This window comes from Solanum verrucosum, unplaced genomic scaffold, assembly GCF_900185275.1.
Source record: "Solanum verrucosum unplaced genomic scaffold, falcon-dt-bn FXZP01000183.1, whole genome shotgun sequence".
Lineage (NCBI taxonomy): Eukaryota > Viridiplantae > Streptophyta > Magnoliopsida > Solanales > Solanaceae > Solanum > Solanum verrucosum.
In genome coordinates, this window is record NW_026020430.1 from 5218988 (window position 1) to 5290705 (window position 71718).

At 31.9% G+C, this 71718-nt stretch overlaps 9 protein-coding genes and 1 non-coding gene across 12 annotated transcripts in view; 5 read left to right on the forward strand and 5 right to left on the reverse strand.

Moving 5' to 3' along the window:
• Positions 1-8247: 8247 nt before the first annotated feature.
• Positions 8248-10024, reverse strand: LOC125807833 (hyoscyamine 6-dioxygenase-like). Its single transcript, XM_049487563.1, has 4 exons — positions 9796-10024; positions 9390-9640; positions 8707-9025; positions 8248-8630 (listed from the first exon to the last, which is right to left on the reverse strand). The coding sequence occupies exons 1-4, from the start codon at positions 9994-9996 to the stop codon at positions 8385-8387; spliced, it is 1017 nt and encodes a 338-aa protein (XP_049343520.1). The 5' UTR covers positions 9997-10024; the 3' UTR covers positions 8248-8384.
• Positions 10025-12903: 2879 nt separating this feature from the next.
• LOC125807937 (uncharacterized) lies at positions 12904-18466 on the forward strand. Its single transcript, XM_049487692.1, has 8 exons — positions 12904-13196; positions 14027-14284; positions 14976-15175; positions 15289-15639; positions 15787-15987; positions 16184-16254; positions 17569-17708; positions 17868-18466. The coding sequence occupies exons 1-8, from the start codon at positions 13157-13159 to the stop codon at positions 18179-18181; spliced, it is 1575 nt and encodes a 524-aa protein (XP_049343649.1). The 5' UTR covers positions 12904-13156; the 3' UTR covers positions 18182-18466.
• A 2035-nt stretch (positions 18467-20501) lies between these two features.
• LOC125807877 (LOB domain-containing protein 16-like) lies at positions 20502-21908 on the reverse strand. The gene is made up of 2 exons (XM_049487615.1): positions 21630-21908; positions 20502-20810 (listed from the first exon to the last, which is right to left on the reverse strand). The coding sequence occupies exons 1-2, from the start codon at positions 21906-21908 to the stop codon at positions 20502-20504; spliced, it is 588 nt and encodes a 195-aa protein (XP_049343572.1).
• A 1580-nt stretch (positions 21909-23488) lies between these two features.
• On the reverse strand, positions 23489-23559 carry TRNAG-GCC (transfer RNA glycine (anticodon GCC)). The gene has a single exon. It is a non-coding gene; the product is annotated as a tRNA-Gly (tRNA).
• Positions 23560-24886: 1327 nt separating this feature from the next.
• On the reverse strand, positions 24887-26225 carry LOC125807796 (probable transcriptional regulator RABBIT EARS). The gene is made up of 2 exons (XM_049487532.1): positions 25922-26225; positions 24887-25197 (listed from the first exon to the last, which is right to left on the reverse strand). Exons 1-2 carry the CDS (start codon positions 26223-26225, stop codon positions 24887-24889), a joined length of 615 nt encoding a protein of 204 aa, XP_049343489.1.
• Positions 26226-29820: 3595 nt separating this feature from the next.
• LOC125807300 (myosin-9-like) lies at positions 29821-47672 on the reverse strand. Of its 3 annotated transcripts, XM_049486991.1 has the most exons (29): positions 47570-47672; positions 46158-46286; positions 45395-45538; positions 45124-45269; positions 44883-45039; positions 43988-44046; positions 43716-43875; positions 43469-43618; positions 43255-43391; positions 43024-43170; positions 42837-42938; positions 42703-42760; positions 42518-42619; positions 41358-41395; positions 41148-41274; positions 40861-41043; positions 40078-40209; positions 39892-40001; positions 39703-39763; positions 38836-39013; positions 36819-37024; positions 36617-36736; positions 35150-35248; positions 34705-34926; positions 34396-34535; positions 31258-31511; positions 30821-30997; positions 30235-30338; positions 29821-30037 (listed from the first exon to the last, which is right to left on the reverse strand). In XM_049486991.1, exons 1-27 carry the CDS (start codon positions 47570-47572, stop codon positions 30945-30947), a joined length of 3417 nt encoding a protein of 1138 aa, XP_049342948.1. In that variant the 5' UTR covers positions 47573-47672; the 3' UTR covers positions 29821-30037; positions 30235-30338; positions 30821-30944. The 3 variants fall into 3 exon arrangements, with proteins under 3 accessions (XP_049342948.1, XP_049342947.1, XP_049342949.1); XM_049486990.1 differs by lacking the exon at positions 47570-47672 and having other exon boundaries at positions 46158-46292; XM_049486992.1 differs by lacking the exons at positions 29821-30037; positions 30235-30338; positions 30821-30997; positions 31258-31511; positions 47570-47672 and adding an exon at positions 33000-33694 and having other exon boundaries at positions 46158-46292.
• A 6246-nt stretch (positions 47673-53918) lies between these two features.
• Positions 53919-54876, forward strand: LOC125807797 (extensin-like). The gene is made up of 3 exons (XM_049487533.1): positions 53919-54252; positions 54300-54593; positions 54653-54876. Exons 1-3 carry the CDS (start codon positions 53919-53921, stop codon positions 54874-54876), a joined length of 852 nt encoding a protein of 283 aa, XP_049343490.1.
• A 3114-nt stretch (positions 54877-57990) lies between these two features.
• LOC125807798 (extensin-like) lies at positions 57991-59181 on the forward strand. The gene has a single exon (XM_049487534.1). The coding sequence runs from the start codon at positions 57991-57993 to the stop codon at positions 59179-59181; it is 1191 nt and encodes a 396-aa protein (XP_049343491.1).
• A 6872-nt stretch (positions 59182-66053) lies between these two features.
• On the forward strand, positions 66054-67325 carry LOC125807800 (uncharacterized). The gene has a single exon (XM_049487535.1). The coding sequence runs from the start codon at positions 66054-66056 to the stop codon at positions 67323-67325; it is 1272 nt and encodes a 423-aa protein (XP_049343492.1).
• A 3512-nt stretch (positions 67326-70837) lies between these two features.
• The window catches only part of LOC125807803 (uncharacterized), a 1908-nt gene continuing 1027 nt past the window's right edge, over positions 70838-71718 (forward strand). The window contains exon 1 of the mRNA XM_049487537.1: positions 70838-71718. This exon is cut by the window's right edge and continues 1027 nt beyond it. Within this exon, the coding sequence (XP_049343494.1) occupies positions 70838-71718 (881 nt within the window).

Sequence of the window (71718 nt, forward strand, 5' to 3'; positions counted from 1 at the left end):
TGACATAATTTGACATTATAATCAAGGTAAATCATTTGAGACAGCTAGAATAGTACTTAATTAATATCTACCGCACAAATGGCAACGCTATATTGGTTTATAGTACTCCACCAATGGTATTACTGTACTTTTTCTGACAAAATGTTTCAATCCAAAGTATATTCCTTTGTTATTTTTAGAATTTTAATAAATCTTATTATTTTATTACTATTGTTTTCAACAAATTTTGTAATTTTGTGAGAAATATTCGTGAGCATAAATTTTATCGCCATGAGTCCATGACCATCAATCTAACATTTTGCTTAACACTGAGATGTCTTTTGTGAGTATCTAAGATTTTATGAAATATTCAATATGATTATTTAAAAAAGTAATCTCTTTTTATAAGGATCAATTCGAATTTAGGAAAAAATAGTCTTCAAGAAATCTTAATAATATTAAAGTTCGAATAATGAATTAAACTTGTCTCATAGAATTCTACGTTAAATACAGTAAAACATTAAATCTCTAGAGCTACAAAATTTGCTTAATTTTGAAATGTTCAGTAGATAATGAAAGTTGAAGAAGATAACAAATAAATGAGGCAAAGGATTAATTGCATGTGTACTATTTACTTATTTAAATCAAAATGTTTAAGCCAACAATAAAAACTTGATGTGTTTAGTAAAAATAAATAAATATATTGTTTAACTTTTAATTAGTTTTTGACTTATAAACACTTCGCATATTTTCCAAATGCATAAACAAAATAAAAAATATAAATTATCTACTCATAAGCTTAATCAAACATCATCCAATTATTATGTCCAAAATCCTTTATCTATTAAGTAAGAACTTATTTTAGTTTAATATAAAATATATGTTTACATATTAATTCTCCATATCAATTTATCTTCTTTACATTGGATTAATTTTAAAAAATATATCCTCTTCTTTTTTATATATAATTTTTTAATTCTAACATTACACATGCATATTTAAAACAATAAATGAAAAATTATTTTGATATACTCTACATATTTTTGATATCCTATTAGTAGATTTCGTTATTGTTGTTGTTATTATAAAATTATAAAATATTTTTTAAACTTTGTGTAAAATCAAATTTCAATAAATAAATTAAAATTTTATTCAGTGGTGGGTTAGATTTTCAAGCTGGGAGAAATACACACGAGGAATTTCGACATGTGCAAAAATGTTGTGTCCACACACGTCGCTAGTAGATAATGTAGGTACAGATCACAAATCAATGATAGACCTGAGTATGGACCATTTCAAAGAAATAAATAAATAAATAAATAGGCGAATCATAACTCAATCTCTATCGAGCGGATTTTAGTCCAATTCCTTTCTTCATTTGAATTTGTTTGATTCGATGAGTTCGTTCATGGGACACTCCTAAGCAGAGCACTAAAAAATTATTAAAATTTCAAATAAAATATAAATTATTTTTAATATTAAATAAAATTCTTAAACTTGTTGGAATAAAAGTAATAAATCAAATTATTATAGAAATAATTAAATTGTGGCTGCCAGCCTACTAACTAATAGCCAATAAGTGAAAAATATGACCAAAAATTGTAATTAATGTATAAAAGATGTTTTAATTTTTTTTCCTTTATATGTCTTCCTAGTACATTATAAAGCAACCCCACTATATTAAAGACCATTTTCTGTTAATAAGTCAATTGTACATTCCATCTGTCTAAGCCATCAAGGTTATAAATGGGTGCGATTAAATTTTAGCATACTAGCAAATAAAAGTAGGTGTTCAATTTTTTAAAAGGAAAAATTATATTTTAATATGGTGTATTGAATATTGAATTAAGTTGATTTGATTTAATTTTTTCAACTTTGATTCGGTTTTTTAATTCAATATTTATGAATTATATCAATTATAAGAACAATAAGAATAAACCACAATTAAGTAAAAAGTGGTTTAAATGGCCGGTGAAATACATAACAAGAGAAAAACTGAGAAATTAGTCCCTTTTTTTTCTCTTTATTTGAGAAATTAGATAAAAGCAAAAAAATTATCATTTGATCGTATGTTTAAACTTTGATAATAAAGTATCATTGTAGCCGGATCCAGGAATTCGAATCAAATAATTGAAGTATTTTTTTTTCAAAAAAAAAAAACAGAATCAAAACTAAATTAATTTAAGTCAGTAACTATTTCGATATTTATATCAACCATATAAGTAGAGACCATTCACATTTTCTAGATTTATTACAGTACTCCTTCATACAGTAACCAAATAAAAAAGTGCAATTAAAAATATTGAATTAACGGATAAAAGAGTCTCAATCTATTTATTTTTTACCAAAAAATTAACGAAGGACAATTAAAACATAACATGAATCTCTTGAATTCAGGTTACAACTTTGAATCACAGCTCCATGCGCGTTTATCTAACCTATAAACTCATTAACATTTTTATTTTTATCCGATAAAAAATAATTAACACATTTAATTTTTTCAAAGATAATAGAAATATTTATCAATTCCAGAGAAAATGAATGGACAATAACTTGTAGACAAAATTGGTCTAGGTTCTAACCACGTGTTTTAATTTTTATTTTCTTCTTTTATGCATCGATAATTACAGTAAAATCTCTATAAATTAATATAGGTGGGATTATGAAATTTTATTATTTTATAGAGATATTATTTAATTGATAAATTATTATTTATTAATGTAAAGAATGATTTGAGATTTAATGAAGGTTAATTTTGATTATATCAAAATCATTATATCTTACTAATTTATGTATCATATTTATTGATTTCGCATAAAAAATTTATATATATAAAGTACAACAAATACATCAAAATCATTGTATTTTACTAATTTATGTATCATATTTATTGAATTGTCACTATCGTGCAAACAAAAGACCATGGATGACAAGTGTGCTTTTTGATGAATATATTCGTTATGGTAGACGAGTTTTGCTTATGGTAGATAATTGTCCAGCTCATAATAGAAATATTGAAGGACTACAAAATGTTGAATTGTTTTTCTTGCCACCCAACATGGTAGACAAGTTTTGCTTATCAATTTTGCAATCCCTGCTTGGACAACAAATGTTTAGCAAGAGACAATAGCAAATTATTTTCGACACTGTAAAATTCGTTTGGGAGATATAATCTCAAAGAATTTGAATTAACCCACTTGTGAAAACATCATTCATGAACTTGAAGTCATGATTAATGATCTCGCTTATCACAATAAAATGGATGTCAATAACCCGTTGGATTATCTGGGTGAAAGTGATACATGTTCAGAGGTCTAGAGCTTAGAAGAAATTGTGGATACCATCGGAAAAAGCAATGTTGATGAAGATACTATACCTTTGGAACCAGTTATGCGTAAGGAAACACTTATCACATCTATAGCTTTTCACAATTTTATGATGCAGTTCGAAAAGACAACACCAAAGCTCTTGGATGCAATAAGAAAAGTTAGAGATGAGCTTAAACAAGATATATATTTTTTAAAACAGAACACAAATAGAATTATATTTCAGTAAATTGTCTTAGATATATTTGTACTTTTAAAGAATTATTAATTTATGATATTAATGGGACCATACATTTATATATGGGTCTTCTGAAAATATATTATCTTATCAAAATTTGTGATTTTTTCCATTGGTCCAAGTCGAAATCAAAAAAAATATTACTCTAAAGAGATTATTAATTTACCGACTATTAATACAATGAGAATTGGAAAAGGACAAACAAATTAATGTGGAAATAGAAACTCTGCAAAACATTCATAATGTGAACGACATACTGACATTTAAAAAAAAAATCAAGTCTAGGTAACGATTCAAGATTTACATTCTCAATTTTTTTTATAATGATATTATTTGTTTAAATATTTTTTGATTGCTATAAGAAAAAATATATTAGTACATCTAACATAGCAAAATTAGTTTCAAATTCATTTTCATAATTATATTCAAATATTGTTATATATAAATAATGTATATTATAGAAACATCTGATTATATATATGATCCATACATTTAAGGTTATTAGCGCCAAACTTGTTATATTTCTTAAAATATAGGGTCAACTCAAATATTTATTGTGATTTTAATATCTTTCACATTTATATTTGATATCGAAAATACTGAATTAAATCTTCGTAATAAGAGTTACATCCTCTCCCTGTTTGTGTATATGCTATTATTACATTCCGTACTTCTTCTTTAAACTTTTATTTGTCTAGTTGGATTATGCACAATTCTTAAAAGATATTACCATTTTTATTATAATATTTATATTATTTGATGTTTAATCTTAAGTATTGGAAACAATTTAGGAAATAAATAATTAATAATGAGAATAAAACAAAAATAGTAATTATTTTTATTTGATATGTTAAAAAAAAAAAAAATTAAAATACGTAGCATATGTGGTCACTACTATGTTGAGACATGCCAAAAACATTATAATCACTACTACCTAGAAAGTCCAAGATTTATTTTTTGATGAAATTGATTTTTGAAAATTTTAAACATCTGAGTTATACTATTTCTTAAAATATTTTATGTTTCAAAAATTCTACAGAATTATAGTTTGTCACAAATTTGATAAATATAATAAAATTTTCTTTTATTCTTATATTTTGTGTCTGATCAAATAATAACTCATAAATTAAGACGGAGGGAGTATTATTTTCCGATGTCGTGCTTCATGTGCGATGGGACTAATTATAAGTGAAGCTAATTGGACAAGCACATGTCATTGTCTGACTTTCAATTTCGTATTGCCGCGTGTATATGTGATAAGAAAAATAGTAATATGTTTTTGTTGTTGACATGATCATGAAATTTAATTTATATATACAAACAATCTAAGTAATTATTACTAGTATTATATTTTCATTTTCACTTAATGTAGTTAATTTTTGTGCTATTTTCAAGATTACACATTCTAAATTATTATTACTCTATGAACGATCTTATTGAGTAATTTTTTCATCTTTAAGTTCCTTTTTGAAGTTTAATCAAGATACTTTTTCTGTCGCTAATTACTTATCTATTTTTTCTTCTTTAGTTATCCTTAAATATTTGTCCATTTTGATAAATAAAAAAAGGACGGACATATACCTTTTTCTTATTTATTTTTAATGTGAAATTTAATATGTAATGTATATCTCTTCTTTAAAGTTTTAACTTACGGTATGGGTGTCATAAATATACCTCTACTCTTTAGTTTCAAAGGCTTCCCCACGGGACTCATCGCCTTTAATTCGTTGAGGTTCTCCCATCACTGTACAAAGTTCTGCTCTAATAATATTTGTAGGTCCTGATTCAACTATTTAGGTACTGTCCACTGTAACGTACACCTATATAAATTTGTTATTTAAGTTTTAATTCAAAATGTATCTCAACATTATTTCGGAGATAATTACAAGAATTTTTGAATTCACACTATAGCTAAATCACTCTTCGTGGGAAGGATCACAACTTTTATAATTGGGTTTATTTTTGCAATCGATCATACTACTTTTAAATCAAGAGTAAGATTGGGTAACCCATAATTAACCAAACATCATTGAATGTGATCAGCAAACCATTAAGCCAAACATCATTTTTTTTTGTAGTGGACCAAAACAAATGTAATTTTTTTTTAGATTGAAAAAAAAAAGATCTTATAATATAAATTAAATAAAAAAAGATCTTATAATATAATCACGGAGACTAATATTGTGGCCATATTCATCCCTAGAAATTAATAATACTTTTTCGTCCCATATTAATAGTCCATTTTCTCATTTACATGCTTTCTCAACAATCATAAACAAAAGAATAGTTTTTATTAATTTATTCCTAAGAAACCTTTTGTTGGAATATAAAAGAACCATGCATGTCACGTGGACTTTTTCTTTTTAAAAATTTGGATAGGCGACCGTAAGAGAAATGAAAAAGGAATTATGGGTTAAAAAATCAAATCTTCATCAATAAATTGAGAGCTCAAATAATCGTCCATCGATCTAACCTACTAAAATTTCTCATGTTACGTGGATTGATTTTACATTTTAAGAGCAATTATATTTCACATCAAGTACAGAAGAATTCAATTTTCTTTTATATTTACTTACATTTTAAATGAAAAAGATTATCACGTGAACTTGGCTGAAACCATATTATATAATAAAACAAGCTCAATAATTGTTATTACGAAATGATAGATGTCTGCTTTTTCATAAGCTTTACAACAACTAAAGCCATATTTATTATCTTTAGTACGATATTTGTCACACCAATTAAACAGCAATTCTACGATCAAAGTTTTTCGTTGACAATTTTGCAATATATATATTATTGTGATTGTGGGACGACATATATGCTGCGAACACAATTTGTTCCGCCCAGCGCGGCATATTTTTCTCATTTTAATATGTCTCGCATAATTCACTCACTTTTTTTAGAGGATTTTTTGTGAATGAGTTTTGACCACTGTATAACGTTTATCCTATATAATTATCACTTATATAAGGTATTATTCATAACATGTGTGACATAATGTAAAACTCTATACCTAACAATTTCAAGATTCTTGAATTCATTTGACAATAATCAATATTTTGAATTCACTAATTTGATAAGCTCGTATTAATCATAAAATTCATTAATTTCCAGACTTTTTACGCATAATTAAGGTTGCATTGATATAGCAAAAGATAAGAAGTATTGATCAATATCACTCTTGTTTGGAAATATCTTTTTGAGAAATTGATTCAACTATAAAAATGACAGTTCGATTTACTAAGTTTACGTTAAATATAATTTTATTCTGCATTTTTGCAAAAATTTCTGTTTTCATGTATACACTAAAATATGTTCACATAGCTCTTAGAAATTAAAGCAAAAACTAATACTAAGTTCTGCATCAAGATAGTTATTAGTATAACATTGTTGAACATATTAGATTCACATTCCTCTCGTTTTTAATGTTTTATTTGTTAGACGGACCATATAACAACAAATATTAAATTAGAGTCTAATATCGTATATCTAAAAGGTAATTTTTAAAAGACTATATTTACACAATTTTTAAACATAGGCGCAAAAACAAATGAATGTCTCAACAGGTATGCTTTATTAGTTTGATTCTCTTTCATGAATCAAACACGTGATATATTTTTTTTTATCTTTTAGTGACAGTCAATTGAAATTTGTAACAATATGAGTTAAATATATATTCTGTCTGAACAATGAACATAGACTATAGCAACGCTAATTTTGAAAAAATTGATCAGGTTCATTTCACCCGTGTTATAAGCATTTAATACTATATTATAAAATAACACAAGAATCTAAATTACTATGCAATTCTTTTACAGAATCGACAAAAGAATCAAAATAAAGAAATCATAAAAAGAATTTTGAGGACAATTATTGAATTAGATGGAAATTATTCAAATAATAGTCCAAAGCAAACTGAAAAAATGTGTAATTGATGATCTTTTGGAATTATTAGGAGAAACTAGAGAATCATCAAATGCCTCCAAAACCAACGCCCTTCTATTACCCAATTTCGAACTACGTACACACCTATACTTAACAAAGAGCTTATTACCCTATGACTTACTTTAAAATAGATAAGTGTATGTCACGCAAATTGTCATAAAACACATGTGTCTACTTATTTAATTTTACATAAATTTAAATGATCATACGTGCATAAACATAAATACCAATTTAGTTGAAGTTAAAATACGTTGATGGATTATACTTTTTACCTTTCGAGTATCTAACATTGATATTTAATATGCATCATTCAACACGCTTTTCCAAAGCCTTTATGAAAGACCGCTCTACATCGAGCTTGTTCTCATGTCTTTTGCGTAAAAAATGATATACTAAAGTATAAAAAATTGAAGTCTATATATATAATAACCAAGCATATTATATATAGAAATATAATAAATTAAAGCACCTAATTAGTTAAACAAAGTTTATAACAAGAACTATATTTAATGTTAGATGATCATAATGAGATCAGTACTTCTTATGAACTCGTTGAGAATCATTGAGAGAGTTTTTGTTCATGGCCTATTAAAAGTAGAATATGCCTTAGTACATAAAAAATAAAACCCTATCCTAATTTGCTTTGGTTTTGTCATTCTCTCTTGACATTTATTCGAGAGACTGAGACGTAGTTATATATTGTTGTTTTTTTCATATTGAAATGAGACAGGGTCAATAAATAGAGGAAGAGAACTATTGGCTGTCCAATATATAAAACATAATAATAATAATCATATATATAAGCAAGAGTAACATATACATAGTGTAGAAATATATTTTATTGCAAATTAAACGATATATATAGTCACACACACACACATAATTAAGCTTAATTAGAGCTTGTAAGACTGAAGTACAGCTTCGAAATCTCCATGGTTTATTGCATAGGTGTGCAAGAACTCTTTGTACTGATAAGGCTTGTATGCTGGAATATTTGTTGTGTTTTTAACCAAATCACTTGCAGGTTCAATGTGACAATCTGAAGAAGGAATCACAAAATTACCAACACAAATTCGAGTTTCTTTTGAATTTGTCACTGCTCGATGAATCACACTTTTTAGCTTATTGTTACTGATAATCTGAAAAATAAGACAAGTTATCTACCGTTACAATTTTTTTTAAAGCTAACGATAATATAATAACATGAACATTTACCTGTAATTGACAACCAATGATGACCACAAATGCATTAGGAATAGGTTCAACAGCAATCCATTTTCCATCCTTGAAGATTTGTAAGCCATGAACATTGTCTTGAAGCAAAATTGTAAACAAATTTGGGTCACAATGGCTATGCATTCCAAGGGCCAAATTTGGGTCAGGACATGGAGGATAATAGTTCACTAATAGCATTTGAACTTTGCTTAATTCACCTCCAAAATACCCCTTTTCAAGTCCTAATCCTTCACTAATCACATCTGAAATCTTTGTGATTAGCTTCCTTGTTTCAATTGAATACGCACTAATCACTTCTCTGAAATTTGTATTTAGGAAACAAATTAAGTATCATGGAAAAAATTACAATATATTAATTGTCACGTAAAATTGGTCAACCAAAAATAAGTAGGTGAAATTTGTCCCTCTATTTGAACTATATATTGCTTTAAAATTACCCTATGTTATGTTCTCTTGTGTCACCAAGGGTTGTGATAGGATAGATAAGATTCAGTAGTTACAAAAGTCTTGGATTCGAGCTCTTATGTGACACGAATCTAGATTAGTTGGAGCCCCAAAATAGGCAACACTAACAAGAAAATATGTAATTTTAAACTGTACGTAATCTAAGGTAGAGAGACGATAAACTTGACCAACAAAAATAAAAGGATAGAAGAAATTACCGATAACGAGTTGGTTTTTCTGGCCAAAAAGGCAAGTAATGTTGGAGAGGATGACAATGATGTGCTAAAGCATCTCTCCAATAGTGTTTATCTTCATAGGAATAATTAGTAGTGCTTGTGTAGAGTTTGCATTTGCTATTTGGGTCAACTGAGTAGTACTTTGCTTTCTCTTTTGCTGGCATGTTAAAAAATTCTTTCAACACATCTACAGTCTCTTCCAATAATGTTTCTGAAATCCCATGGTTGATCACCTGGTTTTCACAAAATCAACAAATATGTTACAAGTAACTTTTACGATATTAGTATAATTTAACCAGTTATAACAGGTAACATGCATGTCTTATTTGTCAGTGTACAAAACTTAAACTCGAGAGAAAAACATGGAGAAGAGAGGAAATTAGAAAACCTGAAAATACCCAAAATCCTGGCTGGCTTTAATTATTTGTTGAGCTTGGTCATGTTCATGAGTAGTCAAGTCTATAATTGGACTACTGCTACCACTTAAAGGAACAATAGGTTCTCCAGGTCTTTGATCTTCTGGGAATATGTAACTTTCAGGCAAAGTTTTAACATTTTTGCACCAGCTTGACACTAAATTATTTTCCATATGATCAATTAGATGTTGTACGTACAGTTTCTAATAGTTCACACAAGTCTATGATCATATTATACAAAATTAATAGGAAAAGTTGTTTGTCTAGATAATAAAATTAACTTATGGCTTTGATGTAAGATTGAAAGAGATCGATGTTGTCATATTTATTCGATTATTAAAGGATTTGATGTTTGCATGTTTGGATTTTTGTTGCCAAATTGCCTTATTTTATTTTAGCCTTTCTCTTTCAATTAATCAAAACATGATTAATGCTGTTGAAACGAATCAGATTCCATTACAAGGAATACACTACAAGTTTGTTTATATTTATTGCCACCCCCATTTTTTTTTTTTGATAAGTGAGACATATAACATATTATTTGTCAAATTCATGACGTTACACCTATCATTTGTTGCGCTCTAGGCCAAAGCCTCCGAAGGTCAATCATTGAAAGGAGAAATATTAAAAGAAGTTTAATACTGGATTCTTTAATTAAGGTCATTTCCAGTATGTTCATGAAAATTTAGTAATTACTGTTTCACAATTATGTGTAAAGCCAAATTGTGTTGTTGGATACTAAAACTACAACAACCACCGATAGAACTCAAACCCCAGAAAACTGGGCTCGACTATGTGAGGACTGTGTTACATTTAAGCTCATCTCGGACCATATGATATATGAGTTACCTATAAAATAACACTATTCTTAGAATTATTTATTAGCTTATTTGATGTTTGAGATCATTTATATTATACAATTATGTGATAAGTGAATCTATCCAAATCAAAATTATTATTTTTCAATTAGAAATTGTGGCAATAAAAATTCTAGACAACGTTGTCACACTTTATAAGTGTGGCAACAGGGAGGCCACGCTAGAAAGTGTAGTTTTATAAAAAAAAAGTGTTGCCAATGAGATGCTACAAAGCGTTGCCTTTGTATCTCATCAGCCACACTTTTTAAGTGTAGCTGCTACGGCAACACTTAAAAAGTGTAGCCTAAGGTTACACTTTTTTAGGCCACCCCGAAAAAGTGTTGCCTAAAGTCAAAAAGTGTTGCCTTTTATCAAAGGCGCCACACTTTTTGCTACTTAAGGCGAAAGCCTAAAATGTTGTAGTGGTTAAGGAGTCCATAAGCTTTACAGAGGTTTCGTGTACAGGGATTTTAATTTGTTAGAAGCTACATGAATGAAGAGATATTCAAACCACGCCTTAGTTTACAACATTGAATATTAATTGTAAGTAAATACAACAAAGTTCCCTCGCACAATAAGAGAGAAGTTCAAGCTAGCTACCATATGTAAAATCAGCAGCTGCGCTATACCATGCATGACAAAATAGTACTCTTATAGTTCTAAAATACTTGCAAATGGAAAGATGTTGCAGAGTACTTGACAGAAAATTACCTCCAATGTTTACTAACTATAGCATCAGGTATAGGAGGCACATCGACCCTATGATATTTTGATAAAGAACTTGGACGCCACCACTAGAATCCTGAACTAACATTGTTAGAAAGGTCGGTCGAATCATATGATTCAGGCCAAGGTAGATACTCCTTTTAAGAGGTATAAAAAGTGCTACAAACTTTGCAGACCACCGTCCATCTGAAAGTAAATCCAGCACGATTATATTTTTCTGACCTTGGTCATATTTTCCATTATCTCCTTTCTGCAAGCAAGTATCAAGACCATATAGCACCGAAAGAAAGAAAGAAAGAGCCTTGAATATTCATAGCTTAGTCTACTAAAAGAGGGGTCTCACTCGCTCACCTCCAACGGATACATATCATTCACTTGTAGTTATATGATATATCAATGAGATGACTTATAGAGCAAAGAAAATTCAGCTGTGTATGACAGTATCATTTGGTCATTCTGGTGTCAATAGACCAAAGGACCGTTCAATCGCAAACCGGTCCCAATTAAGTTTGTGTCTGCTATAAAAATCCTCACTACTCATATTGCTCTAAATAAACTCATCTCAAATTAATATTACACAACAACAACATACCCAGTGTTATCGCACAAGTGAGGCAAATCACACAATAACAATAAAAAGTACCACTCCTAAAAACATAGGAACTACTAGCTAGGGCATGCTATATAAAATATCTATATCTATTCAATTCTGCTCGGGTCAAATTCATTCTAATGCTAAAACAAAGGGCAGCCCGGTACACTAAAGCTTCCGCTATATGAAATCAATGCTGAAGGGTAAATGAAGAATCTTGGTATCTTTGTGATACCAGAATCTACAAGCCCTTTTACACCTGCTTTTGTGGATTCAAATTCCCTCTACTTCTTTAGCCCAATCATGAAAATAAATTTAGGATGCAAGACTGGGTTTACTACTTTTTTTTGTTCTCCCTTCAAACTGGTAGCTCATCAGTTGTAATTTATGAACAAACACATGCCCCCATGTGGAGGTTGACTTGCCATTTGTAAAAAATGCTAAAGAAAGCATGCGAAAGTAATTTACCCAGGTAGTAAAACTGGTAGCATTTCTAATCGGATTTTTTTTTTTTTCATATTCAAAACTCGATTAATGAAGGTTGGAGCACTCCACTATACCACATAGGCCATAGCTATAAGAAAAACCTATTTCATTTTAAACTTGAAAATTGAAATTTCTTATAAGATTCTCGTTTACTATTAATAACATATTTAACTATGTTTTAGAGAAATTTTCAAATATATAGTGACATGTTTAGAATTAAAGTTTCTCAATATATTTTGGTGTAGATAAAGAATTTAGTTCTGTTACTAGATTCATGGTAAGTTAAATTTTTATTAAATGAAAATAGTAGTAGTAATATATTACATTTAGGGGGCATTTGGTTTGGAGTAGTGAAATAGGTTTTTCTTATAGCTATGTGGTATAGTGGAGTGCTCCAACCTTCATTAATCGAGTTTTCTAGTTTTGAATATGAAAAAAATTTCGGGTATCAATTTTTGACCATCCGCCCCAATTTGCCGCACCCAAGTGCAGCGTCGAAACTCCACCGCCTATGATCCCAATTTTATATAAAATTACTCCCTCATAATCTTATATTGCCCTTCAATTTTATTCCATTTGGAGCAAAGTTCCATTCTTGAGTACAAAGATATCTTCTTTTTCTTCATTCTCGCACTTTTGGATGAGGCTGTTATTGTGGGTGCATTGAAATTGATGGCTAATCGATCTCTGAAGCGTTTTCTCAACAACATAGGTCAGTTTAACTACCCCTTATGTTTCCAATTTTTGGTTTTCTTTGAGTTTCTGAAGTTCAACTCTCTGCATTTCCTCCTCTCCTAAACCTAACATCTAATGGCAGCTGCGTCAATTTATGGGATTGAGCATGACAAGAAAAATAATAATATTTTTTTGTTCATTTTCTGAATTCTATGATCTTCGATGGCTGAAATAGAGCTGAATGGATATATAGGGTTCACATATCTGACACTAGCTACAGGTAGTGGTGTAGTTATTGATTGATTGCTTGTTTGGTTGATAAATCAGCTGATAAAAGAATTGGGGAAGAAAGACAGTAGGGGGTTGGCCTTTGGCTTGAGCTCATCCCCACACACTTTGCCTAGTGCGATTTACCTCTTCTGTGTGGTTTGCTACCAGATAACAACAATATACCCACTGTAATTCCACAAGTGGGGTCTAGGGAGGGTTGTGTGTATGCAAACCTTACTTCTACAAGGTAGAGAGGCTGTTTCGGTACCCCTGTTAACCAAAACAAAATGAATTAGGGAAGAAAGATTGACATTTCTACTGTTATGCATAAGAATAAAATCCATGGTCCGAAGCAAAATTTTGATTAGATACTTATCTACTCTTTTTTTTTCCATCTTTAGAAACAGAAAATGACACTTATATAGTACGTACACAGTTGAATCGGGAGGCTTGTGGGTAAGTGAAAAGGTTACAGAAGCGAAAACTAGTTATATGTGCTGGATAAATGATCTGTTGGTATTTTATTGTTTGTTCTTTTAATTTAGAATATCTAATCTTTCAAATCATTATTAAGATAATTGTAATTGTATCTGGCAGAATTCAGTATTGGTATCTCAAGGAAACATGTTTCCAACCAGAGATATGTCTACAACATTCTTAACCGGTGTCAATCAAATTATTCAAACACAGATGGTCATAAGCCTGAAGAGAAGAGCATAAGCCATGGTCCGGGGCGCAGTAAATATGATATTGACAATGGCGATTTTCATGATAATAAGTGGAAACTAGAGCTTGCTTGGCTCTCTAAAGCTGTTGAACCTGCGGTCCAACTCTGCAGATGGGCTTTGTCAACAGGTTCGTTTAACCTCCACTATTACAACTTTACAAGGCATTGATGTTTCTCTGTGATGCTCCATTCCTATAGTAGCTTCAAGAGTTTGGACCTACAGAACAATGTCATGTTGCAAAGGGCGAACCGCCAATGTCATACTTGTGACATTTAGAATGAACTAGGACATTCCTCAACTAGTTTGTTGCTGTGAATATTTAATATAAATCAATTTTTGCTGTGGTTTCTACTTGTTGTTTGACCTCCTACGTATAGGATGTTTAGAATTCATCTGTCGCTTTTAACACTGTGGTTGCAATTGTATTTATCGATCTAAAACAAATGGATTCAATCAACTTGGCATGGATACTAAATTAAAATGAATTCACATCTTGCTTTAAGTTCTGGAAACCAGTCGGCTGACATACAGACCCTTCGATCTGTACTCTAGTTCAAATTCGATCTCAAGTTTAGGAGGAATGCTTTTGCGTCTTACCAAAACTAGCTCCAGTTGTGAAGGCTGATTTAAAGAAAAGTAATTCCAGGTCCTTAGGATCATATTGATAATTTGAAAAATGATTTAAAAGTTCACGATAGATTTCAAGTAATTGGTTTAATCTGTACTCTAGTTCAAATTTGATCTCAAGTTTAGGAGGAATGCTTTTGCGTCTTACCAAAACTAGCTCCAGTTGTGAAGGCTGATTTAATTCTATGCAGGAAATGGAAATGGAGACAAACTTCCACCGACCAATAAATCTCTTGCAGAGATATTTGCCAGCATTCAACGTAGTAAATTGGGACTTCAGGATTGGAGTCTCACTGATCTTACCATAGGCCTATATCTAATATATCTTCAGCAAGCATCCACCAGTCCTATTGAGGATGTTACGGGTGAACAGATATACTCTGATTTGATAGTAAATACTAGAACCTTATTAAGTGTTTGAATTCTGACTAAGCCTGCCTTCTCAAAATTTAACTTTTTTGTATTGCTATTCGTGACTCTAACAAGATATGCCTTTCTGATTAGGTTCAAGATCTCATCTACCACACTGAACTGGCTAAGGGTTCTTATAAAGATTGCACTGCAGCACTTGCAAGGAATTGTATGCTCCGGGAAAGTAATGTTGTCAAATTCATAAAAAATTCCAGTGTGTTGAGGCCTGGATATTATATAGGAATTGACAAGCGGAAAAAACTTGTAATTCTTGGAATACGTGGAACTCATACAGTGTATGATCTTATAACTGACATTGTTTCTTCAAGTCATGAAGAAATCACGCTCGAGGGTTACTCCACTCACTTCGGAACTTCTGAGGCTGCCCGTTGGTTCCTTATTCATGAGATGGGCACCATAAGGAACTGTCTTGAGAAACACAAGGTGGACATCTTTTCATTTGCAATTTGTTTTCTTTATATTGACCCACCAAGGAGGAAAGAAAAACAAAAAAGAAAAAACTTGGACTAGTTTTCATGTGTATGTAAACCTCTTTTATATCCCCATTTAGCATGACTAATTCATCCACAGGGATTTAGGTTAAGGCTTGTTGGTCATTCCCTTGGGGGTGCAACAGCTTCATTGCTGGCTATCATGCTTCGAAATATGTCGGCCCGAGAACTTGGTTTCAGTCCTGATATTGTGTCAGCAGTTGGATATGCTACGCCGCCATGTGTTTCTAGAAAACTTGCCGAAAGTTGCTCTGAATATGTCACAACAGTGGTAATGCAGGTCAGTAACCGATCCATACAGTCTATTTTGTTGTTGTTTTTTTTTTCCTTCTTAAGATATTTTAATAATGAATCAATAGCAGAATACTTTTCTCAGATTTTTGTTTTTATCAACTTTTTCTATGTTTCCCTACTAGGTTCTTATTGAATCACATATTGAATTGACTGCTGGAATTTCACTATGTTTTGTGATGCAGGATGATATTATTCCAAGGTTAAGTATTGCCTCCCTCACGAGGCTTAGGAATGAAATTCTTCAAACTAACTGGTAAGCAAATGTAATGTTAAGGATGGTCCTTGGTTCATCTCAATTATTCTGCTGGTGATGCATTAAAGCTGATATCTGTGGCAGTGTGGCCCTAGATTGCATATAAATGTACTTGCATATCATGCAATTAATAGGTTATATTTCAGTATCTCAATCCTGCTGCTATTTCTTCTCTCTTTCCTTTCAGCATTTGTAATTCTAAAATTCTAGAACCAACTGTTTCTTACTAGTTGCTACAATATATGAAAGTCAGAATGACTTTTACATTAAGGACAAAATACGAGTAACAATTGATAGGGTCTTCAAAATGGTGTTTTTCCTTTTTCCCACCCCTTACAACTCCTTTCTTGCTTACATCTCCTTACACATGGAATATACAAATCTTACAAGTTGAAAAGAGTCATCAATCTTGATGCTTGTCAGTTGACGGGGTAAGCTACATGAAGCACTCTAATGAAAGATGAAAGATCTTTGTTTCCTGATAACCTCGGTCTCTTCGCAACTCCAGAATTTTACTCTCCTTTAACCTTGTCCAGAATTTTACATGAAGCACTCTCATGCAGTAGCTTTTCTTCTTTTTCCTTTTAGTGATTTGTGGTAGTCAAGTAGTTCTGTATGTTATGTTAATTGTGAATTATTATTAACCTTAGCTTGTAGAAGTTCAAATTAGCATACAATTGTCCCATTGTCCATTGATTATGATATTGCTTCTGCCGTGAATTCTAGCTGCCTAAGTCAGTAGGACATGAGTTAGCAGACCTTGGTTGGGGAAGGAATTGAAGGAGGCTAGGGAACGGAATGAAGGAGCAATAGTGATCTGGTCATTTGAAATTATAGTTAATGATGTAAGTTTGTAAGATGTAGCTTGCATGGTTTCGAAAGCAACATGTGATGTTACCAGCCAATACCGGAAGTGCTTAAAACCATAGGGAGGTAATCTGAATCTTATATGTTATTATAAGCTAGAGAGATAATGAGAATGCTTTGCTACAAAGAGTTAAAAGGGGAAAAAGGCACTAGGAAGAGCATGGTAATTGATGAAATGCTCTGGGGTAAGTGCAGAGAGACTTTGAGACCTAGCTTTGCTGTATGCTGAAATCACAAGTTCTGTTTCTTCTTTCTCTTTTCCTCTTTGTTGGGTTTCATCTTGTACCACCTGTAGGATTTTTGGGGTCAGAAGTTTACATAGATTAAAAATAAGCATTTTAATGTATGCAACTGAAGAGATGTGGAAGGAACAAGTATAAAATTGAATGGATGATTCCAGGGAGATCACATTCGCTAACCTTTTGTTTTCTTCTTTATCTTGTCTAGGGTGAGTGTTCTTCAGAAGGAAGACTGGAGAGGTGTCGTAGACTTATTTACCAATGCAAAGCAGGTTGTATCTTCTGTGCAAGATGTAGCTCGGAGACTTGCTGATTATGCTAAATTACGAGGCCAAACTAAGCTCTCTGGTACGTTCATGAGCATTGGAATGGCTTGTACTAATTCTATGTTCCAATTACACTCACAAATGTTTCCTATTTGTCAATTGTCGGGGGACTTTGGGGTATGTGATTCTAGACATCCTTCAATATTTTCAACATACTCAGATGTTAATATTACCTGTACAGAGTCTACGGTTCCACGTGTTCCTAATACCTCCAACTCCAAAGTCAATACATCATCTCTTGCGAGACAGGAAGGCGATGCTGAGTTGTTTGTCCCCGGAACTCTTTATATTTTGAAGAGGAATGCAAATGCAAGAAACGAAGGTAACAGTGTGGAATGTTTCACACTTTGGAAGAGACACTCAGGGGAGCATTTTCAGAGGATACTTCTCTCAAATAACATTATTTCTGCCCACAAGTGTGATAGCCATTATTATGCATTGAGGGATGTTCTTAAAGGTTTGCCTGGTTCTACCGATGAAACTGTTTTCCGATGAATAAATTTCACATATTTGCTCTTTTCGTGTAAAACAATGATCTCATCATCCCACGGCTTGTGGGAGGTAGCTAGCTGGTCCCCTTGAGAGTAGTTGAGGTACGTGCAAGCTGACCCTTATCAATACGAAGAAACAAATAATGGCCTTGTTAGTTGCTTTACAGGTAAAACATTTACATTGTCCTCAAAGATAAGAATTGTTGTAATTTTCAGCTTACAGTTTTATTTTTTCCTGTAGTACCAGGAAATCTTCCTGTATTTTTTATTTTTCAACTATATCTTTTTGATTTTCATTAGTATTTTTTTTTAAAAAAAACATGTACTGCTATTACAAGCATAGCCAAAAGGCAATCAAGCTATATGTATCTTGAAAATAATAAAGTTACAAATGACCAATAGCTACAATTTGTCAAGCTAATTGGATTTTTTTGATATTTTTTTTCTTATACCATTTTTGAAACTGATTGTATTTCTTATACTGTTGCGTGGATAATGTTAAGACTCAAGTTTAATATTCCTGTCATATATGTTTCAATTTTAATTTATTGTCTAGTGTTTGCAATAGCTACGAAATTTTTACTGGTTTGACATTTGTTCATAATCTTTAGATTCATAATTTGATAGGATATTTCAAAATTATTATCTTTATTCCACCAACCAAAACGACGCAATGATACCATGATTTCTTGAACATTGAATAGTAACATGCTAATGTATGTTGCATTTTTGTCTTGGACTGCAAGAGTGGAAGACCAACTAGATGATAAAGTGATGGGTTTTTTTTTCTCTTCTAAACTAGTCTGCTAATAGACAAATTTGTCTGCCTGTTTTAATTCACTTTCATGAAAGTGCACTTTTGTATATTCTTTTCTGTTCCTTCTTTATTCTTGGTCATTATTGCAACTTTTGGTAAGACCTTGCCTTCTTAAACTTGAAATTTAATCAACAAAAGCCCCCACCCATCTTGTACTTACATATAACCAAACTAATGGCTTCAAGCAATAATTGTTTTTTTTCTCTTCATCCTAATTTAAATGTCGTTTTAGTATAAGAAATTGTTTTAAAATAATTTTCATTTTAGAAATTTAAGATTAAAGTTGACAATTGTTTTCAATTATACGTTTAAGATTAAAGAAATATGAACAATATATAAGAGGAAAAATTGAGAGTGAAAAAAGCTAAAACGACAATTTAGATGCGACGAACGTGATGTTTTTATTTGATGGAGTGTATAGTACTCATACTTTTAGAAATCCGTCTTTATCATCTCTAAACTTGTTTAAGAAACTTAATTTGTTTGGTAGGAAAAGCAAAAACTTAATCATGTTCCACAGGAGATTGGTTTGACCTAAGCTAGAGCTACTTAAATTTGTTGATCATTTTACAAAAGTTGCAGGCGATCAAGGGGACATTTTGTCTGAGAATTCGAGTACATGGGCTTATCATGATTACGAGATATTAAAGTTGTAAATACTACTTAATGTTGTACTTAATTAATCACAACTTTCACCCTAGGTAATTAGTGGAAAAATTGATTTAGTACACACTTCTCACCTCCAACGTGTGCTTGCCTTCAAAATCATAATCATGAAGTGTTCCTAAATCATATTATTGTGAGCGTGTTTTTGAGTGTCCATTATATATTAAGTTAATTGTTTAAAATATGTCATCTATGTTTATTTTACGCATTAGCTTTAATAAGACGTAAAGTTAATCTAGGCCTATTTCAATTAAGGCTAACACGTATAATTAAAGAAGATAACATATACTAAGTGATTAGCTGATCTACGCAATGGACATTTAAAAATATGCATAAAAGATTTTTCAAAATTTGATTTGAGAGTATTTAATAAAAACTTTATTATGTGTTTAAATACTCAATTGAAATATATCGTAATTCAAAAACTAACGATATTCAGCTTGTGTTCGACATTATCTAAGCAAAATCCAGATCATTACTTATTAGGCCATGCTTTCACATTTTATATTTAATTTTGAGTCAAATCTTTCAAAGTGGAAAAATGCCTATTTTAGGCTTTGGTAACATCAAACGTGAGATAGAACAAATGTCTTTTTCTCTTTGTTTTGCCTTACATCCCACCCACCCCTAAATGTCTATATACAAATGACTAAGAGAGAAATCACCCTAATTAACTTTCATACACCGACTCCATTAAACATCTACTATTTAATTTGTTATGAGTACAATACTGTTATCGAGTAATTTTATCCATTAAACAAAAGAAAGGTTCAATTTTTCCATATCCTAAAAAGCCAATGCTTGAAGTTTACCCAAGCTTGTTTATAAAAGTGTAAAATACCTAGCTACTAGTATTATAAGGTTGATACACAAATTGATCTAGGCTTTGTATATCTTGCATATTCATTATCCCATGGCCATCACTATAATGATCAACAGATTCCATTGAGCTACTTTGTGGTGATGAGTTGGACTTGAGATTAATATAATTTGGATAATTAGCTGGAAAGGATGAACTTGTCATTTGTCCACTTGATGATGCCATATTATTGTTGTTAATCCATTGAGGATTATAACAATTGTTTGAATTCATTAAGCTTTGAGCTAGCTGCCCTTTCACTTGCATCAATTGAGATTGTAAATAAGCTACCTGACAAATATATCCAAAACAATAAAATCAATTTCACAACTTAAAAAAAGAAGAAGAAAATAATGACTCATTGGAGTTTATCCATGCAGGCATTTTTGTTTATATAAATGATGGTAAAAAGTTAAAAATAAAAACAAACTACATGAACTAGTTGTCATATATATACTTTTACACTATGATCAATGTATTATTTTAGCTGGTAATTTATATTTTTACAAAGTTATTCTAAACTTAATTATAGTATATATTAGAGTGTTTTAACTTATTATAGCATGTAATAAATTAACCTGACTCATTTTCTAGATTACTAATTCCAACTTTTTGTAAATACACTATTAAACATTAGTTGAAGTTTATTAAGCTACTTCCTAATTAGTTACTCATTCCATTTTTTTTAGGTTGTTAATGTTACATCTTTTAGGTGGCATAATAATGTCGAACTATTATACCTTTTGCAAATTTTATTATCCAACTATGATTCGATCATAAGTTGTTCTCTTTTCCTACCCAAATTACCACCATTTATGTATTAAAATATATCCCATTTTTTTTTATCATTTGTTCCCTTTCCCTTCATGAACAATGTTGATAGTTCAAGTAGGAAAATGAAATAACCGACATAGTCGAATTGTGTTTTAATACATCGATGGTCCATCGTTCAGGTTAAAAAAGGGAACAACTGATAATTGAATCATCTTTTAATACATACATGAGATAATTCAGGTAAAAAAGATGAAATTAAACACCTGATAGTTGAGATGTGAAAAAAAGCATGACAATATTGACTTAGGGTTTCAGAGAAGTAATTAATTAAAGTACCTGTTGTTGTAAAGCAAAGATGTTGGCAACACAACCAAAGACAGGATCTTTAATCCTAGCTTGAGCTTCATAAGAAATAGTAACAACAGCATCACAACGATCATCTATAGGTACATTATGCAACAATTTAGACACATTACTTGCTCCAAACACTTTATGAATTGCAGCAAATTTAGAAGGTCCTTCTTCTGAGTTAAAATAAGGTGCAAATATACAATCCACAGCACATTTTCTCCTTAGAAATTTACATGCACCACATGGTGATCCTGTACTTGCCATAGCCAAATAAAATGTGAAAATTAGATAATAATAATAGAACCTTATTATTATAAGGTTGAAAATTAATGGGGTGCACGAATACACTAGGAAATGATGGAAAAATGAAATGTAAAGTGGAGAAAGCTTTGATTTATATAAGTGTGAAAGAGGGGACATGGAAGGTCTATGTGTAGGGATTTAAGGGGACAATTATTAATGGCTTATTCCATAGTCAACAATGTCTATTTTTATATTGTTCTATTTTTGTACTTACTATATACATGTATGATTGCTTTTTTAACTTCTTACTATATTAGTTCCAACTAGTGAAGAAGATAAGCCTTTTTAAAATGTTTACTATCAAGAAATTATTTATTTTTCAATCTCGAAAATTCTGATTAAATATTACCCTCTTTAATTTTGAAGGGAAATAATTATACCTCATCTGTTGTTTGTTTACCAACTTCGCTTATAGTATACAATAAGACTTCATAATAATCATCCTCCATCTATACCAATATTTTATTATAATAAAAAATTATTTATATCTAGTTTTGCTTCATTTAAAAAATCTATGTTTCATTTATATCTAAGTTTTGCTTTTTTATTAAAAAAAATCTATTTTGAAAAATATGACATTTTAATGTTTAGTAGAGGGGTGGCGGGGCCTAAGTAATTTGTCATGTTGTATAATTGAACGGTTACGTTTTATTTTAAAAAGGAAGATAAATAATTTGTCCATCTCTATTTCTTAAATATTTTCCACGCCGATCGCCGCACCTGGGAACTGCTGCTTCTTTTTTTCTTTCTTATATTATATACTTTCTCCAATTTTATTATTACTACTTTCATATTATTTAATTCATGATATTTTAAAATTATAAATTTGACTATAATTTTCGTACGTAGTTATTCCATTAGAAGTAGAAAAATCTTCTTAATTTATTAAAATAAAATAAAATATTTATTTTTAATATAAGAATTGATTATAATGATATTGAGGGAGTACTACTACTCTTTTTGTAGCTAATGACACGTGGAGATAAACTTACCGACAGCTTTATTTGACTTTTAATACTTCCATTTTGTTCATATGTATATGATATATATATAAGTAGTAGTCTTAATTAATTATTTTGAATATATAAGTAGTTTAGAGGGTCAATATGGAGTAACGTACTTTTTAATCTCTTCATAGTTCATTCCTTCGAGAAGAATAGAAACAATATTATATATAGTCTCCTCATTAAATTAAAGTTTGATATAAAAAGAGGACACATGGTTCTTTTTGGCGATACGTTTATTTATTACTACTCCATCAACTATTACTACTACTATAAATTGTATGTTTGTTTATTAATACTAGCAGCTCAATAAATCAGTATGTAATATATAAATTGTGTATAATCATATTTGTATCATACGTATATTGAGTATATACGCGCAACAATTACAACTTGACGGGTTAATTTAGATGGGCCTATTGTTGGACAGATTCAGGACTGGCCCATTAATCTATGGGCATATTGTTGGACAGATCCAGGTTCGGCCCATTAACGTATGGGACTATGGGCTTGGTTATAAAAAAAATTAAAAAAATATGCACCAGCCGGGAATCGAACCCGGGTCTGTACCGTGGCAGGGTACTATTCTACCACTAGACCACTGGTGCTAGCTGTTGATATATTTCAGTTAATTAAAATATGACCTACAAATCATTAACTTAATTAACAATTTTAGGGAAAATTGTATAAAAAAGCAAACTATTAATTCAAATTAAATGTTATAACCACAATTTGATTTAATTGTAACCTGTAGCAAACTGTTGCCATTCGCCTCTCTCCCCAGCTTTCTCGCTCGCTACTCTCCCTCGCCTCTCTCACTTTATACAAACACAAATGTATAAATTGTGTTTGTGTTTGTATAAAGCGAGATAAAACTGTATATATACATATCTTTTCGTTCTCCTCTCTCCCCAGAGAATCTCGCTTGCCACTCTAACTTTATACAAACACAAATGTATAAATTGCGTTTGTGTTTGTATAAAGTGAGAGAAAATTGTATATACAAATACAAATACACATATTTTCATCCTATACACTTATAATTATACAAATACAGATCTCCCCTGCCGAGTTTTCTTTTCTCTTTCTCGCTTTATACAAACACAGATTATACAATTGCTCGCTTTATACAAACACATATTATACAATTGATTCTTTTGTATATGTATACCAAAATATAAGTTTGCTATGAAGCACAATTATACAAACTATAGCTATAACATACAAGTTAAATATGATTTTTATGTTTGCTAAACCTAAAATTTGTGTGTATCCTTTCATGTTTTGTAGTATGATATAAGCTTTTCTAACTAATTATGGAAATTTTCTTCTTTAAGTGATTGTAAATCAAAAGAAGTTAGTTCATCGATCATGATTCCAATATAGAAAACTCACTTCCAATAAGAAAGTTCAACAATTAATGTGCATGTGTTTATATAAAAATGTAGATCAACAAACGTTATCTAATCTAATCTAATTAATTAGTTTGCAAGCGTGCAGCCTCAACAATATACTCACTCAGTAATTATATATATAAAACACATATAGTTTAATAGTGTACTGAGGTCGGAAGAATATATGAAATGATTTAAGTTTAATGGTTAAGATATTGTTCGCATTTCAAGGTTTTAAGGGTTTCAACTCTCACAGTTCATTCCCTCAAATTTTAAACAACAATTAATTAATCTTGAAATTATATGACCTTTAACTTTTCCTTTCATTTTATATATGCAACAAAAGAAAGCACCATAAAAATATGAAAATGATGCTTTTGCTCAAGATCAGACCATATATAAAAGTACGTAGTTGTACAAACAACAATAACTAAACCTCAAAATCATCGATTATATGAATCCTCATTATTCACGTGGTTCCAGAATATTATTGAGAAATAATAATAACAATTATCCCCTTTTGAATCTATAAACATATATACTATTGTTTCAAAGGATCATGACCAAGTCGAAGTTCCAAATCCAAATCATTTTCTTGACTCTTCTTTTGATCCATAGTTTCTATCACATGATCGTCATGTGTAGCTGCAGTACCAAAATATTGAAATCCCCAATCATCTCCAAATAAATTAAGGCATTGAATATTGTGATGATCATCATGAGAACTATTAATACTTCTATTTTGATTCAAAAAAATCTCATGTCCATTTGTGGAGGTAGATGTAGATGCTGCAGAATATGTTACATAATTTGATTGTAACTCTGCCACATTGTAACATCTAAGATTAGCACCTGCAGAGGCGGATCTATAGTGTTAGAAGGTACGCAGATTCAATTAAACTCATCAAGTTTAACTTAATTAGACGACCACATTATAATACAAGGGCTAATGTAATTTATAGACAACAGGTTCAACTGAATCAGTATTTTGAAAAACATATATATATATATATATATATATATATATATATATATATATATATAAGCAAAAATGAATGAAATTCCAACAAATATATATATATACTTGATGTTTTGTTGCAAAGATGAACCTATATAGTGTTAGAAGGTAGATTCAATTGAACTCATCATTTGTTCAACTGAACCAATATTTTCAAAAACATAAATATATACAAGTTAAATAATTATGGAAATTTCAACAAATATATACTTGATTTTTGAATCATGACTTGAAAAGTATAGTATGTTCGGTACTAAGAACTTCTAAGGTTGAATCTCAATAATCTGCCTATAATATATATAAATATACATACACATATAAAATTGTATCAATTGAACACTCTTCATAAGAAAATTATAAATATGTAATATGTCAATAATTACTTTATATATACATTTCTAGTTTTGGTACTAATTGTATGTTTGTGTGTGAGAGAGAGAGGGGAGGAAAACCCTAATACTATATATAAATTGAATAATACTTCCTTGAATCCATATATTTCAAGGAAAATTATAATTCAGAATTGTTTAAATTTTGGATCCAACTCTGAGTACATACCTGATGATAAGTTATTGTGGATTTCATGCTTTTTAGTAGTAGTGGAGGTGAGCAAATTGTGAGTAGTAGTATTAGGTTTGTTCCTACTACTGGATAATTTGTCTTTCCTATGAATATTCATATGACCACCTAAAGCTTGAGCTGTGTTGAATCCTCCTTTGCAATAAACACACTCATAAGATTTGCCAACACCTCCCATGTAGTACTCTTGTTCTTGTTCTTGTTCTTGTTCTAGCTCTTGCTGGTCAACTTCTTGATCGATCGATGAGTTTAACAAGTAATCATGTTGATTAGATGACTCCATTAGTTAAATCAATCTTAATTATATATATATAGATCATCAATATTGTTTGATCTCATATATATTGACTTTGGAATATTGAGTGTAAAGAAATTATATGGAAGATGGGGAGGTTTATGAGTCGGAAACAACAACCTCTCTACCTCGCAAAAATAAGATAAGGTCTATATATGTTTATTTTATCAACTTCAAACTTCACTTGTGAAATTACACTCGTTTATTGTTATGGGGAATTATATGAGACAAAATATTTAAGGGCTTAAAATCATTTAGACGAGAGAAGTCATACTATAGCTAATTTGTAATTCCACGCCGGCCGTTTAGTAAAGACTAATATATATATAAAATAAATAAATTTAAGGGGTTTAACTTGTGCAGACTAATATCATTACAAAAACATATAAATTTAATTTATATACATTGATGATGCGAATTTTCTAAATTATTTTACCTATCGATGCATTTTAACTTGTTACAACTAGTAACCTACTTATTTTCGGTTAATAATTATTTGTACGATATAGTTATTATATTGAGTCTTGACTTGATAGTGTGTTAGTATCAAAAGTAATAACTTGAAAGTAAGATGTTATATATATAATTACAAATTAAACTATACATAATTATATGGTCTGGTAAACACTAATTTAAGTTATAGTAAGAGACAGGAAGCTTCCTCCATGACCTAGAGGAGGCTGTAAAACGACTCGATCAAATGTTACAGTTTTTTTTTTGTAGTTTTCTTTTTGTCTTTTCATAAGCGTTTCTTTTTCTTATTAACAATAATATATATAGGTTAAAGATAAACAAATACAGACACCCTTTAATTTATTCAAATAATTTTCCCCAGAGTACTTGTTGTTTAACTTGGTACTGGCTGCTTTCTGAAAAATAATAACAATATACTCAAGTATAATCTCAAATATGATGGGATAAAATGGCATGATCTTAGACCCTCCAAACACAAATCTCTTGCAGGCCAGGATTGTTTATGAACATTAATATATTATTCATAATTAGCAAGTGTCTAAACAAATATGATACTGTATCTATTCTTAGCCAATGATTATGACTTTAATTATAATCATATATTATTTCAAATCAAGGATGTGTATTGCATAGTTAATTTGTTATAAAACCTTTTAGTTGATGATTTGAAAGAATTATCGTATAAACGACACTTAAATACGTAAGAATATGTTACTCTATCGATTGAATTATGTCGAAGCTTCTTTGTTCTTATTCATCTGAATTTAAACGCTTTGTCTTGGTCCTATATATATTTGTGTATGATGTATTTTCTCTTGACAAAAAGAATTGAAGTAGTTGAAAAGAAGAGTGGAAAAGACAAGACCACCAAACCAAATGAATAAAGCTGTTGTTCTTTGGTTTTCGAATGGCATTTTCTCTAAGAGATTTTGATCCAAAGATCTATCAGAAACAACCTCTCGAGTCTCAACCCCATTAAAGTAGGGGTATGGTTTACATCCTATCCTATCCTCCTCAAATCCCACTTATATGATAAGGTTATTTAAAATGTAATTGTTGTATAATTGATGAATAACATATTAATTTAACATGATGTTTGTAACATTTTTTTTTACTGACAGTACTATAATAACTAATATATCCTTTTAAGGTATTGTTCAAGGTTGATTTTTTGACCAAGTCTTACCATATACAGAGGTTATTGTCAGTGTGACAGATCTTAACTGCTGCACTCTACCAAACTGTCATTTGGTACAAACAACGTCATGTTTTTTCATAAGCTAGAGATAAAGGTGATGAATGTTGTAGGTTGAATTCGGGGTGAGTTTTTTTTGTGTACAATGGGGTTTACGGGTATCCAATAACTTTTGCATGAATAATGTTTTTGTATATGTATTGAAAAATCCAATAAATGTATAAGAAATACGATTTGGTCCAATGGCAGAAAAGGAACCTTTTAACCTTTGTTTCCCTCTTGGTCATAGGTGGGAAACCACAAACTTCAAATCATGGATCTGCCTAGGGGTTGACAGCCTGTGCAAAAATAATTAAAATGTGACAAATCCTCTAAACATACGCAGAGGATTTTTATATAATTTACTTCAACGAGTTTTGTATACAGATTGATTGTTTATTGAATTTTTTATTTGATTATGCTACAAAAGTGTGCTCAAAACCATTGTAAAAAATTACTGTAGCAAAATTGTGCTTAGAGTATTCTCTCTCAAGTCTACAAGCATTCCAAGGTTGGCATATGTTTATTGGCACATCTGGACTCTGGTCTCTCCCCAGTTTGCAATTTATCAGCAACAATCCTGAAAAAGAATTTGATGCGTAAACAAGGATTTCTTTTGAATCAAATAAAAAACTTTCAATCACAGTGATGGACAGTCAAACAACACCGTATCTACATAACCAACATAGATTACTGAAACAGAAGGGCCACGAGATTATGCTGTTTTGAAGTGTGCACTCATATGAATTAAGATCAAGGTGAAGAGAGATATTTCAGGATGTATACTATTTCCTAGAAGAAGATTGTCGTTATATTGATGCAAATTGGGCAAAGATTGCCTTCAGGATGTTAATCTGTCACTAGCATGTTGCTTACCGCCCACCTGCGTGAAAGATACTCTTCTAGTAGGGAAAGGGAGGAAAAAAATGCAACATAAAGGAGCTGAATATGCAAGTTTATGTATGAAGATAAAAAGAGTTTATCAGAGAAGATAATGCTATTGTAGTAAATGATTGCAGGGAACGATGTATTAGTTAGTTCATAATGTAGTTAAAGAACAAATAATCTACAAGTGCAAGAGACAATTTCAAATCAGCATGCAATTATGAAGCAAGAAACAAGAAAAGGAAAGAAAATAAATAAGTGAAGCTCTTACATGGTCGGATTTCAGCATGTTCAGATAGATAGAAAGTCTCTTGACATGTTGCCAGTGAGCACTGAGTAGCAGCATTGGTGAGTGTGTTTGCAGTCTCGTTTAGTATGCCTGGTCTGGATAATCTCGAAGCCTAAATCAGTCATTGAAATACATCAAAATGCATCAGGTAATTTCACATCTTATGTCCTCTTTTACATTTGTATAATTGTATTGAACAATGTTAATATGCTGCACCTAGATGCAGAATCATCACAGATTAGTCCCATAAATCATTTCTACAGATGATGTTAGCTGCTAATCGAACAGAGAATCTGGATCTTTGCCTTCAGCACGCCAGCTGAATCACCAATGATGGGAGAAAGATTAACTCCTTGAGGGGTTCCCTGATAGCTGCAGAAATTTTTTTGTTATCAAAGGGAGTTATATGCTAAATGATATAACAACCAATGTTCAAACTTAAGCAAATTTTACCTGTGTCATTCTATGGAATAGAGTAGCCAATGTGACTGCCGGTACGTTATTATTCAAAAGTACACCAGCTTCCAATGTATGTTTGAGCAGCACCAACAGAGTGGATGTATCAGCTAGCCAATAGGATATTATCATCATTTTCTAGGGGCTTTAATAACACTACATTTTACAACGGAAAGCTACCAGCTTTTATTAAATCTGATCAATTCTTCGACATACAAAATTCTAACAACTTTAATTCCTACCTCAATAGCTTGAGTCCTCTCAACTTCAAATGACCGCCACTGCATAAGGCACTTGTAGATAGTGCAAGCATGACCAGATCTGTCCTCAAAGAAGTCAAGAGCACAGTGTAATACAGTGTATGAACAAGTTCTGGTACCCCTTTTTCTCATCAAGTGATTTTTGCGGTCTTCCCTCGACCTCTTAATTAACACTTGAATTCAGTGATGTGCTATGTTGATCCTATTATAAATCCCAGTTCTTAGTTAACTGATAGAACAAGTAAGCAAAATACTCGAACGACTATGTAATCTACAAGCCTTTGAATTACTATGTTACCGTTTTGGCTTCAGACCTCTTACAATATGACATAATGGGTAAGAGTAAGCAAAGATAAAGATTCTAAAGTCAAATATGAGGAAGATTTTGCCCAGGATTACCTGAATAATTGATCTGGAGCATCCAAACAGCATGTATTGCTCTGAGCCATTGACAGTGCCTGCTGTTTCTTTTCCGAATCTAGGTTGGTCAGCTTTTCACCAACCTATTGGAAAAGGTTAAATAATTTTTTCATAACTAAATCCAGAAATTTCAACTATTCCAAGATGTCCATTTTGTAGTTCAAGGATATAAATAATAAACATAATTTTGGTGCATTGACAATTTTCATTGTGAGTTACCAAACTAATGGTTCAAACATATTAAAGAAGAAAATGAGACTTGTTTCGGGTAAGAACACATTGTGATAACAAATCTATGGATCAACATTTTATTTCCCTACTTGATCCTGGCAGCACCATTTGTTGGAGCCATACAACGAAAGGGTATTTTAGAGTTCTGCATGCAAAAGGAGTGGTTCTAACTCATAGAGAGCAGCAGGCTTGCAAAACAGTTCTTGCAAGTCTACATTAAATCGACCATTTTACTTAAATTACCCACTTAATCGCACATAAATTCAGAACATAAGAGAGTAGTTCATGGAGAAACTACAATACCAGAATAACTTTTGTTTGAGAGAAACTGTACCTGATCATGCTGCTGTACAAAGGTAGTTGTTTAGATCTGGTTGAGATGACTGCTAAAAGCCAAATAGGCTAACCATCTAAGGCTGGCATGTATAGAGATATACCACATTGAAGAACACTTTCCATCAGAAGAAGTCATCAAATATCCCGTCCCGGTCATTTTCCCAGTTTCCAGAACCTGCACAATGCAACCAACCAAAAGGAAGGAAGGATATATAGTACAGTTTTCTGAAGCAGGTTCAGTTTAAGAAAAAACAAAGAGAAAATGAAGCATGTAGCTACAACTAAGCTATCAATATCTATGGATAAAAGGGAGACTTCTACTAAATGGAGAACAAGTGCACATTCCCCTACTCTTTTTTTTTTATCTCAGTAAATGTTGCCATACTTAAGAACTAGTAAAATTGCTCAAGCTACCCTAAGGGACACTATACTGACCTGAGATATCAGCTGCTGCCAGATCCTGAACTATAAGCTGAAAAGCATGAGAATCTGGAGAAGAAAATTGGGTTGGAGTTGAACCAGGAGCTGGAAATGTAAAGTCAGAGTTGGTACACGTAGCATCAGCTGAAGCAGATGTAGCATCATCAGGATAACCTCTAGAAATGAGTCCCGAAGCTGAACTCTGGCCGGAAGAAGGATGTAATATCATTTTCAGCTCTGAGAATTGGTCTGATATACTGTAAATCATCCTGAGGCACACTAGATCATATCTAGTATTAGTCATATGACACGAGATTCTAATGTTAAAAAGGAAACTATAAGATGCAACTCCAACTTATAGTAAAAATATTAGAGAAGTCTTCAAGGTGTTGACAGTTTAATGATGACCCTACTTATCATTACTTATCCTTAGTCCCGTTTGTCTACTACGCTTGTTTTCATTCGAGTCTCTTTTCCAGATGCATCCTAAAAAGTCGCTAATTAAAAGATCTAGGTGATTATATCCCATTACACCAAAGACTCAAGATTGCTTTCCTCGGTAAAAGAAACATGCTCACAAGGTTTCCAAAGTAATTCAACAAAAAGCAGGAACAGGATATCACTCAACAAAAATGGAACTTCATAAGAAAAGGAGCTAATAGATATCAAGCTGTCTTAAGTATTTTATTTAGAGCTTAGAAAGGAAAAATCTTTCCCAAGATAAACAGTTCTGCTTTCTTTCCTCAGTAGGAGGGACTATGCTGCCTTTATGATATTACCAACCATACAAAAACACAACATATATAAAAGTAAAAAATAGAAGAACACAAAACAAGGAAATTTTAATATGCCATGGATATTGTTATATGTTGCTACTCCATTCTGGTCTGAGCCAAGACTTGAAGAGAATCTTCCTCTTTATTACTAAGAAGAAAGTAGATAAAAGTGAGAGGGAAACAAAGAGATCTTTTTTTGTTGTCTTATACTGGGAGGATGCAAGAGGACAGAAAAGACCAGCTTGAAGCTGTCAATGATTTGAGGCAATCTTATCCATTAAATTCTAAGACAGAGATCAATTATATCAAAGGTAATTCTGAAATGAAATTCCATGGATGCCTTTGCACCAATGAAAAGCTTGAAAGCTTCATATAACTCAGCAACTAAAAAGAACATCAACATTATGGAATGCATGTAGGACTCCAGATTCAGTTTTACCATAAAGAACCAGCACACATCTGTCTTAGTAAGATTGCTGCCAATAACAATCTTCAAAATTATATGTTGCCAACAACCAACTTATGGATCCCCGACTACAGTAGGATCTAACATCTTCAGAGTTACATGATTAACGCAAAACTACTGAAGATGAAAACTTTTGTTTCAATTCTTGAAGCAAGATGCAGCACATAACTTCTCAAGGGGTCACCAGTCATATTCTGCTCTTGCTAAAGAATGTTTAGATTTGGAGTTCTGGTGGAATCAAATGCATTAGTGATACGATGATAACATCCAATGATCCAAACTTTCAGTGAAAACAAAAGGGACAATACGAAGGAGACCCCCAAAATAAATATAGAAGGTTATAGAGGATTCACAGCACTTCATTTAATAAAAAAGACAGAAAAGAAATATGCATTTATAGCAAGATATGAGACCACTAGTCGAAAATCTATGCGGCAAGAAGAAGATAAAAGATAAAATCTATTCGAAAATTTCCAGAGACCTACCGGGAGAACTTGACAAATTCTAGAAACTTCCCCGACATAATTGCCAATGTACCCTTAGATAACCCCAGCCCAATCTTGAAAAACAGGAAGTTGATCATGTTTAAATTATCATTTCCACCAAGTAGTCCACAATGATTCGACCAGTTCTATATGACCAATTCAGTTTGTTTAAAGAAGATAATTGTCCAGGCTGAGTGGTTCAGTAATTCTTTTTTCTTTCTTTTTGTTTGATGAATCAAATAAATCATTTCATTAATAAGCACCAAGGTGATGCCGAAGTTACAACAATTTCGAAGGTGTTTGAAAAATCCATTCCATTGTCTATACATAATGGAATGCTTTCTTTACACCGACAGTAGAGATACAATAAACTCTTGATCATCCATGTGATTTTCAACTCCTCCAAGCATCCCTTTTTCCATTCTCTTCATATTTACCAAAAGATGTATAGGTTGCTAACCTCCATATTTTCCTCCCGTCTCTCCCCACTTTTATCCTCCAAGATGCTAGTTTCTGCATTAGTTCTAGGGAGTACCCAAGAGATATTGGACAAAGAATACACCTTACTCCAAGGTTCTGTTGCATAGTTGGAGTGAAGGAGCAAATGATTGGTGCTTCTCAATTCTTCTTGCACATACAACACTGGTTATAATGATGCATCCCCTCTTCCTCAGGTTATGCGCCGTGAGTATAGCATCCCAAGCAGCACTCCTTGTAAAAGATATCTAGAAAATATGATATTAAGACTAGTTTGTTTATGCTATCTTATATGTGTATATTATAAGCCAATATAAAGATATGCCAATTATTTGTCTTGGCTGAGCATTTTGCCATGATGAGCAGTTCCAAAGCAAACGAAGTTAAGCAATCTGAAGTTACTGAACTGCTTACAGAAATCTATCAATGATTGAATTCAAATAGTATCATGTCATTTAGAATCAAAATCAAATATTGAACACAAATAGCATCATGTCTTTAGAATCTTCCTGAAGGACACATATCACATTGCTTCAGAGGGACACTAACTTAAGGACCCTTTCAGGGACATTTTGAGCAATTTACCTATTAATCACATGACAAAATTCATATGAGGTTTGTACATTAAAAGCAGAAGATGATGTTAGAATTAGGTAAAAGAGTCCTGATTAGTTTCTGCAGTTAATTTCTGAAATCTAACCCCCTCACATGAAATGGTTAGAAAGAACAGCTGGTAATTTCACACAGAAATATAGCTCTCAAGTTTGTATTCAGTTTTAAATGGTTCAGAAAGAACGAGAAAAAAGATATATCCCCCCCACCCCCCAAAAAATAGTATATTTTTGAGAGCATTTTCACAGTTGATAAGTTTATCGCTCAGAAGTTGGTGATTTATATTGTTACAAGATGAAAGGACTAAATCTGGTACCAATTATTCGAGTAAAGGTACCTGTTAACTGAATCCTGAAGTTGTTGAACTTTTCTTTCAGTTTCTTCCAACTTCCGGCACTTCTCTTTACTTGATTCTTGAACTTCAGCACATTTCCTCTCAGAATCATCAGCACGTTGCTTTTCTTTTTGATATAACACCTATCAATAGGTATAAGCATGAGAACATCAACATTCAACCATATGTAACTGGAAAAAGATGAATGCTTTCACCTATTTTTCTCTATCTTCTCTACTCATTTTAGGGTTAGGGCAAGGGAATGTGAAGCTGAAAAGTTGTGGGGATCACTCTTCAGCTGACAGTTCATACCTTTAAAGTTTTCAACTCTGCAGTTAAAGATTCAATGATTTCTTCATCCTCGACAAGAATTGGTTTCTTATCAACAATCAAAGAGTCTTCTTCAACTGCTTTTGGAGCAGCCTCATATTCCCTGATGGGCAGTGTATCTGTTTCACTCAGTTTGCTTTGCATGTCTCGCATTGAATTATGCAATTTTGCTATTTCCTGATCCTTTGCCTCTTCCAAGTCCATCTGCAAGGTATTTTCCTATTTGTGAGTTGCCGAATGCTTCAAATAGTTCAGCTTTCTCAAAATGAAAACTCGTAGTAACCCACAATCCTAAGATTGGCAAGACTGTTTAACTTTAAGGTAATATCTTATTTTATCAATGCTATCCAATTAAAATTCTCAAATGTATTATAAATATAGTGTAAGGAAAAAGAAAGATTTTATCTGCTTAGCACAAGTATATCACCCTTAGACGTTTCTCCAACTGCAACTGCAATCTAAGTTCTTCCACCTGTTTTTCAAGCTTATCCTTTGCCTCTATAAGTGCACCTGTTTCTTTTGAAGCCTGAAGTATTTGAAATGTATATTAGCAAAATCCATAGAATTTAAGGAATATATTTGTAACATTCAACAGATAAGCCTATCAAATTGCAAGCAACAGTTTTGATGCACTCTACTGTATTTCACGTGGAAAAAGCCAATCCCGATCCCACAGCAGGAAATTTAGGGGAATCATGTCACCAAAAATAAAACTAGAAAAGAATTGAGAGACTGCACTAGCTAAGACCAATAACTTACACCTGGTTCTTTTTCAAAATCATGTTTTACAACGTGCATAGCTGTGTTAACCCGATGTGACCACTTACACTAATAACTACTAGCACTTAAATATCTAACTATTAGCTTGTGACTTATACATCCAAAGTAAGTGACACATACATATGTTCTTCCAATTTGTACAGTTCCTATATTAAAAAGATATCAGTACTTCTGATCTGTATTTAGAATTCTAACCACTTGTCTACAAGGTTTAATAACAAGAATCTTTATAGATACTTCTTACTTCCACTGAAAGCTTCAGAGAAGTAATTAAACAATCCCTTCATCTACTCTTGTTATGTAAATAATAGTAACAAACAAGTGAACCATATACCATTTCAGTAAGGGAAAATTACGCGGTTAAGCAAATTTATACTACTTAATTACTCATCATAGCTATAATTTGCTATAATTACCACTCGCGATTAACATTATACATTAATTACGTGGGCTGACTTCGAGTTTGTATAATTAGTCACGTTGTATATGTATAATTCGCCAGAATATACAAATACATATGTATAATATACAATTATATAACTGATATACATATACAATTCACCTCTCTCCCACTCTCTGCCCTCTCTCACTCGCCTCTCTCCTCCCTCTCCCAATCTCGCTTGCCATATATACAAATACATATGTATAATATACAATTATCTAACCGATATACATATACAATTCACCTCTCTGCCCTCTCTCTCCTTCCTCTCCCAATCTCGCTCGCCTCTCTCCTCCCTCTCCCAATCTCGCTTACCACATATACAAATACATATGTATAATATACAATTATCTAACCGATATATATATACAATTCACCTCTCTCCCACTCTTTGCCCTCTCTCGCTTGCCTCTCTCCTCTCTCTCCCAGTCTCGCTCGCCTCTCTCCTCCCTATGATATGTAGCTACGAATTGTAATTATCAAACTATAGCTATAGAGAGTAATTAGGCTATTTTTGAGTGGCTATATGTGAAAGTTCCTCTTTCAGTAATCAAGCTCTGTCTAACAAATAGATCATTCAGGCCATTCATATCATCACCCCATTGCTATGCTAAGGAAATCGGAAACATATGTCACACAGGTTATAGAAGAGTATAGTAATCCAGAACTTACCATCTTTAGTTTGCGAAGCTCTCTCCTTGCAACAATTCCCCTCCATCTGCATTGTGTAAAAATTGATGCCCATATGAGTTTCCTATAGTATGAAAGGACTTTGTGACGGCGCTCATAGGCCTGCAAAAAATTTATCTTGTCAACACTTGAGAACAAACTTTGTAAGACCTCTGAATCTATACATAATACCCAATAAACTAACCTGTATAATCAGAGCTCCCTTGGTTCGCTTTTCATATCTGAACTTAGTTCGTGCAGCTGCCACTCGAATTCCAGTCTGAAGAGCAATGACTGCTAATTTAAGTTTCGTGTAGGATTTTCTGGCTAAGTGTCCACGCAACTTTGTCTGGATTTTGAGAGAAGCAGCCTCTCTTTTCAAGGTAACATATGATTTGAAAGCAAACCTTGCTGAAGAATATGACAGAGTGAGCACATAAATTTATTAAAGGCAGAAAAATTGAGCAGCCTATTGGAATGGTAGGCTGTTTATTTCCAAATGTCCTTTCAGTTCTAAGAGGGCAAGAAAATACAGCTGTTATTTCCATGGTGCTCATTTTTACAACAACAAAACATGCATAAGTGATCTAAGTTTAAGCACCTAATGAGGAGGATGTCTGAGTGATGGTATTACTTTACTATCATATAGTTCAGACAATATACACAGATTAACTGATTAAGCAATTGTGTTACATGCTAAGCTGCCAAATTACGTTTGAAAGAGCCCTTAGACCATGGTGATGGAAGGAGATTATGGAAATCGAATCAATGGTTAGAAACTCTGTGAAAGGCAAAAACAATAAATATTCTGAGAACAAGAAGTATCTATCCAGAAAAGAAATTCCAATTAATAATTTTATTAGGCTCGTCTAAAGAAGAATTTGATGATAGTACAGATATGAAAGCAAAGTTGATTTGTTTCGTGGTCTTTTACTATCTGTAATGAGACAATCAAACATACATCAATATACACAATGGTATATTGATAATCCCCTCCGCTTCCCACATTTAAAAAAAAAAGAAGAGATGGTTACTTTTTCTTGGATGTAAATCTCTACAAAATATGACTCCCGTTATTTTTTTTGAAGTTTTAATTTCCACTTTCCCCAAACTTTTGCCCCATTATTTTGAAAATAAAACAAAAATTGCTGCTACATCTCTATGGGAGACAATTCCAGCATGTATTTGGAGGGTGGTGTGAAAAGAAAGGAACCAAAGATACTTTGAAGGAAAAAAAGATAATATAAAGCGTGAGAGAAAGGAGTCAAAGATAGTTTGAAGGAAAAATAGGGAGTATACAAAACTACCTCAACACTAAGCTAGACCTAGTTAAGGTCAGCTATACGAATCCTCATTATCCATTTCCTCTATTTAAATTCAACGTATTCCAGCATTCAATGAATTAGCTTCTCTAACTGTAGAAGTATTCAATATTTTCTGCTGATATAAAAATCACCCGACAAGATGATTAAGAAAACACCTAGCGGATATTGGACTTGACTCATAACTTTGATGCTCTCCTGTCTTATCAAAGTACCGGAATCAAGAAACTCTTGCTCACTCATTTGGCATCCTTCCGGTCCTTAGTATATAGCATGAGGTAGCTTGGTAAGCCATACACCTCTGATCTTTCCAAGGAACTTTCAAACCATTATAGGGATATCATCTGGACCACTGGCTTTTTCCAATCCCCGAGGATTTTCGTGGCATGCTTCACTTTTGTAGGCCTAATTCAACTAGGTATAGCTAAAGTCTATCATGTACAGATAGATATATGGAGATCTTTAAAGCTATCCTACTGATTCAAGTTGAACAATCAATAAAAATAGCATCTCCATCTCTCTTTGATCTAATTATCTCCTGTAAAACTTTAATACACTTGAGCTGGTTTATCTTTACCCATCTTCTCCCAAATGCAAAAAATAGAGAATATACTTGGACTAAAATAAAAAATGCTACTTAGACTAAAATAAAAAAAGGATTCTCTTTTTAGCTTTACGTTGCAACCTGATCAGTATACAAGAGGAAGATTCTCTCCTGGAATTCCTTTTATTTAACTGGATAGTAAAGAAATTGAGGGAGGAACAGATTACATGATTAAGCTACCAAAATGCCCCAGCAAGTAGAAAAAATGAAACTTAGTACATGAGTAAAACATCTAACTTTCAAAACAAAGTCCACAATGTGCGATAGAAAAGGCAAAGAGATAATGATAGACAAACCTCGACACAAGGATTGTAAGCAGATTGCCACCTTCTGCAAAGAAACATAATCTCTCCTAGAAATATGACATCTAGTTTCCTTTTGTATTGTCTTAACTGCAGCAGATAGCTTTAGTGCTCTGTGTGCATCTAGCTCCGCCATCTGCCCTGATCTCAAAAAAATCTTTGTTTGTCCAATCTGCAAAACAATTGTAGCAACCCTAACTGAAGTATAACTTGACTCGTAAATTTGGGAAGTTATTTTGAATGAAAGAAAAGAATATCAGCAGTGCCTAGTAATGGGAGAAAATAATTTCAATGGGTACACAATATTGTGGAGAAATTTTCAAACATCAACTTCAACTACAGATATCAACAGCGCCTAGTAACGGGAGAAAAGCTCTCAGTGTCTCAGATTAGGAAATTTCACCAGTAATGCTCAACTATATGCAACCATCTAGCAGCAAAAATAATATACAATGCAAGTAAAAGACAAAATATCAGTAGTCTTGAAATTGAGAGCAATTTAACACGTGCTCGAAGTCCAAGAGAATGATTTCCTTTTTTGCATCCCCCCACCCCACCCCACTCACACAAACAAACAAACAAAAATAACTTTATTAAAATATCTGAACTTGCTGCTTGATAGATGCGATTTGTTAACTGAGGCAGGCCTTGCAAGGTAGGTAAAATTTTGATATAAGCTTTAAGGATTGGCTTACATTCATCAAGATGATGGTGAAGGAAATATAAATTTCCCCCTACTGGATGAAATGGGGCGCACACACATAAATGTGTACCCACAAGAGTGAATGATTTGATACTACTGATCTCGACATTCAAGAAATAAAATAGATTTCCAAAATAGCAAGAGAAACATCAAATAACCTGATAACCAGCAAGCCCTATCTTTTCTAATAACTTTTTGCACGCAACTTTTTCATCATCCCTGCCCACAAACAAGTTAAAGAAAGATAACAATATCAACTTCTAATAATCAAAGAAATTGAGGAAACCACAAGATCCTTTTCTTTTTCTTGGGGGGGGAAGGGGATCAAGAACAAGACCAGTACTTACTGCTCTTGGAAGACCTCTGGAGCAAGAACACCAAATCGATTCATAAACTCAGAGAATGTCTTATGCGTGGGATAGCCAGCACAACTAATTCTGATTGCCTCTAGAACACCCTTCAAACAACAAAATATAAGCACATAATTCAAGACTTAAAAAGATTCTACATAAGAAACTGTGAAATTTACTCACACCACAACGTAGCTGCTGCATAATGTTAACGTTCTCAAATATTGCCGGTTTCAGAAGACTGTTAGGCTTCACACATCTAATGTAATGAGGTTCTGTAGAATTCAGAGTTTCCATCAATGATTGGAGTTGTAACTGCAACAGTGAAATTGGAACATTAGAATCTTTCACATACTTAAAGTAAAGACTTGGAACTAGGCTGTTAGTTCTTTGGTGAAAAATACTCTTAGATCACAAAAATCTAAGAGGGCATAATGGATAAAGTAATATATAGAATTAAACTTGTGGTTGAAATGGAGAATGATATGAAACTGATGATACCTACCAAATATAAGGCAAGTTTTATATTATGGTTATTGATTAGCAGTGTTAATGAGAGTGGGAGTTGGACCTCTAAAGTGTAACATATCCACGGGATGAGTGTCAAAAGTCGCAGAATTAAGATGGTTTTGCAATGATACAATAATAGACAAGATTAGAACGATCATATCCCTGCACTTTGACATCTGATGTAGACATATCTCTACATGATGTACAAATCTCTAAACATACAATCTAGTCATGATTGTAAAAAAAGGAACTGAAATAACGAGATGAGTGTCAAAAGTCTTTTTAGTACAAAAACTCTGATTTGGATAAAACTACAAATTATTAAGCATTGGGATGAAATAAAATGGAACTGAAAGGATATTGGTGGACTCATTTGGGTAATCAAACTCATTTTCTATAGATGCTTAGTTGATTGATAGATCACCAAAATTCATAAGTATATAAGTTCGTAACTACCTTGAAACGAGAACCAATGGATGAGAACTTGGAAGATTTGGATGAAGATTTAGTTGACTCCTCAGCAACAGGAGGAAAAAGGCCCACTACAAATGGGCATTTAGAAGCACTTAACAAATCCTGATGCTCAGGAACGACATAGTCTTTGTTCTTATCTAAAAACTGATCAGACTGGTATTGAACCTGGTGGGGAAAAAAAAGGAAACATTTAAAACTAGTAATAATGCTCCATATCCACCGTAGAAGCAATTGACTAGAGTTCTAGGGAAATACACATATCATATTACCTCTCCAGCATAATGAGCAATGGTAAAATCAGTGCGGGACAATTTTGGTTTGACAAAGCGTTTGTTGGTCTTGAATATCTGATAAAGCTTCTGTGAGAATGTTTCATGAGTTGACTTGGGGAACATACTGGAAATTCCATTTCAAAGAAAACATAAATTAGAACATTCGTCTCTATCACAGAAGCTCAGATGAATTGTTACATATCTTACCAGGCTTCATCAAGAAGAGCAATGATGCCTCCAGGTTTCTGTAAACACAATACAAATCAACTCATCATATGCCACTTCACATGATACAGTGATTTGAAAAAAGTGTTACGATTTTAAAGCAGTGTTGGTAAGGGATGAACCCAAGGTAATCAATTCTTGCTAACAAATGCATGGTGCTTTTAATGAATATGAGCTCACTTTAAACATCAGAGATGCTCCTAAGAATGTAAGCTCACTTAGATGTTCTAGTTTCAGTTTCTTAATTGCCTATCCTAAAGGATATGATAAAGATGCTCTGTTCTAAATTCCGGGTGAGTTCCTAAACAATATTAAGAAAGAATAAAGCAGAGATAAATGCATGTACATTTTATCTGGGAGATGCTAAATGGCCATGGACATGAATTCAGATAAAGAAATGTCAACTAGAGGGATCTTAGACTGTATTAATAATAAAAGCATGCATAAGGTCCTTGGGTCTAAGTGGAATATGCCAGAATACGCAGCAGATCTTCAATTGGTAGAACTTTTAAGATCTCTATAATTAGTTTTTGGGTTCACAATTAGTGTTGATAACTTTTTGGAGGTGTCCTGCATAGAGGAATACAAATTACCAGTTTTCGAAAAAAATGTGAAACCCAAAAAAGTAGCATACTCACAATAGTTAAATGATACTTAAAAGTTCTACATGTAACTTAACTTAAACTATAAAACAAATAATCAACTATAAGTATAGATGTTACTTTGATTTATATTTACAATTAATTCAACAATCATTTAACTGGAAATCTTTCCATTTAACTTGCTGCATGAATATTATATGCATAACACAAATTTTATTCTCACATTAACCAACTACTTGGAGTTCTACATATAATAGGATTATAATGAAATATTATCATATTCAACTTCTAACATTTAAACACAAGAAACTTATTCTCAAGGCTATGACTTATGAGTTGGTACCCAGGCGTGTACAATAGTATTCAGAAGCTAGAATCCAAAAAGAATCTGACCAAACAAGTATCCATGGCAACTATTAGTACTAGCATTAGTTGCACAAGTTTCGCTGCTCAATGCAGCAATGGAATAATATACAGATGACAACTACAATACGCAACATGATATATTTGTATATATGGGGAGAAAAGGATTCACTGTACCTTTTCAATAAGATCTAAAACATCCTGGTTGTCCACGAATTCTATATAGCTCCAGTCTATCTCTTCCTTAGTGTATTCCTCCTGCTCCATCTTGAACATGTGCTGGAAAGAGATGATTTCACAATAGCTGAGTTGTGCTTAGCAAAATGGACAGAACTGCTTCTATAAAATTTCAACTAGCATACCTGGTTAAAATGTTGCTGCAGCTTCTCATTAGTATAATTAATGCAGAATTGTTCAAAACTGGAAATAGAAGTTAGAAGAGTCAAATGCAAGACACCGAGTTAACTAGTTGTTTTGTTTGTCCACCAGTGCCTACCTATTACTTTTGAAACTTTCAAAACCATAAATGTCAAGAACACCAATTAGAGATTTTGAGTGAGGATCTTGTCCAATCGAGTTATTTATTTTGTCCACCAACCTGTGAACAGTAGAAAGGATGTGTTTTTAGTGTCAATGTAAGCGATCAGAACCACAGTAATCTGGCTGTGACGGTCGAAGCATACCAGTCGAATAAGCGAGAATATAGTGTTTTAGCTAATCCATCTCTGCTTACTGCTGCAGCTTCAGGATCAAGACTTCTCTTTATAACTTCTTCAGGAGTGACCATTACACGTCTTAGTAGGGCATCCTCCAGTGAAGTAACATCACACCTGATAGAAGAACCAAATCAAATAAAAAAATTCATGCAAGAAAGAGCAAAGGAAGAATAGTGGGATATGGACGGCAGAACATACATCAGAAGCTCTGCAGTAGTTTGAAGATGAAACCTAGATTTGTCATCTTTCACAACTGATGAATCAACTTCATTGCCCTTTTCGAATTCTATATTACCAAGATGAAGAACAGAAGCCACAACACTAAAAATTGCTTCCTGAAGAAGAAACAGCATAGCTTATTCGAATCAGAAAGGGTAATTTGCAGGAGAGACAAAAGCAATTAGAGCATTACCTGCTCTTTCTCGCTAATTCCAACAATATCCATTGCCCTCCTTATCTCAAGATAGTCATGGGCATCATTAACACCTACTAGTTCATAGCAATTTGATTGGTTGAGATAGCGAAATGATTTGGGATCCCCCAACTTGTACCTTTTGATCTCCTGTTAAGATTGGGAAAATCTCAAAAGGATATGGTGAAAATCAAATTAACTCGGGCCGATGAAAGATGTAAAAAGGAATAGCACTGATGCAAATTACCTCCTGTGGTGCTGCACATAGAAGGTAGAAACAGTGATAGTTCCGTTCAGGGTCTGAAACTTGGCAAACTCGAGATCTTTCAAGAAGATACGTTCTAATAGCTGCTCCAGATATTCTTCCATTCTTATCAAACTGAATCTCCACAAATTTACCGAAACGGCTGTAAACAACAGATTCTAAGTAGCTTTAGGAAGGAAAAAATTTCAACTGAGTGCTGAAGCAATTATGAGTCTATTTTCTTATTGAAGCATGCGTAGAGTAGTTTATCTTACCTTGAATTGTTATTTCTAACTGTTTTGGCATTGCCAAATGCTTCAAGTACTGGATTTGACTGGAGATATAACAATCATGAGTTAAAAGAATAATATAGCCAATAGAGAAGACTTTAAAAGAATAATATAGGCTATAGCCAATAGAGAAGACTTTAAAAGAATAACATAGGCTATAGCCAATAGAGAAGGCTCTAAGAGAAATAGACAGAGAAACTATCAGTTTGAAGCCCTGTCCACTTGATTTAGTCTGTTTAGACATGAAACATAGCCTCTAGGAAATTATTTGATTCAAACGGATGTGAAAGCCTTCCAAATACTATGAAATTTTCACATACACATTGACCCCTCTACAAACTTTCAATTAAGGAAACTACAATCAAATTCATCAAAACCAAATTTACATTTATTGACGAATGTCATTTCAAAAATTTCACTATATGTATTATAAATTATTTAGTTCAGAAGTTACATCAACACTGCAGATTCTTTTTTATACTTTATAATCTTTTTATAAGTATACTATATCACTTTTCATTAAAGAAATATAATCATTAAATTTACTTTGAAAAATTACTGTACCAATTTTTGAACCACATCCTTTTCTTAAATTTAATACTACATTAAACTCCACTTTTTATGTGAATATGATACTTCATTTCTTTTCCACGCATTCACATCTCCAACAACAATCAATCAACCCTAACTAGTAAGTGTTAGTCAAATGAATCATTTGTATCTATTCCATTCTATTTGGGTTCCATCACTGACATTCACATTACTAAGTCTGTATAGCTGAAATTGTGCAGAATTTAAGCATACAAGTTCCTAAGTACCTGTCCATGTAATTTAAGGAAGTACAAGAATTTAATGCCAGTAATCCAAGCATTTAGCTTACCTCCAGCACTTGTTGTTCCACAGTCCGTTTTTGAGTGCCCTTATGGCCGCCCAAATAGGCAAGATATTGCATAAGCATTTTAGTAGTTTCAGTCTTACCAGCACCACTTTCACCACTAACCAGTATAGAATTGCTTTTACCCTCGTTGATCATCGCCCTGATTCATTTTCAAGATTTTGGTAACAAAGCATTATTTATCATGAGAAAAATAATGTGGAGTAGAAATGGTATACAGGAGTACCTGTAAGCAGTGTCAGCTATAGCAAAGACATGAGGACTTAGTTTACCGAGTTGTACTCCTTTGTATTTTGCCATCATGCGGCCATCATATAAATCAGGCAGTTTTTGGAACGGATTAATGGCTATAAGAATACTTCCAGTATAAGTCTGGCAAGATGTCAGAGTATGATTAATATTATGACAAAGCGATCTGTAGCTGCAATTTCAGTCCTTTCATTCACCAAATTGAACATAAATTAAATAAAGTTTTGAGCATTGGACTATAAGCTTACATAGATTTCGTTGAGTTGATATCTTGTTGCCAAATTATGTAAGACTCCAGGTTCATGCAAATATGAAAGTTCAGTCATGTCATCCACTCCTCCATCAGGAGCATCTTCATCCTTGGGGTGAGTTTTTGATAAAGTTGCTACAACCTAGACGAAATGAAAGAAAAATATGCAATAGTAAAAAGCCAGGACATTGCCAGTTTGAAGATGTGTATTCTCAATTGGGGATCGCATCAATGTGGCTTAGCATAAAACTAGAGTTAGATAGCAGTAAATTAGAACAAATGCAGTGAATCTTTCTTTTACCACTAGAATATGATAAGTATAGTTACAATAACGTGCCAAGATTTGTGGAAAGAAGGTTAAATGAAAATACAGTTAAAAAGCAGAAGGAAGATAATGGATACATATGGGTATGGAAGCCACAAAAACCATACAGTTGCAAACTACATAACGTGCATCAAAAAAAGACTAGGTGAGTCGTATATAGATATAAAACTAATAACTCAAATGAGACTAGAAATTAGATCCATTATATTCTTAGTAGTTGAAAGACATTGTGAATTTCCATCATCAGAATATTGTATTTCAAATCATTTTAGAATCTAATCAATTAGGCTATAGGAAAACCAGCTTTTAAGTTAAGTTAGACCTTGATCACACAATTGAGTCCAGCGTAACTACTAAAATGCTATTATGGGAAAATAAATAAAGCAATAGTAATTTCATGAATGAATACTGTTCAATGTAAAAGAGTTAGTCGTACCGTCCTCCCATCAGATGTCTGAACCTGAACTTCCTGTCCATTAACCTCTGATACTTGTGCATCAATCCAAGCAACTGATGGATCCTCAATCCACACTTGAGAACCTACAGTAATATTTATTGGAATGCCCTGCATAGATGATTAAGATTCTTTTTAACTGTAGGAAAAGAATATAATTCGCATTGTTATAAGAAAAGAATATAATTTGCACGATCTAAGGATATACAAAGATGACACATCTAAACTGACATGCAGACATAAAATCAATAAGCATCGTAAAAAGCTAAATGTTAAGGGTTCAATAACTACTTTGTAGCCCCAAAATGTTTCAATTTATGCTCCTAAGTATAAAGTAACATGATAGCGAACTTTACAATAGTATTTGTAAACGTTAACTTGCATTCCATTCACACAAAAAGTCTAAAAACAGAACAAGAACATAAGATATGTAGTACATCACTAGATGTCCTGCTTTAACTTCTTTACATCCAACTTAGAAAAGCCTGAGCACCTTCTCACCCCTTGCTCAACATAGCCTCCGCTCCCCACCCAACAGAACTTCACTGGTTAAGAATTCTCCATCAACTTTTCAGGGTTCACATTTTCTGACATCAAACAAGTTAATATTACTCTTTCTGTAGTATAATTGTTCTGTTGATCAATCTCCACGGCGATGCTACAGCAGCATTCTAACATAATGTAACATGCCTTTATTAGTTTCCTAGACAAACATAAATTAGTCTCCTGCAGAGGGGAGAGGGATGTGAGCAACCACATGATATTCGCTGATTTTTGGTTCTATCTCTCTCTTGCGCACACATACAGACACACGCCTTTCGTTGCAGTTGTGACTTTCGACCCATGAAAATGGAAGTACAATTCAAGAACTATAAGACTTCAAACTACTTCAAATAATTGGTTTAAGTTAGTGTCCACATACATAATCACTATAACCTGTGTCAACAAACAACTACTGTCCGTCAATCCAAAAGTAGCTGGGATTCACTATTTATACAATCCAACAAATTATCCACTTAATGTAAACTCATACAGAAAAGATTACATTCTCAGATGCTGAATTCAAATGAATATACAATTACTACATCTTAATCCGGGGCGGAGCTAGAACCTAACTAGCTTTGGCTCAAGCCCTTTATTTTTTTTTTTCAACAACGCAGTAATAAGCTGTGTTTTCTAGATTCCAGAACCCATAAATGAGCTCAGGCATCTGATCACTGGATCCTACAATCCTCTTACAAAGCAGAAAGTCCTTTATGTCACTTATTTTCAATCGATTGTAAAATTGATTAATCATTTTCTCTCCATATTCTCTAATCTATGAATATTTTATCCAATAATGATGACAAACAAAATAGCAGCAAAATGAAACGGAAAATAAAGTTAAGACTCACCATTTTTATCGGAGAAAGAGCTAATCAATTTTGCATTTCCATTGAGAAGAAAAAAAAAATGAAGAATGTGGTCGCATAAATTGTGAAAATTCCAGAAATCGAAAATCGCCGGTATCGGAAGGGAGATTTGTGTAATAATAAAGTGATGGGCGTCGACAGAGAAGGTGATTACTTAATTGATCGGCGTAAGAGAGATTGATTTTGATCTCATGGAATGATCGATGAATGGATGCGACAATCATTGTGACGAGAAACTGTACGCTGAGAAATAGGAATTTTCGAAATCTTCGCCTATTTTCGAGTGCTTTTTGTGGCTCTCTTCGCTTTCCTTCTCCGTGTGCGTGCATGGGGTGGGTTTGCACTAATACGATTGTTTTGCACATTTTATCCCTATTTTTAACCTTTTTTTGCAAACGTAGCCTTAATTAAGTATATATTTTTGTCATATTTACTAGTAATTCTTTTTTATAATTTAAATTAATTCTATATTGTCTAATCAGTGGCAGATCCAGAATTTCCACTTACGGGCTTCGAAAAAAAGAGAGTAGTGCCTAAGATTTGATCTTGGAACAGTTTTGAACCCCTCAACCATTAAATCAACCTCTAATCTTACATTCACAAAGTTCAAAATCAATATATAGACATGAAAATTCTTAAAAATACCTTAAATAGACAGCGTAATTCTTTGTTGAGGGGTTTGGTGAACCCCCTCAACAACCTCTAGGTCCGCACATGTGAATAACTAATTAATAATTTCGACATAAATTTTCAAATCAAATACACCTAGATATATGTATTTTTTGGTACTAGATACAGTGGAATAGAGAGAGCCAAGCAAGAGAAGGAGAGACACGAGTGAGATAGTGTATGTATCTCAAATACCTACGAATCACACTCGATACATATATATGAGATACTAGATACATTTTAAAAGAGAGGTATATAGGGAGAGAGGCAAGCGAGAGAGTCAAATACATGTGAAACTACTTAAGTACTGTGTATCTAAAATAAATTACACATAATTCTCACTCATATATCTGAGATATATGTACAAGGACATGTCAGATACATGTATCAAATTTCAAATTCTGATAAAGATTCATATTTCATAATATTGAAAACTCACCTGAAGAAAAGCAATTTGCTTGCTTAAACTAATGAAATTTGTATTAACTTTTTCCCTTTCGCTTAAAAATGTTTTATTTGAGAAGAAACCTTAACAACCAAAACAAACACAAATACTACATGTTGTGTTTGGCATGGAAAGATTTCGATTTTAAAAAAAATAAAAATCAATTGATTGGTTAAAATATTTTATAAAAATAAATTCTTTGAGATTAGAAAAATGATTTCCATGGTGAATGAGGAAAAATAATAATTTAATTTTATTAGTTGTGCACGTAGAAGATAATTTAGGTTAATCCTTTTAAATTTTATGTTAAATTTTTTTACTAAAATTGCAACAGTTAACAGACATGAACTCATAACATTAAAACTATGGTGAATACAATCATAATGAAGAACCTTAAAAGTTGAAAATATTGAACATATAGAACTAAAATTCTAAATCCACCTAGCTCAACGCTTCACTGACCCCTACCTCTACCCCCACCATCTGCACGTCTACCTTAGTGTTTGCGTAGGTCTTATATACACTTGCCTCTTGAGTTTAAAATTTTTCTTTACTTAATTATATAAACACTAAAAAATTAAGTAAAAAATCTTTTTTTAATTATATTAGTAAGTATGAAACACACCTTTTTTGAAAAATAAAATTCCTTGTCATATACTAATGGTCGTGGATATTGAATTTCTGAAATATTTTTCTCCGTTATAAACGGGTCATGACCCGTTCAATTCTAAAACTCTCAACAGTCAAACTTCCTTTCCATGACTCAAAAAGTATGCACAGCCCGTCAAAATAGAAACACAGTGTCCCTATCATCTTACGTACCAATTTCATGCATATAAATATACCCCTTCTTTTTTTGCAAATATATTCATTCATTCCATCATAAATTCTTATAACTCTATCTTTTCTGGTGCAGTTTCTTTTTTCGTTCATACGGGAATAATTTTGTCCACTTAATTATATATCATCGATCAACATGAAACCCCAAATTTGTGCGATTTTTTTCTTAATAATTACCATGATCATTTTTGTGCCACATGTAGAAGGCACTAGGATTCTTTTAGAAAAAAGAGGTCCCAACAAATATATTTGGTTATCGTCTTTGTATAATCCTGTTCCTACTCCGACACCCAACCCCGGTACCGGAAGTAGCGGCACCGCCAGTAAAACGATGGTCATGGAGAAGAATTTTGTTGGTCGGAGTAGGGTTAATAAGGTTCATTCTCCTCCCACTCAGACATCACCAAATACTCGTCCTACTACAGACGAGTATTATTCACAAACAGTATAAGTTGATAAATGGAGAGACATAAATATTCAAATAGTCGATCTCAACTTACTTGAATTATAGATTGAGACGTAATTTATAAGTAGATGTTGTCGATAATACAAGATCATTCATTCTTTTCTTTTCTTTTTCCCATTGTTTTTATTGTTTTACATGTAATTCCTGATCATGCTTCACAATAGAAGCAAAGTCAAATAATTAATTAGAAGTTACCAAATTGTTTTAATTTATAGATTTTATTGTTATAGTATAAACTGTTACTCCAAATCTCCAATATTGTCCCAGTTTTAATGTATGTTCAGTTTTTGCATTGGTTATATATGTATGGTTATTGCCTTTAATAATTTCGTTATTAAAATAATTGCTATTATCACTTCTATACTGTAAAAAACTCTGATTTTATATATGCATGAAAAGATAAACTTTGAATAACGATGAAGCTATTTTAAAAAAAAAATAATGAGATGATTACGAAAAAAGGAATTTTTTCCTCCATCGAATATATTCCTTCTCTTTGACATTTGGCTACATGCATGGAGCAGGTAATTATTTTCGTTCCCTCAATAAATGCTACTATATATATTTTACCAATTTAATATACCTTAAATCAACTACTTCTCTTACTTGTTGCGTTGGCTGTTATATGAGGTCAAAAAAGGAGGTTATGGAATATACATTTGAAATAATCATTTATTAAATCCTTGTGTATGTAATTGATTATAATTATAATTAGGACTGGAGGAATTAAGCCGTTTAATTAATGGCGCTTTTTCGACATTTGCATGCAAACTCAATGGGAACAGGTGTTTTAATTTACTAGACAATCTACGAAATTTTTTATTTTTACCAACGAAAAAGGTTGAGTATATACAACTCTTTTCAGACTTTATTTATAAGATTACACTGAATATATGTTCTTGGTTATAGAATAGGTTATTGAAAGTGGAAAAAGGAAGTTTATTTTTCAAAGTTGGAAATAGTAGTACTAAAAACAAAAAACAAATGCGATTAGACTTCTATTAGTTTTCATGTTTGGTAGCAAAAAACATGTTGTTTGACAAATTTTTACAAAGTAGACTTTGTACATATATACTGAATATCCAATACACATGCAATGCAAGCCTTTTCAGATGGGCCTAGTAGGCTACTACTCCATGAGATAAGCTAAACTTCAATGTCTGATAAATAAGCCTGAATTTCATGCATTAATTCTTTAAATTCAATCATTCATTTTTTTTTAATCAATAATCTCACCACTTCAAAATAGAAATCTCGGAAGTTCGATCCTATAATGCTTAGCTTCAATTACGTATATATAAAGTTTTTAAACTTCAACTATAAAATAATGCTTAAATAATATTTATTTCATCTTATATTAAGTGTCATCTTAACAAAAATGAACTAAATTATCGTTAACTAAGAAATGTCTCTAAAAAATTAAACATTATTAAGAAGATGGAGTATAAGGTTGTAGTTGGAAAAACATATTAATTATTGCCTTAAATTTTTAAGATAATACTTATTTTAGAATTTTCTTTTTATTAAGATAAACACTTATTTTGAAACGGAAAATTGATTATTCATGATCTTCGCACTCTTATAAGTCGTAAAACATGTAAACGCGTGTAGTGATCTGTTATACTAGAAAAAAATTATAGTATATAAAATATTGAATACAAAATTTTAAAAAAGAATTACACGTCATTTAAATCTTGATCCCAGTACAGAACACATATCAGTATTGTTGAGTTTTCTTTTGTTTATTACGTTTACCAAAATATATGACCAATTCAGTTCGATTTCTCAATTTTTCATTCTTAAGCCCAGCAGTCAATGGTCAAAGCTCTCTCCTATGAAACTATAGCTAGTAATTCTTGAAGAAATCAAAGTCTTAAAACACGTTATATTATTATGTCAGTATATAAGTACGTACATTAATATATAGAGCTTCTTCATTCAAACATTTTTACAACAATATCGATCAAGCATGATGTTAGCTCAAAGTAACAATTTTTCTTCTCATGATATTCGTATGATGATCATATTATTACTACTTTTTTTCACAATTTGCATGAGCCAAAACAAGTGAAGCAGGAAGAGTACTAAAGGAAAAAGACGAATATCTTTTATTACCATCTCTGCAAAAAACTCCGGTCCCTACTCCTACACCCAATCCAGGTACTGGTGCTCGTACGACTAATGTCATGAGCCAAATTACAGAAAGGAACTTTGCAGGTCATAAAGAGACGGAAACTCTTCCTTCTTCCAGTAATATTACACAACATAAGGTCACAGATAAGGCAGTTGGATTATTGGCTGCTCATTGAAGATATCTATCATTATAATATAAGTAACAATACTGTTGTAAATTCTAATTATTTTTATTTAATTTATTCCTATATCATTTCATTTATTTTTATTAAGTATAACGAGATGCTAATATATGGGCTTCGATAGATCAATATGTATAATTTAAAGCTATATAGTACTCTTTATGTTTCTCTTCTTACCTTTCCGCATGAAGCAATGACTTCATTATATAGTCATGACTTTTCTATTTATAGATTGACATTGGACTTTACAATTATCTAATCTTAGTAATATAACTACTTCTAAGTTATTATGTCAATATTTAATTATTAATCCTACGTTAATTAGGCTCTACTATATATATGCGTTCGGTTTAATTTCAAAATGAATAAACATGTAAAAGGTTTGCTTCTGCGTCGTCTAAACATAATAATGCTCTTTTTGTGGCGCCCACGTCTACTACTAGTGAATAAATGTCTATGATAAACGTCTAGACAACATGATTTATAATTAAATAACTCATTTTTGTGATAGATTTCAACCATCTCACCATAACTCATGTTAGATTATTGGTGGGTGTCTAATTGTTCTTTTATATTCTTTTTCATTTCTTTTATTTTGTTTTCTTAAATATGAACTAAATAATTTTGTATTAAGAAAGTCAAATATTCTGACTACAATTTGAATTTCATCAAGGAAAAAAAATATAAAAGTCATTAGCTTATTTAGAAAGATTTAATATCTATAACTTTTATATTTAAAAAAAAAATCTTTTGAAAACGTGAATAAAACTTGTATCCTAAAACGTTTTTTTCTTTCAATTTTCACAAATAAAACTTGCTAAAATAAAATTAGAATCAAAATGTCCAAAATAAACCTAAGAGAAATATCAAAGTACTAAAATGGTGTTAAAATTAAGGAGTACTATCAAAAGCTACGTGTTTATAATCTTAAAAATATGTGTATAATGGATTAAAATACTTTTTAAATTTTGTGATCTTAAAAATAACACTTGAAATATTGAAATTAAAAAGTTACGTGATGATGGTGCATAAAATAATTTTCTCATATTTATTCGCATATAACATGAGTAAATCAGTTTCTCAAATTTTCTTTGTTCAAGCAGTCAAATATTTTAAAAGAAAAAAGGTTGAAGTCTATTAACATCTAAAAAGGTTCAAATCCTATTATAACAAAACCATATTAATTAACAAGCCTATGAATCCAACAAAATCAAGAATGAATCCTCAAAATACCTAACACTTTTAGCTTGTGCCTATGAAAAATTAACAAGTCTACGGTTAAAAAGGTTAATGACTTCAAAGTTTTTATTTATTTATCATTAAAAAAATAAATTCCTATATAAGTTTCTCCTTAATTAACTCAAAACACAGTCAACGGTCAGAGCTTCCATCCACCAAAAAGAAAACTTGCTCCAAGAACAAAGACTTGATTGTTTGTAGAAGTCACAAAATAGTTGTTTAGTTTCAAATTTCATGTGTATAAATAGATACATACTTGTTTCACAATGACACATCAATCTTTCTCATCATCCTCATTTTAATACAATTGTGCAAAAACATTAACAACCTATAGATATCAACAGTTGTAATAGTATCATGAAAACAGTCCTCATCTTACTTGTTCTTCTTGTTCTCTCAAGGATTGAATCAAATGAAGCCACAAGAAATCTTGATACTCATCTTCTATTGCCATCTTTGCATACCCGTCCTCCGGTTAAGACTCCAGCACCCGATCCAGGAACCGAGGCCAATGTGAATATGGCAAGCAAGTTTAATGAAAGGAATTACTTTGTTGGTCGTAAAGAAGTTGTTGTTTCTCCCCCTTCTCCTACTAATGCATATCCTCTTGATAAAACTCATCTTCTATTACCATCTTTGCAAACCCGTTCTCCAGTTGAGACTCCATCACCCAATCCAGGAATCGAGACCAGTGTGAATATGGCACGGTTACTGAAAGAAACTTTGTTGATCGTAAAGAAGTTGTTTTTGCTCCCCCTCCTCCAACTAATGCATATCCTCTTGATAAAACACATTTTCTATTACCATCTTTGCAAACCCGTCCTCCAGTTAAGACTCCATCACCCAATCCAGGAAGCGAGACCAGTGTGAATATGGCAAGCACAGTTACTGAAAGAAACTTTGTTGGTCGTAAAGAAGTTGTTTTTGCTCCCCCTCCTCCTACTAATGCATATCCTCTTGATAAAACACATCTTCTATTACCATCTTTGCAAACCCGTCCTCCAGTTAAGACTCCATCACCCAATCCAGGAAGTGAGACCAGTGTAAATATGGCAAGCACGGTTACTGAAAGAAACTTGTTGGTCGTAAAGAAGTTGGTTTTGCTCCTCCATCTCTGCAAAAAAACCCGGTCCCTACTCCTACACCCAATCCAGGTACTGGTGCACGTACGACTAGTGTCATGAGCCAAATTACAGAAAGGAACTTTGCAGGTCATAAAGAGACGGAAACTCGTCCTCCTCCTCTTCCTTCTTCCAGTAATACTACACAACATAAGGTCACAGATAAGGCAGTTGGCTTATTGGCTGCTCATTGAAGATATCTGTCATTATTATAATATAAGCAACAGTACTGTTGTAAATTATAATTATTTTTATTTAATTTATTCCTATATCATTTCATTTATTTTAATTAAGTATAACGAGATGCTAATATATGGGCTTCGATAGATCAATATGTACTCTTTATGTTTCTCTTCTTAACTTTCCGCATGAAGCAATGACTTCATTATATAGTCATGACTTTTCTATTTATAGATCGACATTGGGCTTTACAATTATCTAATCTTAGTAATATAACTACTTCTAAGTTATTATGTCAATATTTAATTATTAATCCTACGTTAATTAGGCTCTACTATATATATGCGTTCGGTTTAATTTCAAAATGAATAAACATGTAAAAAGTATCTACAACCTTAAAGGCATAACTTAAGCAGTGGCTTCAAAATCGGATATTCGTGCACTTCAAGCTAATTAATCGGTCCTTAAGTTTAGACGATTAATATAACGCACTTTCATTTTATGAATTTATTCTTCATTAAAAAAAATAATCAAATTTTGAGTTGATCAGGCATAAGCAAATACACATATAATTGTATTTGCTTATCATTTGTAATAATATTATTGTTCACAACGATTCATCTAAACAACATGAGGATTATAATAACACCATTTTTCCTTCTTCTTCTTCTTCTTTCAAGGATCGAAACAAATGAAGCAGCAAACTGGCGCCCGGTTCGGTCTCCGGCACCCCATCCGGGAATCAGCCCCAGTCCACATCCAGGAAGTGGAGTTACTGAAAGGAATTTTGTTGATCGTAAAAAAAATTCTTTTACTCCTCCTACTTATAAACATAATAATGTTCTTTTTGTTGCGCCCACGTCTATAAACGTCTAGAGACAACACGATATATATAAATAACTCATTTTTGTAACATTATTTAATTAAATCATATACTTTTTGAGAATAATTAATGTGTCTGCACATCATGAATATGTTCGTATTCTCGATAACAGGAACAATTTTGACTAATCGTCACTTTATTTTATGATATTTGGAACATAAATATATTTACATGATGAAACATATTTCTTGCTGCAAATTTTCAGATATTGCGAAACGAATATACCTTGCAGATGATATATATTTTATATATTACAACTATTCAAAGTATAATCAATGCAAATTTAATTACAAGAAAGGCCTAATTATTCTCAAGAATTAATTTGTAAGGTTTCACCGTTTTATTTTATGTGTCTTAATTTCATTAGATATTTACATTAAGAAATAGAAATGATTGAATTTTTTTATAGGATTTATTGATAATGAGTAAAAGTTGTCCTTTAAAACAAATTTGACTCCAAAAAGACTGATTTGCAACAAAAATTTCGATTAAAGAATGTTGTTGACCCAAAAAAAGTGTTAGGCTCCTCGTGATTTTTGCATGATCGCTATATTATAATTTGAATATGTTTTAAAAGATATAAGCTCATGATTGTACAAACGTATACATACAAACAGCAATAAACAAGAATTATATATTCTCTAACGTATCATGAAAGTACAATGAATTTATCAAAATGAAATTAATAACTCAATAAAAAAAGTACTAAAATAGAGAATTATTTTAAATTTATAAATTCTGAATAATTATTTATATGTATTCAGACTTCAAAGATTTCTTAATACGAATAAAGAATTTTGACAAAATTTAATATTATATTATGATTTGTGAGTGATATATATGTATGAAAAGTGGAAACTAAACGTGAAAGGTGCCAAGTGAATATGTGTTGTGCTTATCATAAGAAAAATCCAGTGTAGTGAGGGGCGTGCATGTCTTGGTTTTTTTTTTTCTCACTGTTTTCCTAAGTTTGTGAATAAATAATTGTCTGATAACGTTTGATATTCAACACTATTCGCATTTAAGTCTAAATGTCTAATTAAGTAAAAATTGCATACCATAAAACTCATTTCTAGGGATGGTGCACTCATAATATAATTTTTTCAATTCCTAGGAACACGAACGAGACCGCTCAGACTCTCAATTAAGAAGGGATAGATTTCAACCATCTCACCATAACTCATGTTAGATTATTGGTGCATGTCTAATTGTTCTTTTATATTCTTTTTTATTTCTTTTATTTTGTTTTCTTAAATATGAACTAAATAATTTTGTATTAAGAAAGTCAAATATTCTGACTACAATTTGAATTTCATCAAGGAAAAAAAATATAAAAGTCATTAGCTTATTTAGAAAGATTTAATATCTATAACTTTTATATTAAAAAAACAAAATCTTTTGAAAACGTGAATAAAACTTGTATCCTAAAACGTTTTTTTCTTTCAATTTTCACAAATAAAACTTACTAAAAATAAAATTAGAATCAAAATGTCCAAATTAAACCTAAGAGAAATATCAAAATACTAAAATGGTGTTAAAATTAACGAGTACTATCAAAAGCTACGTGTTTATAATCTTAAAAAGATGTGTATAATGGATTAAAATACTTTTTAAATTTTGTGATCTTAAAAATAACGCTTGAAATATTGAAATTAAAAAGTTACGTGATGATGGTGCATAAAATAATTTTCTCATATTTATTCGCATATAACATGAGTAATTCAGTTTCACAAATTTTCTTTGTTCAAGCAGTCAAATATTTTAAAAGAAAAAAGGTTGAAGTCTATTAACATCTAAAAAGGTTCAAATCCTATTATAACAAAACCATATTAATTAACAAGCCTATGAATCCAACAAAATCAAGAATGAATCCTCAAAATACCTAACACTTTTAGCTTGTGCCTATGAAAAATTAACAAGTCTATGGTTAAAAAGGTTAATGACTTCAAAGTTTTTATTTATATATCATTAAAAAAATTAATTCCTATATAAATTTCTCCTTAATTAACTCAAAACACAGTCAACGGTCAGAGCTTCCATGCACCAAAAAGAAAACTTGCTCCAAGAACAAAGACTTGACTGTTTGTAGAAGTCACAAAATAGTTGTTTAGTTTCAAATTTCATGTGTATAAATAGATACATACTTGTTTCACAATGACACATCAATCTTTCTTATCATCCTCATTTTAATACAATTGTGCAAAAATATTAACAACCTATAGATATCAACAGTTGTAATAGTATCATGAAAACAGTCCTCATCTTACTTGTTCTTCTTGTTCTCTCAAGGATTGAATCAAATGAAGCCACAGGAAATCTTGATACTCATCTTCTATTGCCATCTTTGCATACCCGTCCTCCAGTTAAGACTCCAGCACCCGATCCAGGAACCGAGGCCAATGTGAATATGGCAAGCAAGTTTAATGAAAGGAATTACTTTGTTGGTCGTAAAGAAGTTGTTGTTTCTCCCCCTTCTCCTACTAATGCATATCCTCTTGATAAAACTCATCTTCTATTACCATCTTTGCAAACCCGTTCTCCAGTTAAGACTCCATCACCCAATCCAGGAATCGAGACCAGTGTGAATATGTCAAGCACGGTTACTGAAAGAAACTTTATTGATCGTAAAGAAGTTGTTTTTGCTCCCCCTCCTCCTACTAATGCATATCCTCTTGATAAAACACATTTTCTATTACCATCTTTGCAAACCCGTCCTCCAGTTAAGACTCCATCACCCAATCCAGGAAGCGAGACCAGTGTGAATATGGCAAGCACGGTTACTGAAAGAAACTTTGTTGGTCATAAAGAAGTTGTTTTTGCTCCCCCTCCTCCTACTAATGCATATCCTCTTGATAAAATACATTTTCTATTACCATCTTTGCAAACTCGTCCCCCAGTTAAGACTCCATCACCCAATCCAGGAAGTGAGACCAGTGTGAATATGGCAAGCACGGTTACTGAAAGAAACTTTGTTAGTCGTAAAGAAGTTGTTTTTGCTCCCCCTCCTCCTACTAATGCATATCCTCTTGATAAAACACATTTTCTATTACCATCTTTGCAAACCCGTCCTCCAGTTAAGACTCCATCACTCAATCCAGGAAGCGAGACCAGTGTGAATATGGCAAGCACGGTTACCGAAAGAAACTTTGTTGGTCGTAAAGAAGTTGTTTTTGCTCCCCCTCCTCCTACTAATGCATATCCTCTTGATAAAACACATCTTCTATTACCATCTTTGCAAACCCGTCCTCCAGTTAAGACTCCATCACCCAATCCAGGAAGCGAGACCAGTGTAATTATGGCAAGCACGGTTATTGAAAGAAACTTTGTTGGTCGTAAAGAAGTTGGTTTTGCTCCTCCATCTCCACTTCCTTCTACTAATGCATACCCACAAAATAATGTCCTTTTTGATGTGTCCATTGCTATTACTCAGAAATAAGCTTAGCATGTTTTATAAGAAGAACCTCCTTATTTGTAATATTTTTTAATTCATTCATACACTTAACAAAGAATAAATAAAGGCTTACATTCTAATAGTACCTGTGAGAATCTCTCACATAATAGGTGTATATTCAAATTCAATTGCTACTACTCAGAAATAAGCTTAGCATGTTGTATTGGTACATTACACAAATTACTTGGACAGGTTGTTGGTGTGGTGGATAAAAAGAAAAATGTTGATCAATTGTATTTGTTTAAGATATATTTGGAATTATTGTCATGATAAAGCGTTTTTAGTTTCTTATCTCAAATGCCAGTACTGCGCATAATTATCGGTTGTCATCCTTTAAATGCAATTGGACTCTTCAAAAATGTCATTAAATGTGTATTGAATCCTCCAAAAACAGTGCAGTTTTGGAGGATCCAATACGGTGTTATCAGTTATCATCTTTTAAAATACAATATGAACTCAGTATGTTGCTCGCAGTCTTCAAAAATGTCATAAATGTACCAAATCCTCCAAAAATAAGACAATTTTAGAAGACCCGACACAGATATAACCATATTTTAAAATAGTCCGAGCAACATATTACTACACATTTATCGTAAAGATGTATGTGAAAGCCTTGGATTAGCAAGACTACAGGAACTAGAATGTATAGTGGTGTAGAATGGACCGACACCGAATTATTCATTCCCGGTTTCAAGTTCAAGTCTTGAGTATGAAGAAAATCTTGTTGGGACTTGGGAGCATATTCATCCCAGATGGGCCCTGCAATGTGCGATATGAATTTAACAAGGGCTTCAATGTGGCTTCGAACATCGAGTAGGAAACCAATGTGGACTCTGAACATCGAGCGCAAAAAAAGGAGAAGATATGATATACACTCTCAAAACATAAAGCAAATTGACATTCATACGCAAATTCGCAAATAATCAGCGGAAGTATAATAGTCTGACCACTCTCATAATAATCACCAAGTGAGAAATATATACCTTTCTGACTTGAAAATTCTTTCAATAGCATAGTAGAGATTTTTAATTTATGTGTTCTAAATAAATTATTTATATATATTAATCAGACTTTAAAGATTCGCTATAATAAATAAAGAATTTTGTGTAATTATTTAGTGATAATAATATAATTGTTTCTATATTATATTTAGCACCAATAATATTATAAGGTTTTTTATAACCAACACTCATAGAAATGTTACTAGGTTTTGGCGACTCTGGATACAATGACATTAACTCAATTGTCATTAAATGTTTTTGTGATAATACTAATATAAAAATTTATTGCGACTAAATATCTCTTTTGTTATAGTAATTTCTTAATACGCATGTATAATTTTGGCCTAAATTATTGAATTCTATACTATCCATAGCTAGAACTCAGACTATAAATATATATCTTTTATAAAAATAATTTTTAAATTATTTACTCATATTTATTTGGTTCGTTTTTCTTGTTATTCGAATCTCAAAATTAGCGAGTATTCCGTATAAGTCGATTCACTTATTATTCTCCTACCACATGAATTAATATATGACCCATTCAATTTCTAAAAATTAATATATACTATCCATACCTTGCATTGAGTCGTTCAAGTCCATAATTCGGCATGAACCATTTTTTTTAAGAAGTCTTTTACAAATGTTTAAACTTTGTATTAAGACTTAAGCTTTGAAGTTGAGTAAAGAGCAAAAGTAAAGTTCATTTTCTTCAAAGAAGTATATGGGAACTAAGTATTCCGAAGAAGTTTGAAAATGTTTTCACAATTTGAGAAAGAAACGGGAACATCGATTCCAAGAGAGCTTTTAAGCTAAGTTTTGAGTAATTATCTCAAACCAAAGAAAGAAGTTGTTTTAAAACATATGAGCTAAGTATATTTTTGGGAGTAGTATTGAGCACCGATATGGGGATGCGAGTTCATATTAACTCAAGTCTCCATAAACCATGTAGCCATCATGGGTATTAATGGGTCATACTTTTTAGATGATCACATAAGTTAAGCTAGTGGATCCACTAAGTTAAGCGTTCTATATGACGACAAATTATATGACAGTTCTGACAGCGTGGGCAATATGTTGTATGACCACTTAGGCTAATAGTGGTGGTTGTTGGTTAGAGAATCTCCCACATAAACTATATTACTTTATTATATAAGTAAAGTTGAGTTTGTTATTGCATTTTCTTTAACGAACTAAGTTGTTTTTACTGTTTTATAAAGTTTTCCATATATTGCATGTGTATTGTTGCTTTATATTGAGTTGAGTACCCAGAGTCGAATATCATATCTTTGAGTTGAGTATCTAATCTCTGAGTTGAGTATCTTATCCTTGAGTAAGTTTGAGTAGTTTTGAGTATTCTTGAGTATTCCTTGAGTTGAGTAAGTTTGAGAAGAAGTAAGTATGTTTCATTTTTATCAAGTTTCAAGCTTATGTTTATGCTTTAGAATTCCTCTTAACGTACTGAGTCATTTGGCCTGCATCTTTTCATGATGCAGACATAGGTATTTAGGATTATCAACAGGAGTTTCGTTGATACATCCGAGAGTTCGAGTTAGCTATGGTGAGCCTCCTTGCTTCCTGAGGATTTCATTTACCTTTCAGTTATATCAGTTGTTAGGATGTCGTGGGTCTTGTCATGACTTCCATCTTTATCAGTTAGAGGCTTCATAAATAGTCAATATAGTTGAGAAGTCTGTATTATTTATCCATTTATTTTATTAAATGTTTAAAATAGTTGCCTATTTTATGGCGAATTGAATATATTATTTTTATTCTAAGTTGTTCATTTGAATTAATATTTTACAAAGTTGAGTTTGTTGAATTTTATTTCAATTTTAAGCTTTTGCATGCTTAAGTTAGTCTTCCGCTTGTAATCAGCCAGGATGAGGGTTCGCTTGGAGACCATCAATGGTTCTTGAGTGCCGGCCACGTTCAGGGTGTAGACTCGGATCGTGACATCTTGGTTATAGAATAGGTTATTGAAAGTGGAAAAAGCAAGTTTATTTTTCAAAGTTGGAAATAGTAGTACTAAAAACAAAAAACAAATGCGATTAGACTTCTATTAGTTTTCATGTTTGGTAGAAAAAAACATGTTGTTTGACAATTTTTTACAAAGTAGACTTTGTACATATATACTGAATATCCAATACACATGCAATGCAAGCCTTATCAGATGGGCCTAGTAGGCTACTACTCCATGAGATAAGCTAAACTCCAATGTCTGATAATTAAGCCTGAATTTCATGCATAAATTCTTTAAATTCAATCATTCATTTTTAAAATATGAATCTCGGAAGTTCGATCCATATAATGCTTAGCTTCAAATACGTATATATAAAGATTTTAAACTTCAACTCTATAATAATGCTTAAATAATATTTATTTCATCTTATATTAAATGTCATCTTAACAAAAATGAACTAAATTATCTCTAACTAAGAAATGTCTCTAAAAAATTAAACATTATTAAGAAGATGGAGTATAAGGTTGTAGTTGGAAAAACATATTAATTATTGTCTTAAATTTTTAAGATAATATTTATTTTAGAATTTTCTTTTTATTAAGATAAACACTTATTTTGAAACGGAAAATTGATTATTCATGATCTTCGCACTCTTGTAAGTCGTAAAACATGTAAACGTGTGTAGTGATCTGTTATACTGGAAAAAAATTATAGTATATAAAATATTGAATACAAAATTTTAAAAAAGAATTACACGTCATTTAAATCTTGATCCCAGTACAGAACACATATCAGTATTGTTGAGTTTTCTGTTGTTTATTACGTTTACCAAAATATATGACCAATTCAGTTCAATTTCTCAATTTTTCATTCTTAAGCCCAGCAGTCAATGGTCAAAGCTCTCTCCTATGAAACTATAGCTAGTAATTCTTGAAGAAATCAAAGTCTTAAAACACGTTATATTATTATGTCAGTATAGAAGTACGTACATTAATATATAGAGCTTCTTATATATATATGTATGTAATGGAATCATATTCATAAACAAAATATATAGAGCTTCTTCATTCAAACATTTTTACAACAAAATCAAGCATGATGTTAACTCAAAGTAACAATTTTTCTTCTCATGATGTTCGTATGATGATCATATTATTACTAATTTTTTTCACAATTTGCTTGAGCCAAACAAGTGAAGCAGGAAGAGTACTAAAGGAAAAAGACAAATATCTTTTATTACCATCTCTGCAAAAAACTCCGGTCCCTACTCCTACACCCAATCCAGGTACTGGTGCACGTACGACTAGTGTCATGAGCCAAATTACAGAAAGGAACTTTGCAGGTCATAAAGAGACGGAAACTCGTCCTCCTCCTCTTCCTTCTTCCAGTAATATTACACAACATAAGGTCACAGATAAGGCAGTTGGCTTATTTGCTGCTCATTGAAGATATCTATCATTATTATAATATAAGCAACAGTACTGTTGTAAATTATAATTATTTTTATTTAATTTATTCCTATATCATTTCATTTATTTTAATTAAGTATAACGAGATGCTAATATATGGGCTTCGATATATCAATATGTACTCTTTATGTTTCTCTTCTTAACTTTCCGCATGAAGCAATGACTTCATTATATAGTCATGACTTTTCTATTTATAGATCGACATTGGACTTTACAATTATCTAATCTTAGTAATATAACTACTTCTAAGTTATTATGTCAATATTTAATTATTAATCCTACGTTAATTAGGCTCTACTATATATATGCGTTCGGTTTAATTTCAAAATGAATAAACATGTAAAAGGTTTGCTTCTGCGTCGTCTAAACATAATAATGCTCTTTTTGTGGCGCCCACGTCTACTACTCGTGAATAAATGTCTATGATAAACGTCTAGACAACATGATATATAATTAAATAACTCATTTTTGTAACATTATTTAATTAAATCATATACTTTTTGAGAATAATTAATGTGTCTGCACATGAATATGTTCGTATTCTGGATAACAGGAACAATTTTGACTAATCGTCACTTTATTTTATGATTTTTGGAACAAATATATATTTACATGATGAAACATATTTCTTGCTGCAAATTTTCAGATATTGCGCAACGAATTATTAACCTTGCAGATGATATATGTTTTATATATTAAAACTATTCAAAGTATAATCAATGCAAATTTAATTACAAGAAAGGCCTCATTCACAATAATTAATTTGCAAGGTTTCAATGTTTTATTTTATGTGTGTTAATTTCATTAGATATTTACATTAAGAAAATACAAAAGATTGATTTTTTTTATAGGATTTATTGATAATGAGTAAAAGTTTTCCTTTAAAACAAATTTGACTTCAAAAAGACTGATTTGCAACAAAAATTTCGTTTAAAGAATGTTGTTGACCCAAAAAAAAAGTGTTAGGCTCCTCGTGATTCTTGCAATGATCGCTATATTTTAATTTGAATCTGTTTAAAAAGAAATAAACTCATTATTTGTACAAACTTATACATACAAATAGTAATAAACAAGAATTATATATTCTCTAACGTATCGTGAATGTACAATGAATTCATCAAATGAAATTAATAACTCAAGTGAATAATGTACATGTTGTGCTTATCATAAGAAAAATCCAGTGTAGTGAGGGGCGTGCATGTCTTGGTTTTTTTTTTTTTTCCCTCTCTCTCACTGTTTTCCTAAGTTTTTGAATAAATAATTGTCTCATAATATAATTTTTTCAATTCCTAGGAACACGAACGAGATCACTGAGGCTCTCAATTAAGAAGTGATAGATTTCAACCATCTCACCATAACTCATGTTAGATTATTGGTGCGTGTCTAATTGTTCTTTTATATTATTTTTCATTTCTTTTATTTTGTTTTCTTAAATATGAACTAAATAATTTTGTATTAAGAAAGTCAAATATTCTGACTACAATTTGAATTTCATCAAGGAAAAAAAATATAAAAGTCATTAGCTTATTTAGAAAGATTTAATATCTATAACTTTTATATTAAAAAAACAAAATCTTTTGAAAACGTGAATAAAACTTGTATCCTAAAACGTTTTTTTCTTTCAATTTTCACAAACAAAACTTGCTAAAAATAAAATTAGAATCAAAATGTACCAATTAAACCTAAGAGAAATATCAAAATACTAAAATGGTGTTAAAATTAACGAGTACTATCAAAAGCTACGTGTTTATAATCTTAAAAAGATGTGTATAATGGATTAAAATACTTTTTAAATTTTGTAATCTTAAAAATAACACTTGAAATATTGAAATTAAAAAGTTACGTGATGATGGTGCATAAAATAATTTTCTCATATTTATTTGCATATAACATGAGTAAATCAGTTTCTCAAATTTTCTTTGTTCAAGCAGTCAAATATTTTAAAAGAAAAAAGGTTGAAGTCTATTAACATCTAAAAAGGTTCAAATCCTATTATAACAAAACCATATTAATTAACAAGCCTATGAATCCAACAAAATCAAGAATGAATCCTCAAAATACCTAACACTTTTAGCTTGTGCCTATGAAAAATTAACAAGTCTATGGTTAAAAAGGTTAATGACTTCAAAGTTTTTATTTATATATCATTAAAAAAATTAATTCCTATATAAGTTTCTCCTTAATTAACTCAAAACACAGTCAACGGTCAAAGCTTCCATGCACCAAAAAGAAAACTTGCTCCAAGAACAAAGACTTGATTGTTTGTAGAAGTCACAAAATAGTTGTTTAGTTTCAAATTTCATGTGTATAAATAGATACATACTTGTTTCACAATGACACATCAATCTTTCTCATCATCCTCATTTTAATACAATTGTGCAAAAACATTAACAACCTATAGATATCAACAGTTGTAATAGTATCATGAAAACAGTCCTCATCTTACTTGTTCTTCTTGTTCTCTCAAGGATTGAATCAAATGAAGCCACAAGAAATCTTGATACTCATCTTCTATTGCCATCTTTGCATACCCGTCCTCCAGTTAAGACTCCAGCACCCGATCCAGGAACCGAGGCCAATGTGAATATGGCAAGCAAGTTTAATGAAAGGAATTACTTTGTTGGTCGTAAAGAAGTTGTTGTTTCTCCCCCTCCTCCTACCAATGCAAATCCTCTGGATAAAACACATATTTTATTACCACTTTTGCAAACCCGTGCTCCAGTTAAGACTCCATCACCCAATCCAGGAAGCGAGACTAGTGTCAATATGGCAAGCACGGTTACTGAAAGAAACTTTCTTGGTCGTAAAGAAGTTGTTTTTGCTCCCCCTCCTCCTACTAATGCATATCCTCTTGATAAAACACATTTTCTATTACCATCTTTGCAAACCCGTCCTCCAGTTAAGACTCCATCACCCAATCCAGGAAGCGAGACCAGTGTGAATATGGCAAGCACGTTTACTGAAAGAAACTTTGTTGGTCATAAAGAAGTTGTTTTTGCTCCCCCTCCTCCTACTAATGCATATCCTCTTGATAAAACACATTTTCTATTACCATCTTTCCAAACCCGTCCTCCAGTTAAGACTCCATCACCCAATCCAGGAAGCGAGACCAGTGTGAATATGGCAAGCACGGTTAGTGAAAGAAACTTTGTTGGTCATAAAGAAGTTGTTTTTGCTCCCCCTCCTCCTACTAATGCATATCCTCTTGATGAAACACATTTTCTATTACCATCTTTGCAAACCCGTCCTCCAGTTAAGACTCCATCACCCAATCCAGGAAGCGAGACCAGTGTGAATATGGCAAGCACGGTTAGTGAAAGAAACTTTGTTGGTCATAAAGAAGTTGTTTTTGCTCCCCCTCCTCCTACTAATGCATATCCTCTTGATAAAACACATTTTCTATTACCATCTTTGCAAACCCGTCCTCCAGTTAAGACTCCATCACCCAATCCAGGAAGCGAGACCAGTGTGAATATGGCAAGCACAGTTACTGAAAGAAACTTTGTTGGTCGTAAAGAAGTTGTTTTTGCTCCCCCTCCTCCTACTAATGCATATCCTCTTGATAAAACACATCTTCTATTACCATCTTTGCAAACCCGTCCTCCAGTTAAGACTCCATCACCCAATCCAGGAAGCGAGACCAGTGTGAATATGGCAAGCACAGTTACTGAAAGAAACTTTGTTGGTCGTAAATAAGTTGTTTTTGCTCCCCCTCCTCCTACTAATGCATATCCTCTTGATAAAACACATCTTCTATTACCATCTTTGCAAACCCGTCCTCCAGTTAAGACTCCATCACCCAATCCAGGAAGCGAGACCAGTGTGAATATGGCAAGCACGGTTACTGAAAGAAACTTTGTTGGTCGTAAAGAAGTTGGTTTTGCTCCTCCATCTCTGCAAAAAACTCCGGTCCCTACTCCTACACCCAATCCAAGTACTGGTGCACGTACGACTAGTGTCATGAGCCAAATTACAGAAAGGAACTTTGCAGGTCATAAAGAGACGGAAACTCGTCCTCCTCCTCTTCCTTCTTCCAGTAATATTACACAACATAAGGTCACAGATAAGGCAGTTGGCTTATTTGCTGCTCATTGAAGATATCTATCATTATTATAATATAAGCAACAGTACTGTTGTAAATTATAATTATTTTTATTTAATTTATTCCTATATCATTTCATTTATTTTAATTAAGTATAACGAGATGCTAATATATGGGCTTCGATAGATCAATATGTACTCTTTATGTTTCTCTTCTTAACTTTCCGCATGAAGCAATGACTTCATTATATAGTCATGACTTTTCTATTTATAGATTGACATTGGACTTTACAATTATCTAATCTTAGTAATATAACTACTTCTAAGTTATTATGTCAATATTTAATTATTAATCCTACGTTAATTAGGCTCTACTATATATATGCGTTCGGTTTAATTTCAAAATGAATAAACATGTAAAAAGTATCTACAACCTTAAAGGCATAACTTAAGCAGTGGCTTCAAAATCGGATATTCGTGCACTTCAAGCTAATTAATCGGTCCTTAACTCTTAAGTTTAGACGATTAATATAACGCACTTTCATTTTATGAATTTATTCTTCATTAAAAAAAATAATCAAATTTTGAGTTGATCAGGCATAAGCAAATACACATATAATTGTATTTACTTATCATTTGTAATAATATTGTTGTTCACAACGATACATCTAAACAACATGAGGATTATATTAACACCATTTTTCCTTCTTCTTCTTCTTTCAAGGATCGAAACAAATGAAGCAGCAAACTGGCGCCCGGTTCGGTCTCCGGCACCCCATCCGGGAATAGCCCCAGCCCACCTCGGCCGGGAAGTGGAGTTACTGAAAGGAATTTTGTTGGTCGTAAAAAAAATTCTTTTACTCCTCCTACTTATAAACATAATAATGTTCCTTTTGTTGCGCCCACGTCTATAAACGTCTAGAGACAACACGATATATATAAATAACTCATTTTTGTAACATTATTTAATTAAATCATATACTTTTTGAGAATAATTAATGTGTCTGCACATCATGAATATGTTCGTATTCTCGATAACAGGAACAATTTTGACTAATCGTCACTTTATTTTATGATATTTGGAACATATATATATTTACATGATGAAACATATTTCTTGCTGCAAATTTTCAGATATTGCGAAACGAATATACCTTGCAGATGATATATATTTTATATATTAAAACTATTCAAAGTATAATCAATGCAAATTTAATTACAAGAAAGGCCTAATTATTCTCAAGAATTAATTTGTAAGGTTTCACTGTTTTATTTTATGTGTCTTAATTTCATTAGATATTTACATTAAGAAATAGAAATGATTGAATTTTTTTATAGGATTTATTGATAATGAGTAAAAGTTGTCCTTTAAAACAAATTTGACTCCAAAAAGACTGATTTGCAACAAAAATTTCGATTAAAGAATGTTGTTGACCCAAAAAAAGTGTTAGGCTCCTCGTGATTTTTGCATGATCGCTATATTATAATTTGAATATGTTTTAAAAGATATAAGCTCATGATTGTACAAACGTATACATACAAACAGCAATAAACAAGAATTATATATTCTCTAACGTATCATGAAAGTACAATGAATTTATCAAAATGAAATTAATAACTCAATAAAAAAAGTACTAAAATAGAGAATTATTTTAAATTTATAAATTCTGAATAATTATTTATATGTATTCAAACTTCAAAGATTTCTTAATACGAATAAAGTATTTTCACAAAATTTAATATTATATTATGATTTGTGAGTGATATATATGTATGAAAAGTGGAAACTAAACGTGAAAGGTGCAAAGTGAATATGTGTTGTGCTTATCATAAGAAAAATCCAGTGTAGTGAGGGGCGTGCATGCCTTGGTTTTTTTTTTCTCACTGTTTTCCTAAGTTTGTGAATAAATAATTGTCTGATAACGTTTGGTATTCAACACTATTCGCATTTAAGTCTAAATGTCTAATTAAGTAAAAATTGCATACCATAAAACTCATTTCTAGGGATGGTGCACTCATAATATAAATTTTTCAATTCCTAGGAACACGAACGAGACCGCTCAGGCTCTCAATTAAGAAGGGATAGATTTCAACCATCTCACCATAACTCATGTTAGATTATTGGTGCATGTCTAATTGTTCTTTTATATTCTTTTTTATTTCTTTTATTTTGTTTTCTTAAATATGAACTAAATAATTTTGTATTAAGAAAGTCAAATATTCTGACTACAATTTGAATTTCATCAAGGAAAAAAAATATAAAAGTCATTAGCTTATTTAGAAAGATTTAATATCTATAACTTTTATATTAAAAAAACAAAATCTTTTGAAAACGTGAATAAAACTTGTATCCTAAAACGTTTTTTTTCTTTCAATTTTCACAAATAAAACTTACTAAAAATAAAATTAGAATCAAAATGTCCAAATTAAACCTAAGAGAAATATCAAAATACTAAAATGGTGTTAAAATTAACGAGTACTATCAAAAGCTACGTGTTTATAATCTTAAAAAGATGTGTATAATGGATTAAAATACTTTTTAAATTTTGTGATCTTAAAAATAACACTTGAAATATTGAAATTAAAAAGTTACGTGATGATGGTGCATAAAATAATTTTCTCATATTTATTCGCATATAACATGAGTAATTCAGTTTCTCAAATTTTCTTTGTTCAAGCAGTCAAATATTTTAAAAGAAAAAAGGTTGAAGTCTATTAACATCTAAAAAGGTTCAAATCCTATTATAACAAAACCATATTAATTAACAAGCCTATGCATCCAACAAAATCAAGAATGAATCCTCAAAATACCTAACACTTTTAGCTTGTGCCTATGAAAAATTAACAAGTCTATGGTCAAAAAGGTTAATGACTTCAAAGTTTTTATTTATATATCATTAAAAAAATAAATTCCTATATAAGTTTCTCCTTAATTAACTCAAAACAGTCAACGGTCGGAGCTTCCATGCACCAAAAAGAAAACTTGCTCCAAGAACAAAGACTTGATTGTTTGTAGAAGTCACAAAATAGTTGTTTAGTTTCAAATTTCATGTGTATAAATAGATACATACTTGTTTCACAATGACACATCAATCTTTCTCATCATCCTCATTTTAATACAATTGTGCAAAAACATTAACAACCAATAGATATATTGTAATAGTATCATGAAAACATTCCTCATCTTACTTGTTCTTCTTGTTCTCTCAAGGATTGAAACAAATGAAGCCACTAGAAATCTTGATGAAACTCATCTTCTATTGCCATCTTTGCATACCCGTCCTCCAGTTAAGACTCCAGCACCCGATCCAAGAACCGAGGCCAATGTGAATATGGCAAGCAAGTTTAATGAAAGGAATTACTTTGTTGGTCGTAAAGAAGTTGTTTTTGCTCCCCCTCCTCCTACTAATGCATATCCTCTTGATAAAACACATTTTTTATTACCATCTTTGCAAACCTGTCCTCCAGTTAAGACTCCATCACCTAATTCAGGAAGCGAGACTAGTGTGAATATGGCAAGCACGGTTACTGAAAGAAACTTTCTTGGTCGTAAAGAAGTTGTTTTTGCTACCCCTCCTCCTACCAATGTATATCCTTTTGATAAAACACATCTTCTATTACCATCTTTGCAAACCTGTCCTCCAATTAAGACTCCATCACCCAATCCAGGAAGTGAGAATAGTGTGAATATGGCAAGCACAGTTACTGAAAGAAACTTTGTTGGTCGTAGAGAAGTTAGTTTTGCTCCCCCTCCTCCTACTAATGCATATCCTCTTGATAAAACACATTTTCTATTACCATCTTTGCAAACCCGTCCTCCAGTTAAGACTCCATCACCCAATCCAGGAAGCGAGACCGGTGTGAATATGGCAAGCACGGTTACTGAAAGAAACTTTGTTGGTCGTAAAGAAGTTGTTTTTGCTCCCCCTCCTCCTACTAATGCATATCCTCTTGATAAAACATATTTTCTATTACCATCTTTGCAAACCCGTCCTCCAGTTAAGACTCCATCACCCAATCCAGGAAGCGAGACCAGTGTGAATATGGC

Coding starts and splice junctions, on each gene's coding strand:
- LOC125807833 (XM_049487563.1), bottom strand. CDS start 9,996: ATGGAAAATAATTTAGTGTCAAGCTGGTGCAAAAATGTTAAAACTTTG. Junction 9,641..9,795: donor AGGATTTTGGGTATTTTCAG/GTTTTCTAATTT, acceptor TGTGAAAACCAG/GTGATCAACCATGGGATTTC. Junction 9,026..9,389: donor GAAAAACCAACTCGTTATCG/GTAATTTCTTCT, acceptor TACAAATTTCAG/AGAAGTGATTAGTGCGTATT.
- LOC125807937 (XM_049487692.1), top strand. CDS start 13,157: ATGGCTAATCGATCTCTGAAGCGTTTTCTCAACAACATAG. Junction 13,197..14,026: donor GCGTTTTCTCAACAACATAG/GTCAGTTTAACT, acceptor TGTATCTGGCAG/AATTCAGTATTGGTATCTCA. Junction 17,709..17,867: donor AGGCCAAACTAAGCTCTCTG/GTACGTTCATGA, acceptor TTACCTGTACAG/AGTCTACGGTTCCACGTGTT.
- LOC125807877 (XM_049487615.1), bottom strand. CDS start 21,908: ATGGCAAGTACAGGATCACCATGTGGTGCATGTAAATTTCTAAGGAGA. Junction 20,811..21,629: donor TCTTTGCTTTACAACAACAG/GTACTTTAATTA, acceptor TATATTTGTCAG/GTAGCTTATTTACAATCTCA.
- LOC125807796 (XM_049487532.1), bottom strand. CDS start 26,225: ATGGAGTCATCTAATCAACATGATTACTTGTTAAACTCATCGATCGAT. Junction 25,198..25,921: donor CCACAATAACTTATCATCAG/GTATGTACTCAG, acceptor CCGCCTCTGCAG/GTGCTAATCTTAGATGTTAC.
- LOC125807300 (XM_049486990.1), bottom strand. CDS start 46,292: ATGCAGGGCATTCCAATAAATATTACTGTAGGTTCTCAAGTGTGGATT. Junction 41,396..42,517: donor TTTTAGATCTTATTGAAAAG/GTACAGTGAATC, acceptor TTGTGTTTACAG/AAACCTGGAGGCATCATTGC. Junction 37,025..38,835: donor CTTACAATCCTTGTGTCGAG/GTTTGTCTATCA, acceptor CATATTCTTCAG/CAAGGTTTGCTTTCAAATCA.
- LOC125807797 (XM_049487533.1), top strand. CDS start 53,919: ATGAAAACAGTCCTCATCTTACTTGTTCTTCTTGTTCTCTCAAGGATT. Junction 54,253..54,299: donor CAATCCAGGAATCGAGACCA/GTGTGAATATGG, acceptor TTGATCGTAAAG/AAGTTGTTTTTGCTCCCCCT. Junction 54,594..54,652: donor TCCATCACCCAATCCAGGAA/GTGAGACCAGTG, acceptor TTGGTCGTAAAG/AAGTTGGTTTTGCTCCTCCA.
- LOC125807798 (XM_049487534.1), top strand. CDS start 57,991: ATGAAAACAGTCCTCATCTTACTTGTTCTTCTTGTTCTCTCAAGGATT.
- LOC125807800 (XM_049487535.1), top strand. CDS start 66,054: ATGAAAACAGTCCTCATCTTACTTGTTCTTCTTGTTCTCTCAAGGATT.